Source organism: Pelmatolapia mariae, linkage group LG7 (assembly GCF_036321145.2).
Source record: "Pelmatolapia mariae isolate MD_Pm_ZW linkage group LG7, Pm_UMD_F_2, whole genome shotgun sequence".
NCBI lineage: Eukaryota > Metazoa > Chordata > Actinopteri > Cichliformes > Cichlidae > Pelmatolapia > Pelmatolapia mariae.
In genome coordinates, this window is record NC_086233.1 from 10,222,589 (window position 1) to 10,293,389 (window position 70,801).

Sequence of the window (70,801 nt, forward strand, 5' to 3'; positions counted from 1 at the left end):
ATACAGCTGTTCAGGTGTTAGTCTCTGTGTTTATTCACCCAGAGCAGGGTCCACTTTAGCTTTGCATTTGTAGATCTCATGTTCAGTGGAGCCACAGCGGAAGCAGATGCCTCGGCCCATCTCCTCATCTCTGTCAGCCTCTGGACAGTCTGCCAACCCGTGACCGGGCTTCCTGCAGTTAAAACAGAACTGAGAAGAGACACATGAGCGAGGATTCAGAGATGCATCATAGATCACATCGGGGTCAACAGAATTTCTACAAGTTCACGAAGATTTAAAAAAACATCACAACTTCTAAAAGCTTTTTAAAATATACCAGTTTGATGCGCACTGAACACTTTCATTGCAAAGTGTGTGAGCTCAATATTTATACGTCAACTCACAGCTTCCCAAATTGATCACAGAGATTTACTGTTTTTGTTTATCTTATTTTAGTTATCCTAGGATTTTTTCATAGATTCAACTAAAGAAACAGGAACAAGTGGTGTTTTTGTAATGAGCTGCTGGTAACAAAGCTGTGCCTAAAGTTACATGTAGACACAACACTGGTTCGTCAGTGTGAAGTGGCTTAATAGAGGAAAAAAAACATTCCTGTCAAAATGCCAGGAACACGAACTAGACTAAAGCAGAGTGAAAAAGCAGCCAATGTCCAAACTGAAACTTTGAAGGAGCTTCAGAAAGCCTGGACAACTAAGGCTAAAAAAGTGGGAACAAAGTGTCACTTCCAGATCAGGTCTAGCCACCATGAAGCCTCCTGACAGGTGTGATGTTCACGGCTGTGGTGGCAGGCTTAGTGTGTCACGCACATCGGTAGAGGATACTGTTAAAAACAATTAACTCTGCAATGCGTTTAAATGTCATCTTGAATTTGTAGAAAATAACAATAATGGCCCTAGCCTTGTTAACATTAATAGGTATATTCATACCTAATACAGGTGGGAAGATTTCAACAACTGCAGTGCTCCCCAAATGACCACAGGTGGCAGTATCTCACACTCCTGCCCTATCTTTATTGAACTGAAAAATACTGAACTGAATTGGCTTTAAGATTTATGTTGGCTTATCCATTACGTCGTAGGGAAATGATGAGTATGGAATATTTATAGCTCACCAGCTAACTAACTTTCCACAGTCTAAGACCGAACTCCATCCTCCAACATGAACATGTTTGCCTTCAAAGAGCGTGGTTTATCAGAGACTAACCCCAGAACTTAGGAGTGGATAGAATGGCCTGCCTGCAGTCCTGACCTTAAACCCATAGAACACTTGTGGGATCACCTTTTGCGTGCTGTTCATAACTGCTCAAAGAAGTCCTACCATTAATTAATGTTCAATCTTAAATATGATGAACCAATCTCTATTAATCTATGTACTGCAGTCCTACAAGGTAGCAGTAGTTAAACCACTGCTTAAAAAGCCATTTCTTGACCCAGCTGTCTGAGGTAATTATAGACCAATCTTCAACCTTCCTTTCATATCAAAAATTCTTGAAAGAGTAGTTGTTAAACAGCTAACAGATCATCTGCATAGGAATGGCTTATTTCAAGAGTTTCAGTCAGGTTTCAGAGCTCATCGCAGCACAGAAACAACTTCAGTGAAGGTTACAAATGATGATAACATTCTATTAGAGGGATTAGAGCATGCTGTCGGTATTACAGGTACTGCGCTGCAGTGGTTTATATCATATCTATCTAATAGACTCCAATTTGTTCATGCAAGTTAACCTTGTGGAGTTCCACAGGTTTCCATACTAGGACCAATTCCGTTTACATTACATGTTTCCCTTCAGATAAAACTTTTTTTTAATCTCTCAGCAAGAGTGCTGAGAGCACTATGTAGGATCTTTACCTTACAACATTAAACTGATGTAAGACGATTACAGCTCAAACCACAAATGGAATCTCCTTACAAATAAACAGGCTTTCCAGTTGTATAAGATTTATATATTGTTACAACAAAGAAATAATTGACCAAACACAACTTTCTTCACCTTTTGTGTCTACTTTATTTTTCCAGACCAAATGTACGTATTCTAATTCAATGAACTGTGAACTACTACTATTACTACCACTACTTCACTACTGTGAACATGTTGGGAGTTTCCAACTACATCTTAGTTGGGAAAATGTTTCAGACTTTCAACAACTCACCATCTTGTTCTTCTTATTGGTCTGTCTTTTTATCCTCCTGTCCTCCCTCTTCTTGTCTTTCTTTAGAGCAATTTGCACCTCCTCTCTGAGCTCATGCTCTCCCTCCTGACTTTTTTTAGCCAGGTGCTGCCCGGTTTGCTGGAGATACTCCAGGAAGCCGTTTACATCCTCGCTGATGTACTGCTTTTTCTTGCCGTTGGGTTTCTTTATAGCAGACCCACTGGGCTGTGTCTTTCTCAGAGGATTCCTCTCAGCTACTCCTTTAACACCAGCAGTGCTGCTGCTGCCACCGTCGCCTCCTCCTGCTCCTGGTGGTCGTCCTGTTCTCAGCTGACTCCAGGGGGTGGCCTCCGCTGGTTTGTGTTTGTGGACATTGTTAGCTCTCGCCCACCTTGTCATGACTGCAAACAAAACACTGAAGCACAAAAAAAATGATTTCAAAGGAAACTTGGTGATATACACTTCATCAACAGGAATATTTCCAAACGTCTTCATAAAAGCATTCAGATATAGATGGGTGAATAAAGCCTTGTTAAGCTTTTGAGGTTACTTCCTGGTTGTACTGAAAAATGATTTGAAGCTTAAAACCCTCAAAGATGGATCCTACCAGTAACATCTATTGGTCAGCTGCAATTATAGCAGCCATGACTTCTAAAGCAACAGTACACGTCACCCCTACCTCATTTTGACCCCGTAGAAATTAATGCAAAACTAGTAATAGGTTGCCCCACTAGTAAACCTGGTTACGCAGCACTTGTTATTTGGACACCTTTTGACATGAAAGCTGTTGTAACATGATCATAATAACCTTATAAAGTAATCTTAAATACTGATATTGTCAAATCCCACTTAAAATTAGAACAGAAATTAGATGACAATGAACAACTTCATCATTACTGCTGTTATTGCAGGTAGAAGTTAAAATGATCCCTCCTGGCTCTAGTGTTAAATGTATTGTCCTGTTAGATTTCAGACAGTTTTGGTTTGTGACGTGAGATCACAGACATTTTAACATCACCGTGTTGGAGGTATGATTTTAAAGTCTGTGAGTTCTAGCGACTGAAGATCTCTCCCAGCACCATGAAGCAGGGAGGAAACACTGAACATTTCAAGTCTCCTCATAATGAAAGAAACAGCAGCAAAGATTCCAATCAGTCACCTCACTTCAGATAAAATTAAGACTTTTGTACTCAGCCATAAACATATTAGAAATATGGTATCTTACCAGAATTCCCATGATGCACTGGTTGCATCGTCACTAACCATACATTAATACACCTCCCTGCATTTAATTATGAATGATTATTCATCTCTGGCTCTCTTCCACAGCATGTCTGCGTCCTGTCTTTCTCCCCTCACCTCCAACCGGCCGCCCCTCATAGGGGTCATCTGATGTTTGGGTTTTCTCTATATTGCTGTTGGGGCTTAACCTTACAATACAAAGTGCCTGTACAAAAACAAATCAGTCCAAAGGACAAACTTGTCGAAAGAGGATGCGTAGTTTCCAATGTCCCCTCCACCGCTGATCGTTGTTTAAACGCAGCAGTGAACGTGTAGCATTTCCAAATCAGTCAAAGTTTAAAACCATCGCATGTTGTCTAGTACCTGAGAGCTGAACCACATGTTCTTTAACACATTAACATGCATCACTACCGCAGCCTATTTTCTTCTATCGTCAGCGACCACTAAGCACATACCAAACTCCCTGTCTGTTCGAAAAAGTGTCCTTACAAATGTCAAGAAATTTCGGCTAAATAGCGTTACCTTCCCACGTCTTCAGCCCGTGTTTGGCTTTTCAACCGGAAATACCTTCTTCTTCTTCTTCTTCTTCTTCTTCTTCTTCCATTTGTATTGGCGGTTGGCAAACAACTGAAAGGTGCATTACCGCCACCAACTGGTACGGAGTATGGTCTGGAACAACGCTCAAAAAAAACCCAAAAAAAACCCCCCTCAAATCCTGCCAAACAGGTTCCCCTCTTTTAAAAACAGAAATAAGACCTGATAACTCTTGCTTCCCGATTCCTTTTGCAACAAATCAACAAGATCCAGTTTGATTTTTAGGTTACTGAGATTGTGAATCAATTGCCTCCTCTCAACCTGATACCTCTGACACTGCAACATGACATGTTCTACAGTTTCCTCTACCCCACAGTAATCACATTTTCCAGTACTATGTTTCCCTATCAAGAATAACGTGTCATTCAAGCCAGTATGTCCAAATCTCAGTCTGGATATGATCACCTCCTCCCTCCTAGTCCGTCCTGCGTTTCTCATTCCTCCCACCCTCCTCTGAATCTTATACAACCATCGTCCCTTCCTTTCCTCCTCCCACTGCTTTTGCCATCTTGCTCTCATACCTTGCCTTACCATACTCCTTATCTCTGCTTGGCCAACACTAACAGCCATGTCAACCGCCCCATGCCTTACGGCCTCCTTTGCAACTCTATCTGCCTGTTCATTTGCCCACACTCCACAGTGCGCTGGGACCCATAAAAACACTACTGCAAGTCCCATCATGTGCAGCCGGAAAAGTGTCTGCTGAATTTCCCCCAAAACATCTGCCCTACTGTCTGAGTGACAATGCTGTAGACTGACCAATGATGAACTAGAATCCGAACAAATGACAGCATGTAATGGCCTCACGTCCTCCACCCACTGAACAGCTAAAAATATTGCAATCATTTCCCCAGTGTATACAGAAAGCCCATCACTAATCCTATTACCCATTTCCACTGAAAACTCTGGGACCACAACTGCAACACCGGTTTGTCCGGTTGAGTTCTTTGAGGCGTCTGTATATATTTGAACATAACCATAATATTGGTCAATGTAAGCCTGTACCGCATGAGCGTTCAAAGTAAATGCCTTACCCTCATTCTTCTTGTTCAACAATGTTAAGTCTACGACAGCATCAGGAAGTAGCCATGGAGGCACTGCTGGTAACGGGACTCTGCGACTGATGTTCAACTGATCCAGATTAAATTATGTTGCATGTCTCCCCACAGTCCATCCAAAACTCTTCGTTTCCCTTTTTCTTTCTCCCAGCAAGGTTTAAGTACTTCATGCGTTGGGTGATCCTGCCCGTGGCCCTGTAAATTAGCCCAATAATTAAGTGTAAGCTGCTCCCTTCTCAGTCCTAATGGCATCTCTCCCATCTCCACCTGTAAAGCTGCTGTTGGAGTCGTTTTAAATGCACCCGTGCAAATTCGTAGTGCCTGATACTGAATATGGTCTAACTTTACCAGAGTTGTGGCTGCTGCCGAGTTATATGCTACACACCCATAATCCAACAGAGATCTGACCAACCCAGTGTATATGGCCCTCAAAGACTTCCTATCCGCTCCCCAGTCCCTCCCAACTAAACACCTCATTACATTCAACACTTTCTTACATTTGTCCACCACCTTTTGTATATGTACAGCCCATGTTAACCTTTCATCAAACCACAATCCAAGAAACTTAAATTTACTCACCCTTTCTAATTCGTGATCATACAACTTAAGCTTGACGTCCTTACCAACCCTCTTCCTTGTAAAAAAACATCACCTTGGTTTTATCAACTGAAAATTTAAAACCCCACTTATAAGACCACTCTTCAACTCTTCTAATTGTCCCCTGCAGTTTCTTCACAACATACTCTATATTTTTCCCTCTCTTCCATATGGCTCCATCATCAGCAAAAAGTGAACATCCCACCCCTGCCTCTAAATCATTAAACACATCATCTACCATCAAAGAAAATAACAAAGGGCTCACTATGCTCCCTTGAGGTGTACCATTTTCTACCAAAAACCTTTCAGAAAAAACCTTCCCAATCCTCCGGAAATACTTTCTTTTCTTAATAGTGATTTGTGTGCATGTGTATGGCGCATGTCTGCCACCCTTTGGTGTGGAGTATTACTGCATATGGGCGCAATAATAAAAAATAAAGAAATTAAAAAATAAAAAATACATTAAAAAACAAAATATATATAAATGTGTGTGCGTGTATATATTGTGTAATTTGGAAAGTTATACATATAATTTATTTGCATACTTTCTCCACTGCTGATAATAAAATATTAATATAGTATATATATTAATAAATTAAGAAAAAATAAATAAATAAATAAATTTGTCTTCTCATTTGTATTCTGTCTTCCTCCCCTAACCCCCAACCGGGCTTGGTAGATGGCCACCCCTCCTTGAGCCTGGTTCTGTTGGAGGTTTTTTCCTGTGAAAGGGGAGTTTTTCCTTCCCACTGTCACCAAAGCCCTTGCTTACAGGGGCCGTCTGACTGTTGTGGTTTCCTCTGTTTTCTCTGTATTATCATAGGGCCTTTACCTACACTATGAAACACTCTGAGGTAACTGTTGTTGTGATTTGGTGATATCTTTTAAAAAAACAGAATAATTTGAATAGATGTGTGAAATCCTACACCACATACTGGCATATTAAAATGTATTTATGTATTGCCTTATTAAAACTGTGAAATCTCCTCCTATGAGCCTCACGGGACTGAAGGAGGATGCAGCATCAGCTCACAGCTGATTTTATTTAGTGCAATTAATGAGGATAAGGAGCTGGAAGCCTCACTTGTGTCCTGACCTTAAACAACATGCTGCAAATACTCTGTGTTGCTCTTGTGTGTGCAGAATATCTGAAAGATGGTAAAAAGTCAGCATCTAACATGATTATTTTTTTTAATTACGTATTTCCTCTTTAAATAAGCAAGCAGGTGTTTTTCTCTCCTGTTGTGTTTCAGTGTACTGCAGTCCTCTACAAGAAGCCAAACGAGGTATAATGTGTTCACGTTTAAGCCTGGAGGGATGAGTGTTCTGATATTTTAAATATCAGAACACTCGTGAGCGTTATGCTGTGTAAATGTGTTTTTACAGCACTTAAAGATGACTGGCTAATCAAGGCGGTGCATTACATGGAGGAAAACCCAGAAACTTTAGAAGGTGAGCCCTAACAGTGTTTTGATCATAATTTGTCTTCATACATGATACTGTACCTCACTGCACACAGTCAGTTGTGCGCAACAAGGAGCCACAAGCTACCTAGGTTTATTCAGTGTCAGTTAGTCATATGGGCTGAGTTAATTCTTCTAGTTGGAGTTTGATTATTAATGGGTCAGATCATTTTGGCAAACTAGGAAGCACCTCAAGGGTGTGGCTGATAAATGTTTTATCAGCCTTTATTTATGAAGTTTTTAGGATATCAGTTGTAGTTAATAGCCAAACCTTTTCAAAACAAGCACTGGAAACCTTAAAGTTATCACATGAACTAATGGTAGAAAAGAATTGAATGTGATTGAACAATACAACTTTGTAGTAGCACTTTGTAGCTTCATGCTGATCTCCTTATCTCGTTCTGTTAGAGCTGATGGACAAAAACTACGCTTTGGCAGAAGGAGACATGGTGCTGTTGGTGAGATTAACCTGAGAACACATGCCAAAACTGAGGCAACAGATCCACAGACAGACTTTTACACACGTTGTTGAGTTTAGGAAAAACGTTTGCAAGAGTCGTACTCTTTGTAAAATATGGACATAACCACAGCCATGTTAGTGGGACCTGTGGTAAACTTCCAGCTGAGCATTTTTGCCACCATAATTCCAGTGTTCTGAATCCAAACGTAATCAGAATGACAGAAGCTAACAACAAGGTGGGGCCTTGCCTCCTTTGAGTCTAATGTGAACCATAATTTACAAAACAAATTCAGAAGGGCATGAACATGACAATTAAGACCAGAAAATCGTAGGAAAAAATTCAGTGAGGTCATTTAAGCTTCATAACACTGAGCAAAGATGTGATGTGGACTAGGCAGTCAGTGAACACTCGAAGCATTTCATTTCTTCTGCAGAATGACAGGAATGCAGTGAGCAGTAGCTGGCCAACTCTGGAGATACCCTATATCATTAGCCCAGATTTAGGTAAGCACAGTATGTGCATTAAAGATCATTGGATCTTTGAGAAGTCTGTCTTACTGCCACTTTGTTTTTCAGCTAGTCGCACAGATGATATTCTCTCTGCTATGGAGATGGTGTCCAAACACACCTGTGTATCCTTCCACAAGCGAACTATCGAGCAAAACTACCTGCTCTTCAAAACCAGTACAGGGTATGTAGTTTTCTGAAGCTCACTCTAAACTCTGTTTGAACTGCAGTTGGAGCTCAGATTGTATGCTGAACACCCCAAGTTTTCTGCAGCACTTACCTGTGTTCTGATTGGGTTTCTGAAATATTCAGTTTCTGTATCTTAACATGACGATATGACATCGTGGCTGCAGAAACCTCTGGCCTGTACTGCAGGTCAGCATACTCAGAATATTTGACCTAGATCAGGCTTCACTAAATCTAATAACTGCTATTACGTAACAGAGAATCACTCAGCAATGTCAGTCTACAAAACAAAAAATGGTGAATTTGGTACTTCAGTCATGCCTCAGAGCTCATGACTGTGAGGATGGAAATGGATCAATTGAAAGTGAGTTTAAGCACCCTGACCAAGGCACACAATGCTGGTTTAAAAAGGAAAAGACTCTCCTCACTGCTGGCAAGATTAAGTACAGCAAAAACTGCTTTATATTTTTCAGATATAAATGTTTAAAGATGGATGTCTCATTTTAAAAAAAAAACAAAAAAAAAAACAGGACCCTAATCATGCAGTTTTGTTCTAGCTGTGCGTCATTTGTGGGCTTAAAGGGTGGTGAGCAGCCTGTTTTTGTTGGGCCCCAGTGCATGGTAGGTAACATTGCACATGAGATTCTTCACGCTCTGGGTTTCCACCATGAACACACAAGGATGGACCGTGAACAGTACATCACCATTATTCACAGCAACATTATGCCAGGTAAGGGTTCTCCTGAAATATTATCTGTACTGTTTAAAAGCTATGGTAGCTAAATGGTCATAATGCTTGGAACTTGTACAATAAGAAATTGTATTTTGTATGTATGTGTTTTTCAAACTCCAGCTTTTCCTTTATTTGACATTAAAAAAAATGAACCTGTTTACATGTATGAGGCAAACACTCATATCTTGGAAGATGAGCTTCACCACAGTTTACTGCACATTGTGCATTTACCAAAACTTTGGGGGGTTATTGATTGTTTACACTCAGGGAAAGTATCACATGTCTTTCAGGGATGGAGAAAAACTTCAGAATGCAAGAAGGCGAAACCTTTTCTCTTCCATATGACGCTACCTCCATCATGCACTATGGAAGGTACCATACCCAAAATGACAAATGTATAATAAACTGTTTCTCTGTAAAGGTTACGTGGCACTTTAAGATGATTACTCTTGTGTCAGGGATTTTTTTTCAGCGAGCGGCCTGCCCACCATCTTCCCAAAAAAAGATGTGAAGGAAATGGGACAGAGAGATAAACTGACAAAGACTGACATTGAAAGGGTTCGACGTCTCTACAGCTGTGGTATATTCTCAACTCTGCTCACTGCACATAAATTTCATTTGTGGTCTCCACATTTTGAAGCTTTAAAGTTAGTGTGGCCACCATATTTTTGTTGGAACCAGAAGTGATTGCATGTGGAATCTTAGCAAGGTGCACCAAGGCGCTGTTTGGTGCTAATGTGGAGAAAGTGATCCAACAAAATGTCTGGGATTGTCCATCAAGAAGTTGTCAGCCAAGCTGCCTGTCAAAGTAGCCATGCCTCTGAATTCAAGTCTTACCCAAATCCAAGTGAGTTGTAAAGATTCATTAGCTAAAAAGAGCACCCCAGCCTAATATAGGACTTTTTTTCCCCTCCAAGTGGCAAAAGTGAGTTTTCTTGTGACCACCATTTTGCATTTTTAATCATTTTATATGTACATATGAGATAGAGATATATAGATAGAGAGATATATATTTTTAGACACTGACACAGGTTTTACCTGTTTACTAAAACATATTCAAATTACAGTTATTGTAATATTGTGGACATGTAGACTCTCAGCTTTCATTTGAGGGTATCCACATTCAAATTGGATGAAGGATTTAGAAGTTTCAGTTCTTTAACATGTGCTACTCTTTTTCTTTTTCTTTTCTTTTTTTCTTTTTTTTTTAAAGGGACCAAAAGTAATTGGACAATTGACTTAAAGGCTATTTCCTGAATAGGTGTGGACAATTCCTTCATTATCCCATTATTGATTAAGCAGATAATAGGCCTAGAGTTGATCTGAGATGTGGCGCTTGCATTTGGAAGATTTTGCTGTGAACCATGCAGTCAAAGGAATTTTCTGTGCAGGTGACGCTGTGAAAACAGAAACAAAAAACATCAGAGAAATTGCTACAATATTAGGAGTGGCTAAATTTACAATTTGGTACATCCTGAGAAAGAAGGAAAGTACTAGTGAACTCAGCAATGCAAAAAGATCTGGATTCTTTGGACAGATTCTACCAGAATCATGGTATACCACATTACCTGTAAAACATGGCACAGGCAGAGTGATGGCTTGGTCATGCATGGGTGCCAGTGGCACTGGGATACTAGCGTTTATTGGTGATGTGACACAGGACAAAAGCAGCCCAGTGAATTCTGAGGTGTTCATAGACATGCTCTCTGCTCATATCCAGCTAAATGTAGTCAAATTGATTGGGTGGTGTTTCATTATACAGATCGATAATGACCCAAAACATGCAGCCAAAGCAACCCAGGAGTTTATTAAAGCAAAGAAGTGGAGTATTCTTGAATGGCCAATTGAGCATGAATTTCATTTGTTGAAAACCTGAGATGGAAAGGCCCACGAACAGAAACTGGAAGCTGCTGCAGTAAAGGCCTGGCAGAGCATTAAAAAGGAGGAAACCCAGCATCTGGTGATGCCCGTAGGTTCAAGACTTCAGGCTGTCATTGGCAACAAAGGGTTTTCAACCAAGTATTAGATATGAATATTTTATTTTCAGTTATTCCATTTGTCCAAATACTTTTGCACTCTGAAATTAAGGGATTATGTACATGCAATCTTTATGTAACTCACTGAATTAAAGCTGAAAGTCTGCACTTCAACCGCGTTTGAGATGTTTCATTTAAAATTCATTATGGTAGTTTGCAGATCCAAAATTAGAAAAAAAAAGTTCTGTCCAAATATTTATGGACCTAACTGTATAAAATATGAAATGTATTGGCAAAGGACATCAGTAGTTACCTTTGTGTTTACCCAGAATTTGTAGCACATCTGGTTAAAGTCTGAACCACTCTGTAAGCCACGGTCACATCCAATATAATACCAACATAAAGGAAAATCTGTAAGGAAATGTAGGGTGGGCTTTGTAATTTATTACTTACTGCATTCAAAAGTTGAAAGCTGGAATAGATACCTGAGATTTGGCCCCAATAGCAAGTAAAAGAATAACTGAAGGAAACTAAAGACCTAATAACTCTCACTCTGAACAGTCTCAGAATGTAAGTCAGCCAGCAGAAACAGCCAAAACACTAGTGTGGCAGAATACAGACTTTAAGACCCGAATGAACAGATTACAAAATGCCAGAGGGGAGCTGTGTTAAAGAAACTGCTAAAGTCACAGAAATTAAGGACTGAAAAGATGCAAACCAACTACAGAGAGGGGAAAAATGTCAAACAAAGAAAAGATGTCTGACCGAGACATGGCAGTCAAATGATGTTGAACTGACATCTGACAACAAAGATGCCCTTGAAAGCTGATTCTGTTCATCTGGAGTTTGCGAAATGAATTTTTTTTTTTTTTTTTAAAAAAGGCAATGACCTGATGATCCCAGAATGTCTTTTCTGGGTTTTCCTTGCCTCGATTATTGAGGATGCATTTAGATGTACAACGAAGATGATAGCAGCAGTTTAACTTCCAGAGATGAAAAAGCTTATTAATTGTCTCATAATAAAAATTATGAGACAATTTTTATTATATTTTTAAAAACTCCAAGTTAACTAGTAATTCTATACATGCAGACTCAATGAGTTTAAAAAAATGCTGTTTTTAATCTTTGCTTGTTTCTCATCTTTCCAAGATTCCCTTAAACAAACTGAGAAGGAAAGCCATGACTGGGATGATGTCTGATCTCGGTGCCACCGATGGAGGCTATGAGAACCAGATTACTTGCAGTGCAGTTCTATCTGCCTACTCAGCACCTGAACAATGCCACCAGACGGTCCAATAACACTAGCAGTCAGCAAACAAACTAGTTGTCATCACTGACACATCTATTAATGAAAATATGCTGGCCAGGATCTGGTGGATTCATCTCCACTGTTCAATAAACCAAAATACTTTGTTCCTCTCTAACCAGTATTTGTTAAGACTTTATTGTTTGCACTTTTTTTCCTTCTGGGGAAGAAATGGTAAGCTTGATGATCAGATGTGCACACTGAACTCACTCAATTTCTGAAGGTCACCAATAGGTGGTGTCCTATACCTACTAGCAGGCTCAGTAGGCTTTTTTTGTTTTGTTTTTTTTTTAATCTCAGAGGAGAGGTTGTTACTTAAGTGACTTAGTTTTTAAAACTTGAAATACTATTACGTCCCATGGACTACATATGGGCCTGCAAGCAGGTGGAGGAGAGCACTTACTGGCTCTTTGAATGGGGATCTTTAACATGAATAAGAGCAATATGGACTGATATGGAGCATGGGTAGAGTAACAGCATGTTTTGAATAGTGGAATAGTAGAACTGATGATCAGAGAGGTGAACAGGAAGGACAGAAGTAATGAAGGTATCAGAGAGACACCTCTGCCTGAGTGATGTGGAGATAAAATGAGATGGTTTGGACAGCAAATTCTTTAAAAATCAGACAATGTTATTTTCTGGATTTTTCTCATTTTGTCTCTCATAGTTGAGGTATACCTATGATGAAAATTACAGGCGCCTCTCATCTTTTTAAGTGGGAGAACTTGCACGACTGGTGGCTGACTAAGTACTCTTTTTGCCCCACTGTAGTGAAATTCATACAGCACAGAATATAATTAAACTTTGTCAAGAACAAGAAAAAAGTGAATGAATAAGAAGTTTTGGTTAGATTATAGAGGAAAAATAAATGAGACAGGAATTGGTAACAAAAATATTACTCCAACAGTACCATGGCTATATGACAAGACAACTCCTGATTTTCATTTACTATGCAAGGGAAGGGGGCTAAATAAAAGCCAGGTTTATGATCATTTAAGGGAAAAGTCAAAGGAAAAATCAAACAAAGAGGAACAGAAATGTGTTTTATGGATTCCTGCACATATCTGTGTAGATGGAAATGAACAGGTAGATGGAAATGAACAGGCAGATAAGCTTGCAAACAGTGCAACAAGAAGTAGTAATGTAGATATGAATATTAAGTGCAGTAAAGGTGAGGTTAAAGTATAAATAAGGTGAAGCTAAAGGAAAAGTGGCAGGCACAATGGGATGGAGACGGAAAAGGCAGATGATGATATAGTATACCGAGAGTAGTTGGACAATGTCGAATAAGCCATAGTAAAAGAAGATATAGTAAGATTTGGTCATACAAGTTTAAATGGCACACTAAAAAAAGATGAATAAGTATGAGACAGGGAATTGGGAATTTTGTGGACAAGAGGAGACATTTGAACATGAATTGCAGAAAAATAGACTTCAATTAAGGGTAAAAGAAATATTACAAAGGAATACAGGTGATGTAGTTTATAGTGCGATATTTGGGTTTTTAAGAGCAACACCCATATTCTAATAAGTTATATGAGAGCATGGGTGTAAAAGCTGTTCTGATCCACACTCCAGTCCAGAAGGTGGCGGTAATGCACCTGAAGGTGTTTGGCAACCGCCATAAAAAGATAGAAGAAGGCCCCACAGAAACCAGTGTGAGTATTCCAGTTTGAAGGACCACTTATTCTGATGAAAATAAGCTGGTTGGCTAATAATTGATATGAATATGTTTATTACAATTATGAACTCAGATTATGCAATGAATCGTTTAACGTTTAATAGAAATTTAACGTTGTTTTGTTTACTTATTTTTAACAGGAAGCGGAACCTAACCGGAAGCACGTGTCGGTGACGTCTTCCTTGGAAAACAAAAACAAACCTGTGTGTTGCAATATTTCTGTTTTCCGTCGACGTTTGATCAGCGCCCAAAATCGTTCGTCTCGTTTTTGGTGTGCGCCTTATGGTAAGACTTGCATATGCATATATATTTGAACCCAGAGAAAAACCAACAAATGATCGCTTCTGCCTCCTGCTAATGTGCTAGCTGCCTCTGCCAGCTTATGTTGCTCAGCTTAAAGCATCCAGAGAAAAACGAAGACTGTGGCCCGAACATCCGTCCTATTCTTTTGTCCCATCTTTCTCAGGTTGCTGCAGTTTACCGGTAATAGCTTGTTTGAGAGCCATGGCCCAGCAGAGAGGAGTAAACAGCCTGCAGTTCAATCAGGACCAAAGTAAGTTGCCTTTGTTCATGAACTGAGTTAGTGCACGTTTTAGTTACCAAACTAAGTTGAGTTACTGAGGAGAAACCTGGCAGATTTAAAAACAGAGAGACTCGAAACGTTTTATTCATATTGACGTTAAAGGGGAAAATGCACACCCAAAAGAACAAGATAACAATGGGTAAAATGAAACTAGAGAAAGTGGTGTAAGAACGGTGGCACGTTCTCTGGCTACACAAAGGGAAGGCCTTCAAGGGAAATGGCTTTGTTCTGTAACTACATTCTTTTCAGAGCTTTTCAACATAAAGTTGTGTCTTGGAAATAATCCATGTAAGATTTCTTATGTCTTTTAACTTACAAGTCACTCTCTGAAAATTTGGTAAATTAGGTTAGGTGGGTATGATATTAGAATAACACACATAGATGAAACTGAACGTGACTGAACACTGCTGTGAAAAACCCAGAACAACTCTGACAATTTACGAGCTAACCACCAGACAGAAACTACATGTATTAAGCTAGTTGTGGTTGTGGTTAAACATATTACATATACAAAAACAGAATTAGTAAGAAATACAGAACCAGGCAAATGTGTGATAAAGGAAAATCTATATGTACCTTCAGTTATTCTCCTGATATCCATCCACACGTTCATTAATTACCAGTGATTACTTGTTTTGCCGGTTAATCGTCTGATTTTCTGACCTGGTCACTGCTTGGTGAGCACAGCCTTCCCCAACACAGCAGCGCTGAGACTTATCTTCTGTCTAAACTGAAAATGCATTGCAATATGTTGATGAATGTGTAGATCAGAGGGAAGGTGTGGGTTGAGTAGTTTGGAGACAAAGTTAGAGAGGCATGTTTTGGACATGTGCAGATGGGGGATAGCAGATAAACTGGACGAAAGAGGGTGAAGATGAAGCTGCCAGACAGAAAGAGGAAGACCTAAGAAAGGATTCATGGATGTAGTGAAAGAGGACATGCAGAGGTTTGGTGTGACAGAGGAGGAGGATGCTGGGACAGGGTGAGATGTGGGCAAATCATCTGCTGTGGTGACCCCAGAGAGGAGCAGCTGACAGAAGAGCTCATAAAAAGCAAATAGACTGTTGCTTCTTAGTCACTTATTTTAATATACTGATTGCTTTGCTTGGTTAGCATTATTTAGAAGGAATATATTAAAAACTAGTATATAATAGCAAAATCAGTCTGCTGAGTCTGTTACTGTTACTGTTGCTAGCACTATGATGTAGCACTTGAATCAGAATCAGAATACTTTATTAATTCCTAAGGAAATGATGTGTTTACAGTTGCTCCAAGACGATAGGAACAGCAACAGACTGAACTAAATTAGGTAATAAAATAGATTACAAAGTTACAAAATATAAGAAATAACTTTAATATATACAAGTAGCTCAATTATAAATATCCAGAATATTACAGAGAACTATGGAGGCAACACAATGAAAAAGCACCTGATGTCCCCAGCACCTGGTTCAGTTTGGAGGATTATTACTGAGTTGTAAATGGCTCCAGGCAGCTAACATGTTAGATTTGCCAAAGCTGAATAAGAATGATTCATAGGTTTAAATCTTCTCTGCCCTCTTATCATCACCAGGCTGTTTCTGCTGCGCTATGGAGACGGGGGTCAGGATTTACAACGTGGAGCCGCTGATGGAGAAGGGCCACCTGGGTGAGTCCCCTGACCTGGCTTTCTAACAATGTTTGCACCTTTTGGACACATGTAGAGCGGTGCCTGAGAGAGAGCTCATTCATTATTTCTAGACATGTTACCAATATTTTTCAAGACATTTTGGTAATTATTTTCAAATGTTTCATGAATATTTCAGACATGTTATGTGTTTATAAATGTTAATACTTTTCAGACTTTTATTAGTGTATTTAAATGTTTTTCGTGGTACCTCAAGTGGCTGAAATGCTGGAAAAACTATGACTTTCATAACGAGAATACAAGGAAAACATTGTTCTCGTGCACCTTTCCCTGAAAAGGACTTGAATATGTGTTTGTGTCATTTGCAGACCATGAGCAGGTTGGCAGTGTAGCCCTGTGCTCCATGCTGCATCGCTCTAACCTGCTGGCCATAATTGGAGGTGGAGTCAATCCTAAATTCTCAGAAATATCTGGTGAGTTGGTTTAAAGTAGGATTGTGCATTGTACAGCTTTGACCGGTGTGTGTGGGGGTCATTATTACGAGAGGTGTTTGCTATACCCAAGATATGTGACTGCACCTTAAAAACATGATGAAAAATAAGTTTTTAACAAAACAATGTCTATGTCTCAGTGTTGATCTGGGACGATGCTCGGGAGTCACGGGATCCTAAGGACAAACTCGTGCTGGAATTCACCTTCACCAAGCCTGTTCTGGCTGTCCGCATGAGACACGACAAGTGAGTTTTACATCACCTCACACATACTCTGTTTATTGTCACTGAACTGTCAAAATGATAGTTGCCTTTGCTCCCTCTAGGATCATCATTGTGCTGAAGAACAGGATCTATGTGTACAGTTTTCCAGACAACCCTGTCAAGCTTTTTGAGTTTGACACCAGAGATAACCCCAAAGGTATCATACTACTTGTGGAGAGCTGTTTTTCCATTGCAACATCCTGCTTAGTATTTTGAATACAGTGAATTCTTTCTTTCAGGTCTTTGTGATTTGTGTCCCAGTTTGGAGAAACAGCTTCTGGTCTTCCCAGGTCACAAATGTGGCAGCCTGCAGCTGGTTGTAAGTCACAAACAAACAGGACATTTTATTTCTCCTGAAGAAAATGTCTGCGTCGTAAAAGTTGTAGTCTAACATGTTGCTTTTTATTCAGGACCTGTCCAACACCAAACCTGGAACATCATCTGCCCCTTTTACTATCAACGCCCATCAGAGCGAGATTGCCTGTGTGGCACTCAACCAGCCCGGCAGCGTGGCAGCTTCAGCTTCTCGTAAAGGAACCCTCATCCGCCTGTTCGACACAACGACCAGGGACAAACTGGTGGAGCTGCGCAGAGGAACAGACCCTGCCACTCTTTACTGGTAAACACTCAAGTAGTAAATGGGTAGTGCACCGATGTTCCAGAATATTTCAATGTTCCTGTGTCTTCAAAACCTCTCAGAATCAGACCGTCAGACCTCAGTGCATGCAGCAAGGAGCACACTTAGCATTACAGAGATCCTTCACCCAATAAATCAAAAATAAATAAATAAATGCCCTCTTCCTAAAACTTTGCTATCTGAGAGAGAAACTCCTATGAATGCATGTGAATAGGGCCAGTTACGAAAATAACTGTTTACTCATTTCATTCAAAAAAAGATCACCACTGCACAGCTTCAGTTGATATTAACCATAGCTTTCTAACATCAACAGGGGTTGCTGAATCTGGCCCATTATGTGTTAAAGGGCACATTATGTTCTCTGGTAATTTCTTTAATTAATTAAATAAATTACAATAGTCTAAACTAATATATATCTTCAATCTTAAAAACTAGGATTTTTTTGGCAATAGAACAATACATTAATTATCTGTTCCTCCATCAAGATCAGAGAAATTAGACAAAGAAAAAGGCCTTCTTATCCCATATTTATTCTGCATGATGAATAAACTGATTTTAGGAAAAGTCATGAAATATGAGGTGAGGGTTTTTAATGTAACCGAGCTACAGAATGGCCTGTTTGGCAGTTGTAAAATGATACTTGTTGTTTTTCATTCTTTCCAGTATCAACTTCAGCCATGACTCATCCTTCTTGTGCGCATCCAGTGACAAAGGCACAGTTCACATCTTTGCACTCAAAGACACCAAACTCAACCGTCGCTCTGCGTAAGACCACTTCCTGCTAATTGAGTCCTTTTAACACACACACACACACACACACACCATCGTGATCCTCACGCCTCTGCTCCTCTTCGTCCCACAGGCTGGCACGTGTTGGGAAGGTGGGTCCTGTGATTGGTCAGTATGTGGACAGCCAATGGTCATTGGCCAGCTTTACTGTGCCTGCTGAGTGTGCCTGTATCTGTGCTTTTGGAAAGAATACTTCCAAGAACGTCAATTCAGTCATTGGTGAGGGAAACGTCAAAATATAAATGTTTTCTTTTGTCATATACACAACACGGCAACATGACTGCATTGGTTGTTACAGTGACATAACCATAAATTCACACCTAGCATGTTATGGTTGGCTCGTTCACTGCTAAACAAAGAAGGAAGAGCCGGGACTTCCGGCGTGAGGACATGGTAGCATAGCACCAGAGACCCTGCTATTGGGGCTCAACAATAAAGAAGGAGGAGATGTGCGGCGAAATAATGCTTATTGGGAATCTGAAAAAGAAGTCGGTCACAGTGTAACATCCCGAGAGTCAAGATGGGGAGGGGAGAGAGCCACACTGGAAGCACACCAACCTATAGACTCTCAAACAGCTGAACCCTTTTTCTTTATTGGATAGGATTAGATAGTGATGGGAGTTTTACCAAAAATCATCTGATTCTTTGCTTTGATGCTGTTTTTAATGCGTTTTAAGGATGTAGACACAAGCATTTTACCCACGTCTGCAATTATTAAAAAGAAAAAAAAAAAGATACAATAGTGGCATGTGAAGAAAAACAAACTTTATACAGTGGATTGCTGGATTACTAAAACAATCGGTAGCTGCAGCCCTGGATCATATATGTGTCAGCCTTTGCGGTAAAAAAAAATAAAAAAAGTAGTCCAGAAAAAAACTCCCATAATGACCATTCTGTGCTGTATGCACCATGCACACGTTTTACACTTAGCATGAGTTCACTTGTATTTACATATGGCATCTGATATTTTAACAAGAACAAGAATTTGTGTCATTGTGCCATTTTTTTTTGTCTCCACATACCGTAGAGCCACAGTGCTACACTCTTTGTGTCTTTAAAAAAGAAAATTGTCATTGTAGTTCTGTTTTGTCTCCTGCAGCCATATGTGTGGACGGGACCTTCCATAAGTATGTGTTCACCCCTGATGGAAACTGCAATCGAGAGGCCTTCGATGTGTATCTGGACATATGTGATGATGACGACTTTTAAGGCCACACAGAGAAACAAGTTATAGATGAACATGAGGATTATGAATGGAAACAGACTGATTTTAATGAATTATCTCCTGCCATGAATCTGAGCATGGACTTAATGCAAAGAGTCTGTTATATGAAGTTTTTAGTAATCCGTTTTACTTACAGTGTATAGCAGTGTGAATATAAAGTTTTCTATTGGGCTGTTAACCATCACTCTGAAAAGTTCATGTTATATGATAAAAACAGAAATGTATGTTATGTATGTTGTATGTCTTGGAAACTAATATTGAATTAAAATGACACTGAAATTTAAATTCACTTTTGCTAAGAAAGCAGAACATGAAGCCCTGTTATTTGCCTGTTACATTAGTGAATGTATGGTGCACATTTCATGGCATAAACAAGAAGCACTCCCATAGAGATGTTATTTTGTCATGCTGCTGTAGCAGACCACAAACCTCCAGAGCTGCCACTCTCTGGGGAGTATTTCCTTTTAAAGAAATCGTATTTTACATGTATTTATTTTATGTATATTTTGTTCTTTTTAAACATGCGTTAAGAAGTTGGTAGTGCAGTAAAAATCAGATAAGGGTAGCATGACAGAGGTTTACTCTGATTGCACAAACGTCATGTAGGAGCAGGTAATGGATAAAAGGCATTGAGCTTATTATATGGAGGAGGTGGCAGATGATTGTTCCATTCCGTAGACAGTCCTGTCAATGATCTGACTGAGGGGGTTCAGGCCTATGCAGAACAGCAGTGGGCACAGAGCTACAGTGCTATGGGCTTGAAGTTTGCCCCTAGCGTTGTACGCCACATCCCCATTGAGTTCTCGATAAAGGCTCTTAGGGTCCTAATGATCTTGTACAATTCTAGGCATTCTGGGATCCAGGTGTGGGGCACTGAATCACGGGTCTTCTTGTAGTCAGTAGCTGGTGTTTCGCTCCTCTGGTGTTCCTGCCTATTCTCTTCTGTTCCCCACTCATGTATTTAGCCATGTGCTTGTTCATCTTAGCCACCATGATTCCTGACAGGAGTTTCCATGTGGTACTCAGGCAGGTTATTGGCTTGTAGTTAGATGGGACCTTCAGTTAGCAATTCTGGGTGTTTCTCGTCGATTAGCAGCTGGTTCATTTGTGCTGCCATATGCTCGTGGAATCAGCTTCTTCAGCATGTCGGGACCTCCTGCTGTCCAACTCTTCATACTTTAATGGATATCTGCCACTGTGATGGTTACTGGACCCTGTTCAGGGATGTTACTGTGGTCTGCTCTTAGGTCCACAAGCTGCTCCTAAGTGTCAATTGCAAGTCTGTTTTTAGTTGCAAATGTGGGTAAAACGCTCACATTTCCATGGTGACAATGGCATGCTACAGAGCCATCCATTAAATGAAGCATCGAAGCAAAGAATTTGTGTTGAATTTTTTTTATAATCAAGTTATTCGAATTAGTTGCTGAATTGTTGCAGCACTACTTTCAGTAATCATAAACTCTTTATTTACATGTACATAAATGATCTCAAATGTAACTGTGTGAGAAAATGAGTGCCAAAAAGTTCTCATTTTTATAAAGTTCTAGAAAACTTTATCTATTTTCTTCCATCTATTTGATGTTCTAAGCCTCAGACTGGTTTACATAGTGATAGCTGGACAGATTTTTAATTCATTTTTTGGATGAGAAGTCTTCATCTGAACACATACACATTCAGTGAGAGTATCTTTCTAGCTGTCCAAAACGGTAACTTTATGATTGCCGGCAAAACAAGATTGAAAGGCATCTAGAAGCTGTAGCCAAATAAAGCAAGACTGAACTTACTAATATTTAAAACTAACCTCAGTTAGTTTTAAACATTTGTATAATCATACATTTGTATTTTTGAAAAGAATTATTATGGTTATACCCCCATCAGATACATTCTGTGAATCTATTTCAATCACAGCTGTAGAAATTATTCAACTGAGCACTGAGCCAGTGTCATGATCTCCCCCTCAGTTCCACTTCATCAAACACCTTTTACTGTGTTCGAAGGTGCCAGTTACTTTAGCTCACTTAATCAAACTCCAGTCCAGTCTGTAGGACCTCAGTTAGTTCCAAGCATCAAAAACAGAGTCCAGAATCACTTGTTATACATCATACGGCAACAGGTGGACCAAACATCTCCATGGTCTCCATAACAAGGGATAGATGATCAAGAAACGAGTTCACAGACACTCTGAGGATTCGTGCTTCATCAGCGCTCCACCTCCTGAAACACAGCGAAAGATTTTTAGTACAAAAAGGACACAGATGTTAGGGCTCGGTTTGATACAGGCTATGAAGGAGCCAAGGAAGATAATCTCACACAGAAAGCGTGCTGCCAGACACTGTAATCAGTTTGCTTATGCCGCCTTTCCGGGGCTCTTTGTCCGGGGAGAGCGACCGCAGAGCGATGGAGGCCTCACGAGATGATGGGAAGGGAACATCCAGAGAGCTGCATGAGGGTCAAGGAAGACTTAGGACATGACTGAGGCAAAAGAGAAAAATAAAAGAGGCCGGGTTTTTCATCTCTGACTCTGTTCTCTCATTTTGCCCTACTTTCAATGGAAAATGCTATTTGCTGCATTAAAAAGGCTTCATCCTTACTATAATCTGTTACTGACACACTGCCCCACCATAAGGAATATATTTATGCTTTAAAAATAAAAGCTTGAAAAACACATCCATTTATTACAAGCGACCTATTTCTTAACATTTTTTTCACCCCTTTTCTTTATTCTCACTGACTCTTCTGGTGGAAATATCTCTTAAACAACAGCAAGGTGCAGGTTCACTATAACCAAAACTCCAGACTCAAACATAATGTTACAACATCCACAGTAGCTATAGTCATCGGTGAGTAGTAAATAAAGTTAAGGAAAGTTTCTTTAGAGGATGATTTAAAAATGTTTAAACTTCAAACTCTATGCCAGCTTCTAGCTTCGCTTGACAGTGTAGAACAAACCTGATGACACAAACTCTTATTAAGCTTAAAAGTCAACCTAACACACCCAAACAGACAGAGCCCAGATTCAGATTCAGGTTCAGGTTATTTCGAAACCTCGATACAATTACCGGCACAAATACTTCGAATGTTTCGTTGTTTCAAGAAGCCTCGCTTTGCCCTTCGCTAGTAGAAAATATCATTAAAGTTTTCATAGACCTCAGTGGTAAATATTGACAACAGTAAAGGATACAACTCCAGTTTGCCTGTTCCTCCGTTAGCTTCTCCAGCTGCCGCCATTGCGATTGTTGTGTTGAAACGAACCGGAAACGGAAACGCTTTCCATGTATGAGGGATACAGCGAAGAAGGACTGCTGTCCCCAGTGGCAGTATGCAGTATTACAACAGTGAATACTCCACAACAATAGAAATAAATATTTTTAGTGAACTGAAAATACACTAGAAATTAACAAAACTAGGTGTGAATAACATTTAAATTCACTAATATAAACGAAAAATAGATTTTTGCAATAAAAATAATAATAATAATGATAATAATAATAATAATAACAGTATACTAACTCAAAATGGATAAAATCCTACAGAAGCGAAACCGAAAAGACAACAGAAATTTGAAATGAAAAATACATTTTTAAGAAATTATGGAAAAGATACACGTCACATGTCAAAAACATGTCAAAAAAGTAGCCTGGGTGTGACTTCTTTGACATTTTCATTTATTTATTTTGAAAAGGAAACATTTTTCAAAAGAAACGTGAAGTGTAACTTTTCTGCTATAAAATTAGTAGCCACTAATTCCAAATTTATAATCAAAGTCTTCCAACCTGCACCCAACCTGAAACACCTCCTGGCACTTGGGCAGCTACTTTGAGGTATTGGGATTACAATACCCAATAATACCAATATGTTAATTTCACATTTCATCACTACATAAAACTGTATGGATAGAACCACCAGTCAAATCTATTTGGAATGCCTCAAGGTGGTTTCTTTTTTGTGTTTAAAAGCAACTAATACAACTAATAACTGCTTTGTTCATATCTTCCTGAAGCCATCATGGCTTCATTATGATGGTATTCAGTTCAGTTCAATTTTATTTATATAGCTCCACATCACAACAACAGTTGCCTCAATGGTCTTCATAAGGCAAAGACTCTACAATAATGCAGAGAAAACCCCAACAACAAACAAGTACTTAGTGATAGTGAGAAGGAAAACCTGCTTTTTAAGAGGGAGAAACCTCCAGCAGAGCCAGACTCAGGGAGGGGCAGCTATCTGCCACAGGGTGAGGAGAGGAAGACAGGACAAAAGATATCCTGAGGAAGAAAGCAGGGGTGAATCTAGGTTCAAAGTTTTTGATTCATAATTAATGTGTACAGTACCTTACAATTAGTAATATACTACTTTCAAATGCAGTCAGTTCTTTTCACATTTGCAAACCTTATTTGTTGGCCAGTAAAATGTTACCTTCAAAAGCAACTTAAATAGTTATGACCTATTGCAGTGTATAAGAATAATTCATAATCACAAGAACAATTCATAATGAATAATCACAGATTTCAATATATTACATCACTTTAATGGTGGACACTTTTAGTTATCAATCCTAAGGAAAGTTGACCACGCTGACCAGGATTTTTTAAAGTAAAGAACAACTTGTGAGGAGAAAGGAGAAACACGCACAGCACTTTTTCTGTCTCTTGACCACATGGAGGGAGTTAATCAAATCATTAAGCACTTAAAGTAGCATTATTCAGTAAAGAAATTGGAAAATCACACTGCCACTCCATACACATCGACAAGAAGCAAACTGGTAAGAGAGCTGCTTTACATTAAAGTTTTTTAATTCATACAAATCCTCCATTTATGTGATGGATCGAGTTAAAAAGCAGGAGTCACAGGTTTATTGGAAGAAGGTTTTCCTTTATTTAACCCAAAAATTTATATTTACAAAAGTGATAAATATTTAGCTAATAAAAGAAGTCAAAGAAACAAAACTGAACTCAGGCAGAGAAATGTGAACTTGACAAACCAACTGACTGCCCAAACAAACATAACTTACGTGATCAGAAATGAAATGAATGAATCAGCAAATGTGATCATAGCATCATTCCGAAATTGTGGGTTGACTTGCCAAGAAGTCGGCAAGGTTCTACTGAAAACCTGATGTGTATTTCTAACAAGCTGATTTCCTCATACTAGCCCCTTAGAAGTTGAATTTGTATCTTCTTCAAGAACAGCAGCGCGCGCGCACACACACACACACACACACACACACACACACACAAACGCACACACAAAGATGCAAAAAAAAAAAAAAAAAAAAAAAAAAATCAAACATTCCAGTAATATCTATCCTAGGTACACACATGCCTGAAAGTTGTTCAGACTGAAAATTAGTCAGTTCAACCTTAAAGAAAACCGGAAAGTTTGGCTAGCTTGTTCTAGGTGTATAAGAAAAAACAAAAAGAACAGAAATAACCTGAGTTCTTAGTAAATTATGGGATTGCTAGCCACCAGTTTCAAACAAAGCAAAGCTGACTACTGTGTTTCAAGGTCAACGAGATCAGTCCCTTGTTCGCCAGTAGTGCTAGTTTCAGTCTCTTCACATCAGCCCACCAGCCCAACCACTTCAAACTGACCTTATTGTCTAAAGAGACACATTAGCGAAACATAGCTGTTCATAATGTTCACAAGCTTTTGTTTTGTTTTGTTTGCAATGGCAAAAACCTTGAATGTTTACTCAAGCATTCATGTAATTGGTTTCTATTCATGTACCTCGTAGGTTGTTTTTACAAAGATCTGGAGAGATCCTGCTGTAAAAGATAAGTACATAACGGTGATAAATAGATGGAGATGTTCAGTAACAATACACTCCCACATCTTTATAACACCAGCAGTATGAACTGTTGATACAAAGCAGGATAGGTCAAGATTTTCATGTTCTTTATGCCTTGGAAACACTTCTCTCATTTCTTCTAATCAGTTCTGGTGAACTTGGTTGAATTGTACTTGAAGAGAACTACAAGCAAAATATGATAAATTAATGACAAAGCCTAAGCAGAACTACTTAGAACAGAGGAGACCTAACACAATTAGGGAGAAAAGGCAGAAAAAGCTTCGGCATGGCACATAAAATTGTTACAAAAGGAGAGGAGAAGTGAATGAAATGAAGTTATGAAGTAAATGAAATCAGAATCGCAGATGAAAATGTTACAGATCCTTAAAGAATAAATTAAATCTTTAAATCTTATTACACACAACCAGGGGTGGCAAAGTACAGACATTCTGTACTTAAGTAGAAGTACAAATACTAGTGTTAAAAAATACTCCAGTAAAGGTTGAAGTACTGATTTCGGTACTCAAGCAAAGTAAAAAAGTACTGGATGTAAAAGTAAGAAAGCAAAAAGTAGCGCTTTGGAGGACCAGCTATTGTGCAAAGCCAACTGAACCTTATATTTTGTTATTATTACTTTAATATAACAAAAGCACACTACCAGTCAGAAGTTTGGACACACCTTCTCATTTAATGCTTTTTCTTTATTTTTACTACTTTCTGCATTGTAGTTACAAACTGAAGACATCAAATATATGAAGCAAGATATATGGAATTAATTAGCAAAGAAACAATTGATAAATAACTCTAAATATGTTTTATATTTTAGAGTCCTCAAAGTAGCCACCCTTTATTTTGTTGACAGCGCTGCAAACCCTTGGCCTTCTCTCAATGAGCTTCATGATGTAGTCACATTAACTGGTTTTCACTTCACAGGTGTGCCTGTCAGGGTTCATTTGTGGAATTTTTTTGCCTTCTTAATGGGTTTGGGACCATCAGTTGTGTTGTGCAGAAGTCAGGTTAGTACACAGCTGACAGCCATATTTGGCAACTGTTAAAATTCCTATTAGTGCAAGAACCAATCAGCTAAGTGAAGGGAAACAACAGTCCATCATTACTTTAAGAACTGAAGGTCAGTCAGCAAAATTGCTAAAACTTTGAATGTGTCCCCAAGTGCAGTTGCAAAAACCCATCAAGTGCTACAACAAAACTGTCTCACATGAGGACCGCCCCAGGAAAGGCAGGCCAAGAGTCACCTTTGCTGCTGAGAATAAGTTAATCTGTGTCACCAGCCTCAGAAATGGCAAGTTGACAGCACCTCAGATTAGAGCCCAGATAAATGCCACATAGAGTTCCAACAACAGACACATCTCTACGTCAACTGTTCAGTGGAAACCGCGTGGTGGTCAGAGGAGATCGCACAAATCAGGCCTTCATGGTCAAATAGCTGGCAAGAAACCACTACTAAGTAAAAGCAACAAGCAGAAGAGATTGGTTTGGGCCAAGAAACACAAGGAATGGACATTAGACCAGTGGAAATCTGTGCTTTTGTCTGATGAGTCCAAATTTGAGATCTTTGGTTCCACCTGCCTTGTCTGTGTGTGATGCAGAAAAGGTGAATAGATGGTCTCTACATGCATGGTTCCCATTGTGAAACATGTGGACGAGGTGTGATGGTGTGGGGGTGCTCTGCTGGTGACACTGTTGGGGATTTATTCAAAATTGAAGACACACTGAATCAGCATGGCTACCACAGCATCCTGCAGCGCTATCCCATCCAGTTTGCATTTAGTTGGATATCATTTATTTTTCAACAGGAAAATAACCCCAAACACACCTCCAGACTGTTGATAGTCATTTATTTCCAGTAATAAACAGAAAAAAATGTTTTTGGAGTTGAATGTTATGCTGGACTTCTCAGGAAAGTCCAATGTTCCTTAAGACTTCTGCACAGTATTGTATAGCAGTGATATATCCTTTGGTTAAGGAGGGGGGCATTCAAATCAGCATTAAAAAGTGATTTATTTATGTAAAAAGGCACAGCACAAGATATGCATAAGAATATTCTTTACACCCAACTGTAACTGACAGAAAGTTAGATCTAGTGTTTCTGAGAGTTTCTCACCACTTGCAGCCCTAAAAGAAATAAATTAAGTAAATCATTGTTATGGTTTAGCTGCATGGGACAGAAACACTTTATGTATAAATTTGTATTAGCTTTCAAGTCAGCCATGGTCTTTATGTAGGACAATGAATCGAAATAGTTCACTAATTGTGTGGTCATGCAATGAGTCTGAAAATATGACTCGTGGCCCTCCACTGGATTTATATCAGGGAAGGCTTGGGCCAATCTCAACACTCCATGCTACAGTCCTTGAGCCATCCATTAGCAGTTTTTGTGATGCTGAAGGATGTATTATCCTGCTGATGGAGGTCAGTAGCATCAGGAAGATGTCTGCTGTTTGCTACAAGGTTAATTTAGGTCACACTCATCAAGGTAACAATATGTGAAATTAAGGTTTTTTATGTATACATATGTTGTAATGACATGGCTCAATTTTTTTTGTTCGGGTTAAATGGTCAATTATATTTATTTTTGTATTAACTGAGCATTGTATCAACAAATAACAGTAAATCATAACAATTAATGTTTGATAACTGCAATTCCAATTGGATTTTATTTACACTGCCAAAAAAAAGAAAGAGAAAAAAAAGGAAGCTGCATCCTGTCTGAACTTGACTGACGTCAGAGGAAAGTTTTGGGTATGAAGCTTACAAATTAGTGATTAAGCCCTGGATGAGTGCAGCAAAAAGTCTGGAGTAACAAGAGATGTTGGCATGCAGTTAGTACATTGTATAGGGAGTAGGTGGTTATAATGGCCCTAGGGCATGGTAGAAAATCCCCCCCCCCCCAAAAAAGATTTTTTTTCCTATATTGTAGGGCTTCTTAATGTTGCATTCAGCCTAATCACATCAGGTAGTTGCTGCATTACTCCTTCTAAATCTGGACTTAGGGTACAGAAAAGTACAAATGGGACAAAAGCTCTACATTAACAATAAGAATAAAACACTAAACTTTGCCTTAATATGTGCTTATACTGATAAACATTTTAAAAAGGATGAAGAGAGGATCATAAAGCATTATAGCTTGATCGTAACAAAATGTGATCTAAATTTTCAGTAAAACCCATTAAAATACACGAGAATGCCAGCAAAACGTCTGTGGGCACAAACATCTTTAACGAAATGTGCAGTTGGCTTTGTTGTGCAGGACAGACGGATGGAGGATAGGGAGGTAAGTGGAACCTTCATGTCCCATCAGCTAGTTTACTGTCCACCTCCTCTCAGTATGTCACAGGAACTTGACGCATTCAGCCTGACGTAGTCCTGGGAAGCAACTGCTGTTTGTAGATACCAGCCAGAGCTTTGGAAGCACTGTGGATCATCTGGCGTTGGGTTAGGCCTGTCATGGCCTGGTGCCAGTCTGTTCTGTTGATGTTGGGAAGGTTTTGCTCCAGGACCTCACCCACGGTAACACTCAGACCTGACCAGCGCAGGCTGTAGTCAGGAGGGGTCATGGACTGAGCCTATATGGGGGAAGGTTACAAAAACACTGTGAGTTGTAGCAGGTTTCTACATGGCAGATTTTGAATAAAATAATTCTACGGTTCAACCTGACATTTTTAGTTCAAAGACAAAAAGTCAAGAGAAAACTACAGAGCCTGAAAACTAAAAATTAAATAAAAACAAAGGAAGGTGGGAAACTTTATCTTCTACCAGCATGACAGGATATTATATTTCCAAAAGTATTTGCTCACCCTTCCAAATCATTAAATTCAGGGATTCCAATCACTTTAAGGTGTATAAAAATCAAACACTTAGGCGTGAAGATTTGTCAAAGAATGGGTCCCTCTTATTTGCTCAGGAGTTGGGCTTAGTTCTAGCATCCCAAGATATGTTTGCCAATTTCATGACCTTCCCACAAACACATTACCTGCCTTGTGGAAAGCCTTCCCAGAAGAATTACAGCTGTAAAGGGTGGGTGGACAACATATTCAAGTCTGTGGATAAATAATGGGATTCTACTCAAATTTGTTTGAGTGTAAAACCAGGCAAGCCAATACTTTTGTCAATATAGTGTACAGTGTTCCCTCGTTTATTGCGGGTGTTACGTTCTAAAAATAACCCGCGATAGGTGAAATCCGAAGTAGCGAACTTTATTTTTTACAATTATTATAGATGTTTTAAGGCTTTAAAACCCCTCACTACACACTTTATACACTTTTCTCAGACAGGCATCGACATTTTCACACGTTTCTCTCTTGTTTAAACACTCTCAAAATTCAAACCTTCGTAGAAAAATAATCCAGTATTATCAAATGAAACCAAAGATCAAACCCTGTTTTCAGGTCCAGAGGAGCTGCGAGAGAATTCAACATTAATGAATCAATGGTACGGAAATAGAGGAAGCAAGAAGAATGAGTTCAGTAAAGTTTGGCTTATCTGTTTGGTTAAGTGAAACTGTTTGGTTTCACTTAATGCTCCTTATAATCCTTTGACGTCGACACTGTTGTGTTTGTTGTCTTCTGCTAGCGAAGATTTATGTAAATTTGACAAGCTGGACGCATTCTGTACTGTACAGGAGACACAGCACGAGATTGATTGAAAATGGTCTACAGCCAATCAGGACGCAGAACACAATGCGCTGTAACAAAAAAAAAAAAAACTTTGCAAAATTGCAACCCCCCAAAAAACAGCGAGGCCGTGAAAACTGAACCGCGATACAGCGAGGGACCACTGTATAACAGATCAAAAACTAAAGGAAACCTACAATACTTACTCAAGCAGTGTTGGTTTAGCTTGACTACAGAAGGTAACGGGCCTTTTTAAGCAGGCCTGTACTACAGGCAGGGCTTCATTTCAACATTCCCCATGACCACCATTTTTTCCACGTACAGATACAAGGCCCCAGGAGCAACCATACATATACACAGCCAAAAAACTCCACACCACCCCCACCCGCACAGTTTTACTTCTATTTGGTTTTATAAACTGTAAAAGTTTCTTTTTCTTGAACATTTTTTTTTTAATATTTAAACCAGAAAAGCTCTTTCTTTGTAAACCAAATGATACCTGCTGGACGTGCTCTAATGCTACAGGGGTTGCCTGAGTGAAGAGCTCGATGTGAATGTTCTGACCAGGGTCCTCAAGGATTAAACATCCAATGTCAAACCACCTGGAAACAAAAAGAAGGTTTTGTTGTTGTTTTTAGAGCTTTTAACTAAATGTTAACGCTTTTGTTTGTTGCCACAAAAAAAATCAAACTGCATCAAACGTGAATATTTGACTTGCATTTTATTCAACACATGACTAATTATAAAGTAAATAATGAAAGATGAAAGGAGAATAGAAATGTCAAAAAGCATTTCTGTCCTGTTGTAGATGAAAACTGTTGTAGCCCAACATCCACACATTCTTTTGTTTTTTATAGGGTGCTCCAAGCTGTTTACAGCAGTACTGTGCACTGTTTGTGAGATGGAAAGTCTGCTAGGCCTCTAAGAATGTGTGTGCTTTCTTTTCAGAAGTCAGTCAAAACCTTCTTACTTGTCAGGAAAAAGTTCAGCAATGAAGTTTTCTAAAGAGACCACTGGCTGTCTCTCGTGAATCACACCAGCTCGACGCAGACTGTCAATGCGCTCCTGAGCCCCCTGCAGACACGCAGGGACAGACAGACACACACATGTGTATGACTGAAGCTGCAAACATCAGTGCTGTCAAGAACTAAACTGAGAACAAGTTCTGAAACAAACTCAAACACTAGTAATACTTATGCAACTGGGATAGTTCAGCTTTATATTTTGAAAAAACTAAGAAACAAATAAGTAATAAACTTAAAAATTACCAGACTGATATTTTAATAAACTAATACATCATTATACTTAACATTTTTCTCTTTTCTCTTTTACTGTGCGTAGAGATATAAACTAAAAATCCTTTTAAAAAGAGCCTTGACTCATTAAATGTGGAACTCTCTATGCAATCCAGTTATTATGATTAAAAGGTTACATACAATTTTTCAGAAGCAATGCGTTTCATTTTTCCATCAATATTAAGACTTTGTTCTCAAAATAATTTCTCTTAACAAATCTAGCACTGCATGATTTATATACATTTTTATCTTCACACGTAATGGTCTTAAAAGCCATGTAATTTATAAATAAATAAGCTATAAAACATATTCAAGCAAAACAAACATGTGATGCTTGAAAAAAGTTGAACGAGAAAGAAATGAAGTAAAGTAAAGTAAAAGCAAAGTCCACTGACCTTGACACCAGCGGCATAGCCCACAGGCTGTGGAGCAATGTTTGACTGACCAGACTCTCCAGTGACCATGGCCAGCCCAAAAACCTCCTGGAAAGCATCTCTAACTGCCCCCACATTCATCTCCTTATCTGAAGTCACAACAATGTCAATGTCCCCACCAGACTCTGAGGATGAACAACACAGAAACATTTATTAAGAACATTTGAATTTTTTGTACATTTTTTTTTAAAAATTGGGTAAAACAGGGTAACTTACTGATGTATGGGGCCATGCCAGGATCAAGAGTAGTGATCATGGACTCCACAGAGTGTTTGGTTTTGTCTAAGACTGTCTTTACTACAGCGTTTCCTGCTACTCCCTGAGGGGACACACAATACACACAGAATAAGACTACTCAAAAATATACATAGATACGTACACACACACACTTAACCAACTGTTCCTATTAACTTTAATTAAAGAAACTTTCAGTAAACTTCATCATTGTAAAGACTTTTTATGTTTGAAAAATCTGTCCTACCATATCGCAAAAAAGCTATAGGGAACATCAAGCTTCAAAAGTCCCCTTTCAAACATTTGTATTCTACCTTAAAAAAGCCCCAGATGCCTCCACCACTGTTGGTGTCTCCAGATACTCTGGGATCCTCCTGTTCCTCCGGGAAAGTGATTGAAGATCCAGTATCTAATCCTCCTCTAATGACTGACTGCTGAAGCATGGGGTTGGACACCACACCTGAAAATATCGAACATTTTTTAACAAGAAGTTGTACTTTTAAATAAATCAATTGTTTACAGAATGTCCTCTGAGCATCTGCTGCCTGTATCGTAACAATAGCTGATTACCAGCTACCAGGAGCCCTTTGACCTGTAGAGAAAATCATAAGCCTCCTGCAAAGTGCATATGGTCATATCAGAACAATAAAAGTTGCATTCTGATCCCATGGCCTGCTCACCCTGAAGATATCTGTTAACTATGGTTATTTACATATTTTCCACAAGAAATATGGGGGTGACTGTAGTGAGGATTCTTATTTACCCTTTTCTTCACTCTCTAATACCTCACCATCTTTACCTCAGTTGCTCTCTTGACTCTCATGACTGATTTTTTCTGTGTGCATTCTGATTCCCATGATAGCAACTTTACCTTACCTTCAAACATGCCAAATATGCTTGCCTGTTCAGGTATAATGTGAAGGTATTTTTCAACTGGAGAAGGCAAAGATGGCTCTGTTGGTATCAATACTGTTGTAAATGAGTATCTAATTTGATAGTAATATTTAGTGTTGGCTAGTATGTGGGTATTTTGGGTTTGTTTTGTTTTTTGATAACTCTAATGTCAAACTGATTTGGCTGCAGTTTTTAAAAGAGCATAAATGTGTTTATCAGATTCGAAAATTTCACCCGAGCTTCACATTTTTCACTCTGACCTGGTATAGAAGCAGGACTGGAAAATGTTGGCATCAGCGGTGTCTGTGGGGTTCGACCAGCATGACCCCGTGTGATGTCATATCCTGCACCCACAGAGAAGCTCGATACAGGTGGACCTACAGGAGGGGGCAACATGCTGGAAGCAGTAGAAGGAGGTCTGATGGAAGAGGCCTGAGGAGGCAAAGAGAAGGAGGCAGCAGGAGGGATGGGAGAGCTGCTGGTGAAAGGTGAGGCCAGTGTTGAGGCAGGGGGAAATTGGGAAGAAAGGGAAAGCGGTGAAGCCAGAGGGCTGCTGAAGGCAGGAAGCGGTGGGACACTGGGGAGAGAAGTCGAGACTGAGGGGGAACTGATTGTTCCTGGGAGAGGCAGTGAAGTGGACAGACCTGAAAAACAAAGAGAAACATCCAATCAGAGATAGCTTTCTCTCTACTCATCTGCTTCCCATTTCTCACTCTGTAGGTCTTTATATCCTCAGCTCTGCTCTTTAGAACTGAAACCTGTCTGATTTCACTCTTTATTTGCTTGAATTAGTTCTCCACACTCTAGACTCTCTGCTCAGGTTACCTTGCAACATCTCACTATTAGGTAACTGCTAGAAGTAAAATTGCTAATATTAACATTCACACCGCACAGGTAAACATTTATGATAACTGTGTAATACTTTGATGTTGCTGAAATGAGAGTTTTACTTACTTACTCCTAAACTGCTATTTAGAGTTATGAATGTTAACTACTATAGCTTTTGAGGAAAGGAGGAGCCATGTTTGACTGTCTGCAGCAATGTTGTGTCAAGTTGTGTGCCAGCTGAAGAAGGCAAAGACAGCACAATTGGTATTAATACTGTTGCAAGTGAGTGTTTTAATTTAATATTAATTTTACAGTTTTAATATTACAAGCCATTCAGTCCCTGTACAATCACAGCGAGTGCTTAATTAGCATTGCCAGCAACAAGTTGGACTTGTTTCCAGTGGATGTTGGACTTCATCAGGGATGCACTTTATCATTGATTCTGTTATGAACAGAATTTCTAAGCAGAGCCACATGGCTGTGCTTCTCTGTTATTGTTACTTCCCTGCAACCCAGCTCTGGATAAGTGGTAAAAAAATGGATAGATGTTGCATCCATAACGTCCACATCAACAGAATTAAAATTTATTTACACGTATTACCAATCTTGAAATTGTATCAACGATGTGAACTGTAGCAAATGACTTTTAAAAAGTCGACTTGGCTAAACTACAAGCAAAGGGAACGTTGATTTGCTTCTATAGTTGCACATTAAATGTCTTACCGGCAGTGGTGGGCAGGCTTCCGACTGGGCCACCCACAGTCAGAGGAGGGGTAGGGCTGGCAGGAGGTGTAGTCTCAATCCCACTTTCTTCCATCATATTCTCTGTAGTATTTATTTTAACTTCAGCCCAGAATAGCTGCAATAAAATGTTGTGATGAATTATATTGTGTTCAACTTGACGGTCGATTGTTCATTTCCTGCATGTACACTCTGGGAACTATAGCACATAAAGTTTGACTGACAATAATGCTTATTAAACTTTTTTTCACACCAAGGAAGAAATTTCGAAATTTCTAAAGTTAAATCTATAAGTATATGAACAAAGACACAATTTTCTATTTTTTTATTTTGCACACTACCAATGTGTATTTTCTATTAAACAATCAAGATGTGATTTTAGTACTGACTTTCAGCTTTAAGTTAGTGGATATAAACTAAAGTATTGCACTGGTGATGCCATGGTTGTTTGCAGGTAGACCAGCTCCATCAATACTAAAAGGTATATACAGATTTTAAAGAAACATATGCTCCCATTCAGATGATGTCGAGGCCTTGCATATTTAAGCAAGACAATGCTGAATCACATACTGCATCTATTACAAGAGCATGTCTTTGTATTAAAAGAGTAAGGGTGCTGAACTGGCCTGCCTGCCATCCAGTGCAGATTATTGTGAACTTCTTTTTATTGATTGAACAGGTATCCTCGGTTTTCTAAATCAACAAATTGATACATGCACCTTCCTGTGACAATGCGTCGCACAGTTTGAGCCTCATTTATTGGCTTAAGTAAGGTAGACTTGTGCCTGATTTAGACTTCTGCAGAGAACCTTCGAGGATTCGAGGAGCCTATGAAAACAAAAGTGTTGTTGCCCACATTTATGCCTGTGTGTAGTGCATCTCGTTCGGTGATGTTCTGATGTTTCATATGCTGTGTCAGCCAATAGGAAAAACTAAAATGAAGTTCTTTTTTCCACACTCCTAAGGCAAACACATACTAACAGTCAGAAGTTTGGACACACCTTCTCATTTAATTTTTTTAACTACTTTCTACATTGATTGCTTCATTAAGTATCTAAAAATATATGAAGCAAGATATATGGAATTATGTAGCAAAGAAAAAAAAAGATAAATAACTGTGCTGCAAACCCTTGGCCTTCTCTCACTGAGCTCCATGATGTAGTCACCTGAAATGGTTTCCACCATTTTTGTCACACTGATGAGTGACGAAACGTTTCTTCCACAGAAAATGCTATGTCCAGATGAACAGAATCAACCTTTTGGGATTTACTTACCTGGATGATTGAGCATGCATCAAGATAGAAGGAATGGACATTAGACCAGTGGTAATCTGTGCTTTGGTCTGATGAGTCCAAATTTGAGATCTTTGGTTCCACCTTCTGTGTCTTTGTGCAATGCAGAAAAGGTGAATGAATGGTCTCTACATGCATGGTTCCCACCATGCAGCATGGAGGAGGTGTGATGGTGTGGGGGGTGCTTTGCTGGTGACAATGTTGGGGATTTATTCAAAATTGAAGGCACATGGAATCAGCATGGCTACCACAGCACCCTGCTATGTCAGTGTGCATCCTGCAACAAAATGCCATCCCAATGGATTTAGTTGGACCATCATTTATTTTTCCAACATGACAATGACCCCAAACACACCTCCAGCCTGTGTAAGGGCTAGTTGATCAAGAAGGAGAGTGATGGAGTGGCCTGTCCTCCACAATCACCTGACCTAAACCTAATTACAACCATTCCAAATTGAGATGGTCTGGGATGAGATGGACCGCAGAGTGAAGCCAAAAGGGCCAACAAGTGCTCAGTATCTCTGAACTCCTTCGAGACTGTTGGAAAACCATTTCAGGTGACGACCTCACGAAGCTCATCGAGAGAATGCCAAGCGTGTGCAAAGCAGTAATCAAAGCAAAGGGAGGCTATTTTGAAGAGCCTAAAACAAGTTTTTGTTTACTACATAATTCCATATGTGTCCAATTATTTTTTGGTTCCTTCAGTGAGAATCTACAATGTAAATAGTCATGAAAATAAATTAAAAAAAATATTAAATGAGAAGGTGTGTCCAAAGTTTTGACTGGTTTTGTAGATTTGTGAGTCCTTAGATGGATCATTCTTCTTAATACTGAGGCAGTGATATTATCTTATTGATATATTAAAAAAACAACAACAACAACTCAGGTGAAAAAGTAGCCAGAAATGCAAATAAGGAATCAAGCGTGTTGAACAAACCAATCATAACAGTTGCAGTCTGCACTGACCCACTGTGTAATTACATTCTGAGAGGTGCACCTCAGGTTACATGGTACGTCAGGAGTTTACAGTGACGTCATAGGTTCCCACATAGATTTCCTGTTAAACTTGGGCATTAAGCTGCGCGTGTAAAACATATTCCCACAGCAAAGAATCTATATTGCAACGCATTTTAATCCAAAACTCAGAAGATAACCTGCTGGGAGCAGGTTATCAGGTGTGCTGTTTTAGGAGCATATAGTAATAAAATTGTTTGATCCCAACAGAAACAAACAGAAGACTCTCTTACTGTCTCCACAGAGGTCTTCCAGGAAGCGTGATCATCAGCAGACCATGAATTCACACCTGGTGATTTCTAATCTGGAATCTAGACTGCTGCGGGTCAGGTTTTGCAGCACAACTTACTACAGCGATTTACCCCAGTAAGACGTGAACCACCTTCGTAGTGCAAAAACCCAGGGTTAAACCTTAAGTTAAGTCCCTTTCGCACACGAAGAGGCAAGCGCTGTGCTCTGAAACAAAGCGGATCTATATCGTCTGACGCGGACACATTTAAGGTTTGTTCCGTGTCTGCCACGCCACATAGAACGACAGGACATCCAAATGAATGCAGTGTAGCGTTTTTTAAGACTGTTCACAACTTACATGTGCCGCACAGCCCGAAAGAAAAACAACAAAACGGACAAAGTACGATACACATCTTTATCTAATTCTCTAAAAAAGACTCAGCATGACATGTGCCACTATTATGATAATCTCTACAGAACAAGTAACTTAACTACTCACCTGCTGGCGGTACTAACACAATGCACCCATAAATAATAATAAAGCGTCGACCCACAGTGATGACGTGTGCTTTGCCACGTCTGCTCCAGCGTGACGCCTGCCGCCGTCTTACGTGGCTTATGAAACTAGTGATGTGCGAGGCTACTGATTTCCCTTTCCGATCTGATTCCAAGTAAAATTCAGGCTGGAATCGGCTGTGTGATACTGTGTGTTTGGAAAATTTAAATCACAAGTAGTGTATTTCAAACTATACCTTAATAATGTATACAAGCCATCAGACTTCTTACTTATGAAGAGTGATCATACAAGGAATAAAAAAACTGAAAATTCAATACCTGCATTTAAAATGTGACTGAATTGAAAATTATAACGAAGCTGAGAAACATTTTAGTTGTCTCTGTAGCCGGATGACCTACTCGTCGCCACTGCTCTCTCTCACTTTGTATTATTGTTCATACTTGTACCCACGTAGCCAGGCGGGAGTGATCCTCTGCCCGTGCGTTGTGCTGGTTAATTGTGACATCTGTATCTATCCAGCTGTACAGGATTCCTCTTCTTGTGAGGGGCCACGATCAATGTCCTATTAACCATAAGTACAGGCCACTATTTACTCGTATGGTGCAAGCTATTCAGTCTGTGTATTCTGTATTTTGTTTTAAAGGGTTGTGCGTGTGAGTGGTTTCTTGTTTTAATAAAAATGTACACTGTCTCCTGTCTGTGCGCAACGAACTTGGTACTCGGTGCCCTTTTAGAGTTTTTCTTTGACTTTTAACGTGTTGTGTTTTGTTTCTATTACAGTGAACCGAGGACGCAGTAGCCCATGTGTGTATGTATAGGGAGGTGTGGCTATGGCTGTGGCTGTAAGCCAGGAGGCCGGGCTACAGGCACCGTCAGGCCTGAGGAAGGCTGGCCACGCCCGAGGAGGATGCCACACACCTGCAGCGGATCAGCGTCGGCGGAGGGAGCTACTTAATGGTGTGGTGAAGCCTCCACCGACGCGGGATGATTGAGTGAGACTCCATGTCAGTGTCTTGAGAGCAAGTCAAAGTTAGTGTACGCCCGCAGGGGTTGTGTGTCTTGAAGGCTGCATCTATTGTTTCCCCCCAGGAAGAGCATGGGAAGCCCGAGAGCAGCAAACATTGGGAGTGCTGACACACAGAGGGGAGAGCACGAGGCGATTGGGAAGAAGACACAGCACGGGAGTCAGGGGAGAGCATGGGCTTTGTGTAAACTGTTTACATCACTGTAAATAAACGCACCGCTCATCATTAAGAGTCCTGCATCTGGGTCCTCATTCCCCATTTCCCACGGTCTGCCACACAGACCATGACAATTTGAAGATTTCAGAGTGTTTTGATTGTAGATAAGACAGCAGTATCCACATTTAGAAGGAAGAGCAATAGAATATTAGCACCTTGTTGTTTTAGTGTTTGTTTGTTTTTTTCTCTTTTCTTCCGGTCTAAATCCATCACCATGGAGGAAGAACTTCAGCAACTTAGGGACTTGGTAGTGCAGTCCCTACCAAGTCCCCTAAGTTGCTGTCTGTTGAGATTGATGTTTTGATAAATGGGGTGACTGTCCCGTGCTTGGTGGATACTGGGTCTATGGTTTCCACCATCACAGAGAGTTTCTTTTTTGACACATTTTGCACCTTGGGGACAAGAATGCCTTCATTCATGTCATTGGTTGCAGCTTTGGGCTGCCAATGGGCTCTCCATTCTTTATATTGGTTATTTAGAGCTCAGTGTACTCCTGTGTGGTAAGGAAATGCCCTCTTGTTGGATCCTTGTACTGAGAGACACTCCTGGTGCCATGCCCTCTGTTCCTGGCATTTTAGGGATGAATGTGACTGCTCTTATCAAGAGCTGTTTGGGGCTTATGGTGGGTCTTTGTTTAATTCACCTTCTGTGTCCCAGGCACCAGGGCCAATTTTGGAGGCCCTGCATCAGTGTCACCAGTCTGCTGACCAAGTGCCAGAGGACCCTATAGGTACCGTCAAGGTGCGGGGCCCACGAGCCGTATGGATACCTGGTGTCGTTACGCAGCTGGTGGCCACTACATGTTCCCAGCAATTCTCAGGCCTTCCTAAGTCCAGTTCAGTGTATGGTTTTATGTAATCTAGGACACTGTTATAGAATAAGCTATACCACACTCAGCTTTTATTGTCTTATTCTTTTTTTTATTTTTCAAATCAAATCAAATCAAATCACTTTTATTGTCACATCACATGTGCAGGTACAGTGGTACAGTACATGTGAGTGAAATTCTTGTGTGCGAGCTTCACAAGCAACAGAGTTGTGCAAAATACAATAATGTAAAACAAGCAAAATATAAAAATGGCTAATCTAAAAAGTAATAAATATATGTACAATATGTAAAGGTATATACATTACTGAATGTGTATACTAAATATGTTTTTCTACGTGTGTGTGTTTGAGTGTGTATATAGTATGTATATACATGTTTTACAAATGCTTAATGCTTAATGCTTATAAGCTTAATTAAAGACATATCAGTATTGGACCCAATCTGCCTCAGTTGTGCATCCCTAAACCTGTGCGACCTTTTCTGGTTTTTAAGAAGACTTTATAGTTCTTGGGGGTGAAATTCCCCTAGGTGGCGTTGTCATTTTATTATTTTTATATAACCCCTTGCTGTTGCTGTTTTACTGCAAGTATGCTGTATATGTTTAAAGATACAGGATAGTCTATATAATCCACTTTAGGTGCGCTAAAATGTGAACAAAGGGGATTCTGTAATTCTAAGGATATGGTGAATTCTCGTCATTTAAACATAGACACAAAAACCTAGACATAAGTCGCCTTCCAAAATTCTGCAACAGTACTACACCTCGCCAACAGCTCCACATTTTCTCCCTCTGCCTGCAACACCAAAGGACTCTGCGATTGACGTTTGCCTTGCCCTAGCAGCAGGCTGTACTCCTCCTTCAGCTCGCCTCATGATAAGCTCATCATCATATTCTGTGTTTTAATGTACTTTTGCTTGTGTATGATGTGTCACAAACGTCTTAGCTGTCTGATCATCAACTGAGTGAGCAAACACATGTTTGTGGTGATGCAGTTTTACACCCGTTTGCATATCACTATGATAGGTGAAAGAAGACATAGTTATACCAATAATTTAGACAATCTCTGTGATATATAGTGTCCTTCTACTGCTGTTAATCATAAACTACAAAACTGTACAAGCTGAAAAATAAATGCATTTTAATTGTTAAAGACTTGAGGACTAATGCTGTTGTTGAGGCAATAATTACATTTTTCTTTTCCCTTGGCCTTCTTTTGCTTGTTTTTAGCATGCTAGAATATGCAAACTAAATATATACAAAATATATAAAAAAGATTTTTGACATCTTCATGATTATTCATGCTTTTATTTCTTCAAAATAAATTTGACAAACCGACTAGTCTAAAACTAAACACTCAGGTTGCAAGCTAAATTCAAAAACCATTTAATGTCAAAAGCTCGCTAAACAAAGGCATTTTAAACCATTAATCGGATTCTTCAATAATGGATCATGCCACTTAACTGTACGGCACTTCACATCATGCATTAACAACATTACGTGTTACAGTGAAAGAAAAATGCCTGAAATAAACTGATCTTAAATACAATCCGTTTTTTCTCTCAGGTCAGCTGATCAGTTGCTCCTGAATGTACGCAGGACTGGGCGTAAACTTAGAGGAGATCGTGCTTTTGCTGTAGCAGCTCCAAAACTGTGGAACGAGCTTCCTTTAGAGATTAGACAGGCCAGTTCTTTACCTGTTTTTAAATCACTCTTGAAAACCCACCTCTTTACCCTGGCCTTTGACACCACGTGAGATGTTGGTTTTTATTTTTATTTTTTTTAGTTGTTTTTAGGTGATTCGATGCTGTTTTATCTTGTTTTTGTTTTAATATAGGGCTGTTTTAATTTTATGTATTATGTGTTTTATTTATTTATTTTTGCTGCTTTCTGTTATTTTATTGTTTTAACTTATGTTCTGTACAGCACTTTGTTCCTGTGCTGGGTATTTTAAAGTGCTTTATAAATAAAATTGGATTGGATTGAATTGGATTTTCACCAGCCATGCTCCATCTGGTTAGGACAAAATTATTTAAAAAACATTGGGTATCAATTAAAATGTACAACAATTAGATTAGTATTAGTACGTCTGGTACCAACTGGTGACAATAGCAATGATTGTACGGTTTTTACTAAGCTAACTACCTTTAATTTAGCAAACTCCCACCGTAAGGGTGTGTTTTGACTGATGAAACTGTGTCGTACTCAGGCTCGGACATCTGATTGCTGCCCTTTATAAGCTTTATTCTACAAGCATAAGCTCACAACAGTACAGTAACTGTGCCTTTACAGAAGCCAGGTAATCAACTGAAAGACACAAATAAATAACCACACAACATTAACACAACAACCTTCTTAATGACAGTACAATTTGGTAACAGTCATATTCATAGCCTTAACATGTCATTTAGTTAACACAGAAACTCACCAGCTCGGCTTCACCAGTCATAACAACAACATCAATGAAAAGAAGATCCGGCAGGTAGGATCTATGAGCGGATGTTAACACATACTATCACAGACTAACATAAATCACTCCGCCTTAAATAAATTTGTCATTTAAAACAGATTTGGGTCTGATTAATAATAAATCACAACAAAGCAAATTGGCATGTTAAAACTATAGGAAAAAACCACACAATGATTATTTGGCAAATCTACTAAGCTCGGACATCCCTAATTTTTATACATTACAAAATGTCATCTACATTATAAAAAAACATCTGCACTTTCAGTCAGTGAGCTGGAGCCTATCATAGCAGTCACTGTATGGACAAGTCACCAGCATGGCACTCCTGACAAAGAGTGAAACATTCAAGTATGTGTGTCCTTTGGCTCCTAGGAGGAAGTCAGAGTACCTGGAAATAATTCATACAGGCACAAGGAAAACATGCAACCAAGTCTACATAAAAAGACTTTTTGAATCCAGAACCTTCTTGCTGTGAAGTGCTAACTAATACATCATTGTGCTGTCACAGTGAAAAAGTTACTTTTGGCTGACCCCTTACACACAAGGAGTCACCACAGCAGGTTGCTTCACATGATGAATTTGGCAAAACTCACAAGAGATCACCATCTTATTAGAACATTTTTATAGAGCCATAATAAGAGCTCCTATTATTGTCTCTTATTGTTAGGGCAATATTAACAGCTCTGCAAATCAAATCAGAATATGTTACAAAATTCATAAACTCTGAACTGAAAGAGTCAGAAACATCTACATTAAATTGAACTACTCAAAAGTTCATTTGAAATATTAAAAATACATATTAATTTATCTAAATTGTAATAATACAGTATAAATGTAGGTTATAGCAATTTCTCTCTGAAAACAGCATAATAGTTGAGAGTTGGGAGGCTGAAAAAGAATTAGTTTTCTATAAGGGTGAAGTTGTCTGTTATTGTCAGGACCCGGGCTCCCCAGTGGACTCTTTTCCCTCTCTCTCATTCTCTCTGCTTGCATTCCAGGTCATGCCTAGGCGGGGCTCCTGAGTCGCCACCCAACTCATCTGCGGCTTGTACCCCACCGGTGGAAGATAAGCAGTCTGGAGCTACTTAAGGCACAGGAGGACTACCAGTCGTCGATGGAACATTGATCCACTTTGGTAGCGAAACCCTGGCCCCTGCAAGTCACTTTGATTCACAAGTTTCCCCGTCGCATCCTCTTAGTGCCTTTGCCCTCTCTGTGTGCAGGTGGTGTTGGATACCCTGTTCTGCTGTGTTTGGAGTGAAAGAGAGAGAGCAGTGGATCATGTGGATTCCCCTCATGTCTGGACCCTTACCCCTCCTGGATGCCCCCCTTGCTAGTCTATATGTCTACCTTGAAACTTCTACTCTAAATAAACCTTTGAACTGTTTTTGTAAGCCCAGCCTCAGAGTCCTCTCGCCGAGTGCCCGATGTGACAGTTATGAATTTGTGTAAACTATGTGAGGGTGCAGTTAGATATTAAAGTCTGACACACAAACAGATTCACATTAATAACTGTATTTTGACATATGTTTCAATATGGTATAGAGAAAAGTTAAAAGAAAGAAATTACATGAGAATCATTCTGTGTTCATACAGAGACTATCCCAATTTATAAACTGATCTTTCCAGATACAATGTCCAATACAGAGCTAATGTTAAGGAAGTATAGTCTTTCTGAAAGACATCTAAGATTATCTGGATTAAATCCTTTGTGGACCAGCTTCATTTTCTGCTGCTTGGAGGTGTCTGTCACACCCAGAGAAGTCTGAAAAGAGGCAGTGTGCCTACATGTCACTATCCACTAGAAGCCCTAAACCTCAGACACTTTTGTGGTGGAGACATTCTTTCCATCTGTTCCAGCAGTTAAAGCTGTAGTAATGGATTTCTAGTCACTCTAAAAAGCTTTCAAGGTTTCTGAAGATTCAGTTAATTATTTGCATTTATTTATTTATTTATTTATTTATTTATTTATTTATTTATATCCCTAGCAGGAACATCTTATTATAAAAAGCATTAGTGACATACATGTCCACAGTGTAAAACTGGTTTACAAAATTGTGAGTCAGGCGGCAGTCAAAGGTAGTAGCCCTGGTGATCCAATCCTTGGCTGCTGAAATTAGCTCTTGAGACATGGAACTACACCTTTCTGACGAGGAAGTGTTGTGGAAATTTTAACAATAACCTGCAACTGACCCAGTAATGTATTAATGTAATAATAATAATAATAATGTATACTTTATTTTTTACTTTTAACACATTGCAATGTGGAGAAATCGTTCAGATCAAACGCCAAACATTTTTATGAGGATGGACACTGCCCTGAACTCTTTTATACCTTCCCAGAACACTCTTCAAACAAACAACATTCCACAGCATATCATATATCTCTATGTCTTCAGTCCCATCCTTAAAACCTTCTCCCTCAGAGAGAGAATTATGACCTTGTTTTCTGCTTAGCCATCACCTAAGGATTTACATCCCTGATAAGTAGAAGGAGTCTCACTATCTGTTTTACGTCTCCCATTACAATGGCCTCACTGTGTGTGTAGAGCATAAGGCCCACTTGTAGTGCACATGCATACAACTAAGTGACAGGAGTGCTCTTGTTATACTAAAGTGATGAGAAAAGAAATCTGCCACCACAGAAGGAAACTGAGCTAGTGCATGAGGTTGAGCTAGATATGGTTTGGCTCTACTCAGCACACAGCTTGGGATCTAGAACCACCTTGAAGTATACCAGTGGACACTACATATGAAGGGAGTAATAAAGCTGCTGGACAGCAGCACTTCATTAAACAGGTAAGTACAGTAAAATCTACCCTGTTAAATATGCTTCATTCAAAGAGATACATGTTGAGTGAAATTATACTGGTAGAAGACAATTAAGGCAAATGCTTTGTTTGCCATTTTTATTCAGAAATGTGAAATTGTGGCAAGCAGTTTTATTCCTATAGGACATAGTTACCAGCATAAAAAATTAAAATTTTATTATATTTTGGCAAACTAATCATAAAATGATCCTGACTCTGGCTCTGAGCTATTAGCAGTTTCTTTTAGAACAAATCATTTATAGGCAAATACCACTGGATTACTTGATGTTAATGAAAATGAATTAGTCTTTTCCTTCCCTGACTTCAAAGCATAGTGACGGACAGAAATATAGTAAGTTAAATCACCTGTTAGGTTATGCTGTGTATGGCAGGCAGAGTTGCGGACCCAATATGGAGACTCAGAGACAGGACTGAGCTCAAAACAGCTTTATTTTGCTGGTAAATACAAATACAGTGGTCCCTGGTTTATCGCGGTAGTTACGTTCTAAAAATAACCCACGATAGGTTAAATCCGCAAACTAGCCAACTTTACACACTTTATACACTTTTCTCAGACAGGCATGACTCTCTCAAACTCTCAAAGTTCAAACCGTCGTAGAAAAATAAGTCCAGTATTACAGAATGAAACCAAAGGCACACGCAGATGCCTTTGACTGTGAAAAACGTTTCATCAACATTGTTGTGTTTGTAGGGGAGAAAACTTACAAACATACAGTACAGCACTTCAGAGTCACACTGCTAGCGATCGAAGATTTATGTAAATTTGACAAGCTTTACGCATTTTGTACTGTACAGGACCGCAGCACGAGATTGATGGACAATGGTCTACAGCCAATCATGACACAGAACACAATGCAGTGTAAATTAAAAAAAAAAAAAAAAAAAAAAGCATGTAAAATTGCTCAAACAAAATCCGCAAAACAGCGAGGCCGTGAAAGATGAATCGCGTTATAGCGAGGGACCACTGTAACTTCACTGGCAGGACCCCAGATATACAAACAGGTGGAACACGCAGCTAGAGAAAAATCACGATGAGGAACAGGAGGAAATGCAGACATTATATAGACATAATCTAACTGAGACAGGGGAAGCAAATCTGAACATGATGCACACAGGACAAGCGACTATCAGAATAAAACAGGAAGTAAGAGAAAAACACACTGAGACTAAGTCATACAACTTGGCGTGGAAAGACACGCGTCAGACACAACCAAGAGACAGAAAGCTAGAGCGAGGAACAGGGAGAGAGCAACAGAGGCAGACATGAACAGAGGGAAAAACAAACATAAGATAGAGAGGGAATAAACAGAGTCATGACTGAGGAAACAGACAAATTAACACAAGCCATAAGATTTAACATAAAATTTGACAAAGTTATAGACTTCATTTAATTTACTCAAATTCACCAAATCATCATATTTACCTCACCGTTGGCTATTACATGATCCAGTTTTTGGTTTTTGGTTTCCTGAATGCTGCTTTCTGTATATCTGAATGAATCTGATTTGAATGGACTCTAGGCCATACAAATGAACCAGTAAAAATAATCATTCAAGCCATACCCAAAAGCATTTTATTGGCCTCACCAAAGACAGTACCCACTAAAAAAAAGAAGCTTATAAAAGAAGGTATAAAACCAATAGCTGAAGGTTTAAGGAAGGCAGGGTTAAAAAGAGAGTGTCCAGAATCCCTGTGCAATACACCTTTGTTTCTTGTAAAGAAAGCACCCCCATCACACAGATGGCAGCTAGTGCAGGGCCTCCAACCACTAAACAATACTCTCCTGTGTGCCGGACCCAGACACCCTGTTAAATGATCTCTACCAGAATCTGAATGCTTTTCAGTGATAGACTTAACTAACAGTTTCTTTTCTGTAGCAGCCGTATTGATCTCCCCCCTGAAGCTTCAGAAACAAATACACAGATTACTGACACTAACCAAAACATGACTACTAACTAACCACTAACCACACTACAGAAAACTCTGAGGCGGGTAAAACAAAACAAAAACAAGATCCAGAGAAAGTATTAGAAATAGAAACTGGTTACACTGATAAGAATGTATGGCAAGATTGGATGTTCTGGACAGTCCAGCAATCTGTGGTCTCAGACTGTGTGCCCTGTGTTCCAGCAAGACCACACCTCGGCAATGTGCCATTTAGACTTAATAGAAATAACAACCCAAAAAGCCTAAAGCATGTTCTGAAGCTGTTCCCAAACTCCTCACTGCCTAATGACACTGCTTGTCACACTCACCACTATTTATTTCCTGCAGTTAAACCACAAGTCCCTCCTGATGCACTCATGTAGGCTGGAAACTAGACTTCCTTCACAAGGGCCGGTGAAGGTAGGAACTTGGGTAAGCTAGAGTGGTGCAACACTGCCATAAACATAACCTCTGACGCCAAGGCATGCTGGTTTTTAAACTATGCCACTGGCAGAGCAGATATTTGGTGGCTGTGTGAGAATAAGAAGGTGCGCGCTAAACTACCTGCGCAGTGGAAAGGTACGTGTGCCCCAGCTTATCTTGTTATGCCTTTTACAGTGCTTCCAGGCCTAAAGGTAAACACTTTGGCATCAGAAAGTAAACGTTCCCACACAATCCATAGAAAAGAACTGGCCACATTTGAATCAGGAGGAATATATATACACTATAGGCGTTCCAAGAGGAGTGCCACATGAGTTTAAAGCATGTAACCAGATAGCGACAGGGTTTCAAATCTATATTTCGGTGGGTGACTAATAATAAAAATGTTGATTGGATAAATTACCTCATTATAATCAACAAAGATCCTTGAATCACAGTAGAGGGGTTTTCAGAACAGCTGCAAGCAGCCTCTCTGATAATATGGCAAAACAGAATGGCATTAGATATGCTAATAGAGTAAGTAAAATGTTCGGATCTAGCTGTTGCACTGTCATACCTAATAATAATACTACCCCTGATGGATCTGTGACAAGAGCATTGGGGGGATTAACTACACTAACAGAGGAGCTGAAAACTCAGGGGGCGGACAATCCATTAGACGAGATGGAGCACTCTAATCTGTTCTGTGTTAGTCTCTGTAGCAGTTGCAGGTGCTGTTGCATCCCGTGTCTGAGGGGACCGGCCCAAAGACTCATCACTGTTTTTTGAGAAGCCGATAGAAGGAAATGTGTCATTGTGTGACAGTTTTAAGGCAAAGGAGGGTGGGATTGATAAAACATAATAAAAATGGGCCCAAAGACTGATAGAGACTGCTGTGGCGAAGACGTACCTATATCACCAAATCCACACATGGACCAGTATTATCATGAGCTGGAGAACAGAGATTATGAAGACGTAAAGGCAGTAGCTGAAGTGTAAAGCACTTAGGACGAGCACATTGAAACTCAGAAGAGACACAACTTAGCCTTGATTAAATGACTGTATATGTATATATCCTTTTAGCTGTAATGTGTGTTGTGTCATGCTTTATTTTAAAGCACAATTGCATAAACAGAAGGAAAATGATGGAAAAAATATGTTATGGAATGTTCACCGTTCGAGGAACTTGCATGAAACCTTGTATTTGATGTTTTCACTCCCTTGAAAGAATAAAAGCTCCAGTTGTTGACAGCTGTTCAATTTTGTTAGTTTTTATTCTGATAGACTACATCCCTGATCATTTTCTTCTCGTACTGGTCCTTGTTTGGTTAAATACAGAAGAGGGTAATGAGGGAAGGGAAAACACCTGGGGAGACACAGCTGACACAAATGAACAAGTAAAACGAAACACAATGAACAAGGAAACACAAGCCTTTCAAAATAAAAATGGAAAAATTGGTAGACGTAGACATGATAGCACAAGCTTGAAAACATGAAACAGACAAGAAACATATGTTAGACTAACACACAAGACAGGAAAAACCTCACAAACACAGAGACATAGGTGATAACACAACTAGACTAAACTTCAACTAAACCCTAACTAAGAATAATACCACATGAACTTAACATATTTCAACATAACAAAAGGAATCAAAACTACAAAATAAACTCAAACTGCTGGGTCACAGACCCAGCCCTTGACACAAGATCCAATCAGAATGAAATAAGTTGTGTAGAAAGGCAGGGCAAGTTTGAGTTAAGATTACACATTTGGTGCATGACTGAAGAGACTGACCAACATATTAGCAAATCAACATGTGACTCTGTAAACCACTTCAAAATCAAATTTCAGCTAAACAGATAACTGACTTGATCACCGTGCTTTGGCATATTTAAAATATAATATTATTTCTTTAATGCCCTATATTTTCCAATATGTAAATACAAGTGTGTACACAAACACACGATATGAAGAATCTGCTATCACACTCTTTAATTCATCCACTTGGGTCAGGTTCACACATGTGGAACAGAATTAATCACACATCAATGCACCCTGTCACTTTTATACACCACGACATATATTTGCACACATACTTGTTCTTTTAAATTTATATGTATATTTATACCTATATCTGTTTATCTATTTATCTTAATATTTATCTATCAAAATCTCTGTTTCTACACTCATTTTATATGAGTGCTTGTATATTTGCTGCTATGACAACTCAGATTCCCTCTGGGATTAATAAAGTCTCTCTGATTCTCTGATTCTGAACAAGAGAAGTGGTATTAAATGTTGTAATAGACACAGAACCATAATTCATACTGATCAGAACATAATCGGGTATAAATTTAATCAATAAGGGACAGTTTCCCAGACAGAGATTAAAGTTAGTCCTAGATTTAAACAACCTTTAAATGCAGAATAAACAGAAATCTGCTTCCTCAGTCAAAGTATAAAACAGTACTAGACTAAGCCTTTTCCTAACTAAACAAGCTTGTTTCCTGAAGGAAGATTAGAGCTAGTACAGGCATAAATTGAGGTTTAAAGAAAACCTCCCAGCAGGCAGGTCTAACTTTACATTAATGCTGTTTGCTGAAGAAGACACATGGATTACTTGGAGTATCTCAGTGATGGTCACCGAATACCACCTCCTAGACAAATTCTTGCTGACAGAAGTGACCCACTACAAAACATCAGTTTGAGATTGTTTTTGAATGCATAAAGTAAATGCTGTGGGGATCATTTCCCTTTTGGAACCCAGTCTTTCATCTGTTAACCAAAGAGGACAGCCTGTTCCAATAAGTCTGCAGGTGCTCATAACCTTATGTTTTTCGGCATGTGGCACCTTTCACCGAGAAACTGGGGATTTATGTGGGGTCAGTGAACCAACAGCGTGTAAAGTCTTTCACAGAGTATGCAAGGTCATTTGTGTATTGAGAAAACAGTACATAAACTTCCCAGATGCTGCACCCCAACTTAATTACAATGTAGAATTTTATGACTATAACGAATGGAGACATTGAAAGGCAGACAACATTCAAACGAGATCTTTAGATATCCTTCAGAAGCCTGGAGAGGTTAATATAAGTTAATACTGTTTTGTAGTGCATTTCACTCTTGTTATCTTGGTAAAGATAAGCAAGAGTGAACTTTTGGGGCAATTGTTAGAGCATGTACTCTCAAGAGAAATTGTCAGTTAAAAAAGCAAAAAACTGAAAATTAAGTAGGAAAACCTTAAATTTAGGGAATTTGTGTCACAGGACAGAGTGGTCAGTACCAAAACTGGACTCAGGTGCAGAAACCCAGAACAGAGACAGCAGGTGGTTTTACAATATATTTATTGGTTAGACCAGGGGTAGGCAACCTTTCTGATGACGAGTGCCATCTAAAATTTCCTCAGAAGTCAGTGTGCCATATGATTGCATTAGCAATAAATTTAATAACGCTCTATATTAACAGTTACACACTATATAGAACCATTTTATAGAATTATATTTGTTCGCAGATGTTGGCAGCTATCAGCGAATAGTTATCAGCTATTTTGAAACAAAAAAAAAGACACTTTTTATCCATAACAAGAACTCCATAACAGCAAATGAACTGTACAACAGAAAATACAAATGCTATTTATGGTCTCCTCACAACAATGATAAGAAAAATAAACTGAGCCAATATGGCATGTTTGTTAATACACATGTTAATCTGATCTCTGGTCTCCCACTCAGAGACACAGGTCTCCGAGTGTCCAGCATTCAGACGGCTGCCTGAGGACACTCATATGAGAGAAAATCTGCTCACACAGATATGTAGAGCCAAGTACTGTCAATAAGGCCTCTGCAATGTTCTGAAGACAGTTAAACTTGTCAGGTAGTGATGTCCAGCAGGTGAAAATGCAAGCTCCATGAACACTCACAGCTATGGATTCCAGCTGCTTCGATGTTGCATTAACTGGCATTAACTCAGCCAGTTAATGCGAGACAAATCCAGCTGCTCATTAAAGCTTTCTGGTTTGATCAGAAAAGAAAACATTGGTCCATACACCTGAAAGTCCCAAAAACGCATTGTGAATTCTGTCTCGAGTCTACGGATGTATCCGTGTATTTCTGCGGTGCTGATGCTGTGCTGGGCGGAAAGCTCCTGAAGCTTTTGAAGTGTTGGAATGTGGAAAGCTAACAACGTCCCCCTCACCGGTAGGTAAGTTGTTTTTAGCCAATTACAAGTTGAATTTGGTAGTTGGGGTTGTTAGCTAAGATACCGTCATTAAGAAGTGAGTCTATGCGAGCTAATTTGTGATGTGCACCGCTGGCGCGTCCATTTATTTTTTAATGCACATTCTCAGATTAACTCACTGCGTGTCGTGCCCAGGGCTGGACTGGGACAAAAAATCGGCCCGGGTATTTTGACTAGAGACCGGCCCACCAGGTATTATAGGAAAAGCCATAAAGCCTTTGAATGAAAACAAACGCTGTTGTGACAGTGATGTACACTGTCTTGTTGGTATATGTATGATTTCTATACATTTTACGTCAGATAAAAACTTTGGTTTTAAGCTTCAGATAATTATTTAATAAAAGCTAGACATTTTAAAAGAGAATAAAAAGAAAAGTATTTCTTTGAGCCCCCCTTTCCCTGTTAATGCCCTACCTGGCCCCCTGGCAAAACTTTGCTAGACCCGCCCCTGCACAGTTACCAGCTGTCAGCTACTTAGAAAAGGATCCTGGTGTTATTTGTCTCTCAGAAACAGTTCATAACTTCCCTTCAACTCATTCATGTCACCTAAAAGGTAAACCTGTTTCTCCATCACCTGTTCAGCTCTGATGATTCAGTAAGAACATCTCCTAGTTTCATCTTCATGTTTCCCTCTCACCAGATAACCAAACCGATATCATGACCAGCAGCTTTTACAGCTGTGGCTCCAGCAAACATCAGCTGATACTAGAAATTAATATTAAATAAATTCTAACAACAGCTGATCAAGCTTAAACGTGCTGCTGTTGTTTAGCGCGGCATCCGCTGGTTTCCTCTTTCTGGCGCAAAGTGGGCAATAAACAAACAAATGAGAAAAGCCGATCAGCTGATCATTGATCAGTTTCATGATTGAAGTAGCAACAGGAGAGGGAGGGGGAGAGAATGAGAGAAGAAGAGGCAGCTGACAGCGTGAAGACGCAGAAAAACTCCAGCTTTGTGTCTTTTTCCATTGTAGCTGAAGTACGGGACAAACTGTGTTTCTTTTCAGCTCAATACGAAACGTGTAATATTTTCTCTGAATACGGGACAGTTGGCAACTCTACTAACTAACCTTATGAATAAAATAAAGTTCACTATCAGTAACATCATAGCACCCACCCAGCTGTATAGAAACTAGCTAGTATGCAGTACGAGTTATTGTAACTGACTGTAAAAAGTCAGCACAACAAAAATAAACTACACCTAAACTTGGTTTATATCTGACCCAGATAGACTGCAGGTCATAACTTCTTACCTGAAGTTCAGTTCACCTGACACTCGAACCGCCCCGCCTCGGGTCTCTCCTCCTCCTGCCTCCCCTTTCCCTTATCCACCTGCCAGCCTCCACCACTTGCTAATGTTACTGAATCTGTGGAAGCTACGCCACAGCCACCACCAAACAACTGAGTTATTTTTACACACCGGCCACATCTGGCCAATCCACCACCTTTCATTGTTTATACCGTTACAAAAAAATAAATAAATAAATCACTGGCCCATAAAAACGAAAAATCACCATCGGCTCACCGAGCAAATGCCCAGTATGCCCGATGGCCAGTCCAGCTATGGTCGTGCCATCAGTTAACCCTTTGAGTGCCAACTGTGGCACGCGTGCCTAGGGCTGCCAACCCCTGGGTTAGACTAAGAAAACGTGGCAAGGACAAAACGCAACGAAACACAGAACTTGACGTGGCGTGACCTGGGTAACGTGGCTAGGGGGACGTGGATCTAGGTCTCCTAATTTTCTATTATAGGGACCATGAGGCCACTTTGTTTGTTGCACTCAGTCCTGTCACACATTTGCAGATCTGACTTACATGCCCAGCCATATCCATCAGGTTAATAATGGTCTAATACACTTTAATTTGCATGGTTAAAACAGATATTGAAAATCAATCATTGGCATTATCACCTTTTTTTTCTCCAACACAGCCTGACCTATAACTTTCTTGTAATTCTTCTTCTTGTAGTTGTAGTCTTCAGGAAGTAGTTCTCCAGGCTTCCGAAGGATATCTAAAGCTCTCGTTTGAATGTTGGCTGCCTTTCGATATCTCCATTGATTATCACAATGATTCCACACTGCTTCAGTTTCCAACATAACAACAAATGGACCTCCAATCCATGACATATCTTCCACTGTTTTTATTGATGGCTGTAGACACTCCCTGTTGTCTCTCTACTGACCTCCGTCTATTTGGGTTCAACATTTATAAAACCTGTTGTTAGGTGTCATTTTTGAATGTTTCATAGCTCATTGTTAAGTGACTCAATAAACAAACAAAAAACTTTCTTCTGCACAAAGACTAGAGTAAAAAAGATTTATAAAGTAGCCAGTGTCCAAAAACCAATTTTGAAAGATTTTGACCACTAAAAGTATGTATGTTTGTAGTAATGTATGGACTATATCTATGTTTTTATGTATATGTATAGAATAAGGCTGTAGATAATGATAAGTTTCTACATTTAAATATATCCACTATCAAAAGTTAGTTTTTGACTACTATGAACAAATATTCTCTAAATATATTATTAGCCCCTCTCTTATTATTATAAACATTTAAATAGTGATAGGGCCCAAATAAGGTGACTCTCGGGCTGTATAAGTAGGTCTCTGGTCTCTGTTTCATTCGTATTCTTCTAAGCTACAGAAATTTTAATTGAATGTGGCTGCTGGTGAACCTTTAAAGGGGTTGCCTACTGGGGAAAACCCAGAGCTCTATCAAACAACAATAAACATGATTTTTACCATAGCAAAAGTTAAACAGAAGATAATTTCTGCATAGTAACCATAAACTAACACCACCCTTGACCTGAGTGGCCTTGGCCTCCAGAGTCACCCTCTGGTTATATTTCCTGAATAAATTCGCTGTCACATCAGTGGTGCCAGCTTACCAACAATCTGCATGTGGTCTTCCTCTTTTCCTCCTGCCTGCAGCTTCGTATTCAACATCCTTTCTCCAATATATTTACTATTCCTGTTATATACTGATTTCTAATCACATCCATCCTTGTTCAGTACCAATGAAAATCTTAACATCCTCTACCCTGCTACCTCCTGCTGTGCCTCCTGTGTTTTGTTACTGCCACTTTTCCATATTACCCCTGACAGTAATCTCCACCCACTCCAAAATGCCTTTACTCTCTTGTACAATGTGTGTTGTTTTGGATGGCTGACCTCAGGCATTTAAACTTATTTACTTTCACTATCTTTACTCTTTGAAAATTCACTTCTCCACCTGTCTCCCTATTATCCAGACAAGTGTATTCTGTCTTGCTTCTACTGGCTTGGGGGCGCTTTTATAAAGGAAGCAATCCTTGTTGTACGTTACATAAAAGACTTCCTGGATTTCTCAAAACACACTTCGAAAGCCTCGGCACAGCACATCACACCACTACTACTTACTAGCACAATTTAAAGAAATTCTGAGTAACTCGAGACTTTTGCAAAGTACTGTATAACAAAACGGTCCAAATAATACAGATTGAAACCAACAGAAGGAGAAATTCCAGAAAAGAAATGCTAGATAACTGAATCCCAGGAATACACAGGACACATGACAAGTCACAAAGGAATGAAAGATGTAGATTAATTAAAAAAAAAAACATATGGAAATTATCAGTTAATAATAGAGGTGAACCTAACAAGGACAGCGCAATCATCAAGAAGGAGCAGCACACACAAAAAAGGGAAAAAAACAAAACACCAGATCATATAATTATTTCTGGTTATTTTAAATAAACACAGTGTGACACAATTTGCTTAAGCCGCTTACCTTAATACTGAGCTCTGTCTGCTTACAGTTTGAACAGATAATTTGGTCATTAGTGTGGCTTTCTACTCATTTTCCCTACTGAGCTGTGCAGTAATAGATCAGAGAGGCTGTTAACATACCCTCTTTTATCCACCTCTCACGGAGACGATTACAGTAGTTAAATTTAGTGATATCTTTTAAAAGTGGTCTTACATAATATACCAAATAACTGATGTTTCGTTCAATATTGTGGAGTTTAGACACATGAGGCTATTTGCAGCGGCAGGTAAAAATAACACATTGTCTTTGGTTTTCTTACTTCCCTACTACTTTCAGCTGTGCTATATCATTGCAGACAGAATGTACCAGCCGCTTCTCACTATTTACTTCCAGAATATAGTCATCCTATTATCTTTTTAAATAAGGGGTGAGGCTCAGCATGCCCTCCCACTCATCTCCACAACAACTGTCACATGATTTCACTTCTACAAATACGCGGTCATGTTGATTTTAGTAAGCAGTCAAACAGGAAATATTTAAGTTTGCCCTTCAAAATAAAATGTGACTCGGGGCTTCTGTCTTGAACAATTTCAGGCTAAACACATTTGTCTCGATTCTGTTTTCCTTTTGTACTGCACAGTAGCTTTAGTTATTTAAACAACAGTTATCCTGGTTATTGGTGGTATGATTTTAGATGGAAGTTCACAAATCCTGATTAAAGATGGGGATGTCACTTGTGAACAGAGTGCTTTAATATAAAATATCTGCTGACACCGAGGTCTTACACATGCATTCAGGGCTTCCTGTCTCACAATTTTCGCATGCATCTTAATTTCTTTTCATCTAACAGCATGCATGCGTGAGAGATTATTTGAAAAAGCAAACCGCCACAGGTGATGTTTTGTCAGTTGATATTAGGACAAACGATCACCTTTTATTTTGAAGGCAGCATTTGTGATGTTCTACTCTTATGTTGCGGAATTGACATTTCTGGACGGTCCCTGTTACGCCACTTGCCACACCGTGTTTATTACCTGGGACATCGCAGGGCGTGCAGTGGGTATACCTTTCAGTGTGACATTCCTCTCCTCTCGTGGTCTTTAGCAGTGAGCATGACTCTGTGTCTGGGATGCCTATCTGTTCTCGTGGCTCTTGCTTTATCAGTTTATGTTCTGCAAAAACTCTGCTTCCCATACTTTTGGAGGGATCTTCTTTTTCTGCAGAAAGTCGTCAGATACGGTGTGAAACTGGAGGTATTCAAGCTGACTTCCAGCGTGCGTACGGTCCTGGACAGGTTCCTCCAGCAGGTACAGCGCATCCCCGACAAACCGTTTGTAATCTACGACGGGAACGTCCACACCTACCGGGACATTGATCGGCGTAGCAATAGACTGGCAAGTGTGTTCCTGGAGAAAGCCAACTTGAGGAAAGGAGACTGCGTTGCCTTGCTCATGAACAACGAGCCCGACTTTTTGTGCGTTTGGTTCGGGTTAGCGAAGGTCGGCTGCTCGGTTGCTTTCCTCAACACTAACATCAAGTCCAAGTCTCTGTTGCACTGCTTTAACTCCTGTGGAGCTAAAACTCTAATAGTTGGTTCAGGTAAAAGTCTCATTTCATTGGAATGGTATACACCACAGTGGCTCTAGAAACAATGTTATCTTCATGTACAGCATTCAGCATTCTTTCTCGATATTTTAACATTGTGTATTGATAGTTTTCTCTCTATATATTACGCAATATCTTTTATTTTTGTCTCAAATTTATCCTTGCAGTGTAGCACAGGAGCTTATTCTGCCAGTAAGCTTTGTGTGTGTTTCTATAATTAAGTTAATCCACCAGTAGGTACAAGTTCAAAATGATATATTAATGCTAAAATATCATTTTTATCGTCCATTAGTTTTAAATGGTATTTTATTTACATTTTATTACTATTTATTATTATTATTTACTTGCTTTCCTGAACAGGGAAAAAACGTTTTAGTGGTTGACTGTAATGCTTGACTAATTTCTGCAGACTCAAATTCGGATCTAAAATGTGAATTTGTTGTGAGTTTATTGTTGTTTTAAACACGTTTTTGACATATTTCCAAAATATTTGTTTTCTTCTTATTAGGAGAAGTGGTCTAATACATTTGTTAAGCACTGTAGATTTACATAAGAAGCAAATTTACACAAATAAAGTAGCAGATATTTGCCAGTATAGAAACAAACGGGTATGCTGTCCATAACTGGATTTCTGCATCTTCAGAACCCAGGCTGACTGTTACCAGTTTTACCACATTTGCCAGTTAGGTAAGGGTGGACACTGGGGACTGGGCAGTCTTGGCTATCTTCTCCTGACTGGCTATACCACCAGCCACAAGTAACCTGGTACCCTCCACCAGAGCTTTGGCTGTCTTTACAATGTATTCCCTGTAAAAACGGACTGAAATCAAAAACAGTCACAAGAAAAGTCATTATATGATATAGTTTATGCAAAAATATAATTATTGTTATTGTTCATGAATTTTACATTTCATTTAGTTATATACTTGCATTTCTGAACATTAAAAATAGCACCTGAAGTTATGGTTGATTCATTTCTGACTACTCAAATTTCTCAAATTTGGGTATAAAATTATGAATTCAGTTTCAGGTTTTGACAGATTTGTAAAATATTTGTTTCCTTTTCTTTGTTTTTATGACAGGTGAGCTAATGAATTTGTTAAGCAGTGTAAAACACACAAGGATTTCACCTCTCGAGTACTTCGAATAATGTTTCACATTAGGTCTCTTTAAAGTTTAATTGACCAAGTAATGAACCCGCAACACTAAATTGCGGATTCATTAATGGCAGATATAAGTTTTAAAATGTGCATGCAGTTTTAGTCTAATTGTAACTTTTCCCAGTTCTGATAGTCAGGCACATCTTTGACAACTTTCATGTTCTGAACTGCAGGTATCAAACCTGGCTTACTTTCACTTATGGGTTTCATGATTAATTAACTTTTCCCTTAAGTAGCCTTAAGTGAAAATCATATGTACTTAATGCCACTTATGCATATTACTTGACTCAGTGTACTTAGTTAGTTACTTCCCTGAACTCACAAGTGAGCCAACACCTATGACTAAATCATGAATAATAGACAACATAATAATAATAATAATAATAACTCATTAGCTCATCATTAAGATCTTGTAATTTGCTGATCCCTTGTAAGATTATTATTAGTTTGTGTAATGTTAGCTGCAATTTAAGTATAGATCATTCCACAAATCCACAAATCTGCTTTGGGATGGTATTTATTCAGAAATTCAATGGATGGATAAAAAAAATGGTGATAAGCAAATATATGTTTAATACAAATTAACATTTTTGTTGACCCATATTCAACTTCTGTTTCACTGAAAGATTCCTGTTTGTACATTTAATTGGATTCACCATTTCGTAATCATGTGACAGAGTGACAGATTGCTCAACCAGACAAACATGATGTTGTCAGAAATGCTGTCCTCACTACAACCGTGGTTAGTTTTTGGAGTTTATATACTCACACAAAACAGTCAAAAGTTTTAGAACACCCCAGTTTTTCAAGTTTTTTATTGAAAATTATGCAGTTTAATGCCTCATTGGATTCTGAAATGAAAGCATAATACAAATAAACAGTTGGAGTTAAAAAAGAAATCATAGAATCAATTTATATGAATTTATAGACCAAAATGGATTCTAAACCTTTGACACATCAAAGTAGCCACCTTGTGGCAGATATAACAGCTGAGCACACCCGTGGCATTCTTTCTACAATCTCGGCATGTTTGTAGTAACACACCACTTTCTGCTGTAAAGTACTGTTCAACTGATGCTCACTCAGGTACCCGTACCACACTGTACCCGGTTCCAACACTGCTTTTATACAGACAGAGGGGGTTGTTAGTAATCCAGTAGCACCAGCTTTCAAGGTTTGATCAACCTCCATTGCCGATCAACCTCCCAAATTGTTAACCCAGTGATTCCCAGACTGTTTTTGCTAGGCTTCTTATTGGAAGCATATTTGGCGATGCTTCACCTTCTGCTTTGCATTTGTGTGGGAGCCCCGTCAAAAACCTGTCTATTATGCGAGCAGTGTCCAAGCATTCCTTTTTCTTTCTTTCTTTTTTTAAATTCATGACCCGTAGTGTATAGGTAAAAAAACAAAAAACAAATTACCAACTTTCTCTTATGCTGAAGAAATGGCTGGTATGCTAACATAATTACAAATTATGTTTGCAATTATTAGAAATATTGTTTTGCTTCTATTTTTCTATAATTCTGTCTTCTGAATAATGGAATACATAGACAGCTTCACAGTGAAGAAACCATTACATGTGTGATTTAAGTCCTTTCCGTTCAGGTACTTGACAAAAACTTCCTGCAGGAATTTTAAGGTCAGTCATACAGAAAGATATTTGCAAACACTGATGCAGTTCAATTTTTACCTACAGTCACTACTTGCACTGTAGGTAAAAAGGCACATAATAATCCATAAACCACAAGTAAAAGTTTTATTCTGTGAGATTAAGTGTCATGGTATATAATTGGCTCCCTGTTTGTAAGATGCTTCTACGTCTCACTGAGAAAACACATTTGTACATGTACATTTGCAATCAAACCAGGTTTAGGAAATATTTAGTTTACAGGAGTAAGCAAAGTCAAGGTAACCTTTTATGAAATAAGTGTCTCTATGTCTTAGACTTAGTGGAAGACCTGGATGGCATCCTAAACAGTCTGCTGCCGGACAACATCCAGGTGTGGGCAATGAGGAGCTGGACCAAACACACGGATGTGCACTCTCTGCTGGATAAGCTTGAATCTGCATCTGAGAAGCCTGTACCAGCAGCACTGCATGCTGCCACCTCCCTCAAAACTCCTACACTCTACATCTTTACGTCAGGAACAACTGGTGAGTATATATATGGTTAGAGATTGACAAGGTACAACAGAAATGCTACAGCAAGGGGGAGCCAGGACGACAGGTCATGGGGGGGGGGGGTATCATCACCCGCATCCGAGATTGGGTACCAAGCCCCAAGCGCGCTGGAAGAAGGATCGTTGAGTGCGAGAGGAACTGACCTGAGAGATAGGATCATGGCGAAGCTTGACACCTGGATCCTGCATAGCTATGGACAATACCTGCTGCAGCCATTACCGAGGCTAACCATCTGATGTACACAGATTCTTGGCTACAAGTTGAAAAGCCATAAGAAGCAGTACCCTACCTGGAGAAGGAGACTAGAGACCAAGATCAAAGTAGCACAGAGGGAGGTTAGCCAACTATCGAATCTGCAGAAGAAGGTGCCTAAGAAGCAAGCTGTCCATACAAGAGGCTTTGGAAACTGCCAAGCAAAAACTCACAGCCTTGGCCTGCCACTTGAAGAGGTACACCAGGCAGGAGAATAAACCAGCTGTTCTCCACGAAACCAGCCAAGGTGTGCTCTCATTGGCAGAACAATATGAGAAGAGCACCACCAAGGCTGAAGACAATGCAATACTGGAAGAGCATATGGGATAAGGACGCAACCCATAACGGCAATGCTCAGTGGTTAGTGGATCTAAGAGCAGACCACAGCAACCTCCCTGAACAGGGTCCAGTAAGATGAACAGCTAAGATGAACAGGCACATGGCTCAATACATGAGTGGGGCACAGAAAGGAATTGAGAAGAATACCAGAGTCCCAAAACCCCAGCTACTGGTAGACCAAACAGTCAGCCGAGACTACAAGAGTGAATGGAGCAATTGTCAGCCACCTCCTCTACATGGATGACATCAAGCTGTGTGCCAAGAGTAAATGAGACATCGATTCACTGATCCACACCACCAGGATATACAGCAACGACATCGGAATGTCATTCAGACTGGAGAAGTGTCGTTAGATGATAACAAAGAGAGGGAAAGTAGTCTGAACTAAGGGGGATCACACTACCAGAAGGCAACATTACAGAAATTGATCAAAATGGGAGACGCCCCCTAGGTTGGTCGAGAATGACCGAGCTAAGATCCTGTGGGACTTCCAGATACAGACGGACAAAATGGTGGTCAAGAAGCAGAAGAAGACGGCCGTAGTGATAGACGTAGGAATACCGAATGACAGCAACATCAGGAATAAGGAACACGAGAAGCTTGAGAAATACCAAGGGCTTAGAGAAGAGCTCGAGTGTGTAAAGGGTGAAGGTAACAGTGGTCCCAGGGATAATCGGAGCACTAGGTGCAGTGACCCCCAATTATTAATTAATGAGTGGTGCTTATTTATATGTTGGGACAAATTGTACCAGTTGTCCATTGTTTTCGATAAAATTACTCTTGAACAGTGGATGTTCTATTTTATGCAGTCTATAATGTGTAATGTTACTCTATCTGATATACTCTTGTTATATAGCTGTGCAAGTGGTTTATAAGCAGGGTGGTTTGAGGGTTTGAGAAGCAAACAAAAAGTGTGATGACCAGTTCAGTACTCACAAAGAATTTTATATTATATTATATTATATTATATTATATTATATTATATTATATTATATTATATTATATTATATTATAAAAAAGCGCTTCATGTGTTGGTGTCGAGCATTGTGGATGAGATCAGAAGCAGTTGCCTAGAAAAGAGAGCCTAAAATCTCAAGCCTGTATTTGTGCAGGATGGTTGTGTGGGTTGGGGGAGCATGAAGATGATAAAATTCTGTTTTCATTTTTAATACAGTTTAAATTATTCATTTACACATTCTACAGTATTTGACATGGAAACTGTATTTGTGATTTAGATGATCTAAAGTTGCACAACAAGTTAGTGAAAACATTGAAATGTTTGGAGCAAAAATGCCGGTGCACACCACACACCGGACTCATTATTCCATCATCCCATGTGTGAAGGATGGTCAGGGGAACATAATAATTTGGGGATATCCATGTACTGATGTTTAAAAGAGATTGGCTTATGAAGAGAATGACTGACAGGACACCAATGAATTAACAACAAAATGTTGAGAAAATTTGTTTTTTGGAATGGCTGAGAGAGTCCTGATCTTAACATAAATATGCTCCCGAAGAATAAACTGCTGCTTGTGTTTGAATCATGCCAGAAATACTGGTGAACTGAAAAGATTTTGAAGGACAAATGATCCTAATTTCCTTCTCATTGTTCAAACTGTCTGATGGATGTTTTTACTAGTTACTAAATTTAACATTAATTTACTTTTACCAGCCTGCACTATGAAAGGTTACACAGTTTTCTTAATAAAGTACAACTATCTATGTCTAGTTTTGTCATATTGTGTTTTTCTGTGTCACATGAACACAGAAACTGGTTCAACACAGGGTTTGTCCCATCTATACAGTGGGAACAATGCTTTTTACCCCTTAAGCCATAAAAGATTGAGGTATTGCTGCCACCCTGGCGGGACACGCAGGTGGCATGGACATCCGAGTTTGTGAGTGCCATAACTCGAGAACTAGGCAATGTAGGATTTTCAAGCTGACGGCATAGATGCATTTACTTACTCAGACAGTTCAAATCTCAGAAACCTTGACCTCAAGGTCAGAGGTAGGTATGGGCTTTTAAAACGGGGACAGCACAGAGTGGGAAAGGTTGAAAGGTTGGTGACTGGCATGATTGCATCTACGGTATACCCTCCTCTTTCATTATTGGACCGAGAGCTTCGTATCCCTAAAAGGTGTTCACTTAATTTATGCAGAATTCAAGCTTTAATTGTTCTTCAGATGGCCGCTAATTCAATCAAAAGCATGCTATTTGCTATTTTGTAAATGCAGCGTCCCAAACATAACGTTATATGGTTATTTCCCCACAGGTCTTCCTAAGGCTGCAGTGATCACTCACCTCCAGAGCCTGAAGGCAGCAGCAGGTTTTTGGGCATTTGGGGCAACTGAAGATGATGTAATTTATGTCACCTTGCCACTCTATCACAGCGCAGCATCCCTGATTGGTGTAGGTGGAACTATAGAGCTAGGTAGGTTTATAAATATCTCTGCATTGCTAATCCCTTCATGATTAGGGTCTGACAGTATAGCTATACTTGCTGTAGTAAGTATAGCTGTGAGAACAAAATAGGTGGTAATCGATGGTAATTTTGCATGTGAACTAATTTTTTGCACAGGTTAAGATGTTTCCGTGCAAATATTAGTAAATGAGCCCTATTGACATTATTGTTTAAGGATGTAAGCAAGATTTATCTCTGACTGTTTTATAATTCAAGATGATAAGATTACACAGAGACATCTGTTCTTATGACACCCAGCAACTTGCTTTTGCTGCTTTTATGATTTAAGTTCCATGCTCCAGAGAGTTAATTCTATTGGCATTAAATATTGAATATTGGCTAACTCTCCAAAAGTTGATTCTGTTCATCTGGACGTAGCGTTTTGTGGGAGAAACGTTTCGTCACTCATCCAAGTGACTTCTTCAGTCTCAGCTGACTGCAGGTTTCCCCAATCTTATAAACAGTATATTTGCATAATGACTGAAACCAGCCCACTGAAGGAACAATGGGCTGGGAGGTCAGTTCCTTAATCATAATTATGCAAATTCTCATGACCATTGATCAACAACCACTGACCAAAACCCACTGATCAAAGACCACTGATCAATGGCCATGAGTACCATTCACAGAGAGTTGGGGAATGGCTGCAATCACAGCATTGTAAGATGGTGACAGATGTACCCTTAGGCCCCCTCCTCGATTCAGAGATGGTCTTTCCCTTTTCACGTAAATGGCCTCCTTGACTCCGCGCTCAAACCAGCGTTCCTCCCTGTCCAGGATGTGTACATCCTCATCATCCTCATCATTGGCTAACTGTTTTTCAGAGCTGCAGACATTGTCTACTCAGCACAATGTAACTACCAAACTATGTAACCTCTTTGAAGACCTCATGTTTCACTTTAACAAGCAGCTTTATTTGATGCTGCAAGATTCTTAGATGGGAATATTATTGTTGTTAAGTACACTGAAAACTGTTTCTGCAGTTTGAACATAAAAGTAATCTCGTAAGTTTTTGAATTCATCAGTCGGTCCATTCTCTTCTGCTTATGGAGTTCAAAATCTTGCAGAGTTTTTTGTTGTTGTTTCATAGTATTGATGATTAACTGCTTTGCGCATCTGTCCCAACTATGCCAAAGTTAGTGATTCTGAATCCTTCACTGGCTGAGATCAACATCTTGACAAGTTCTGAAAACAATCCTTGGTAAAGCTAATGTCCTGATAGTTAATATGCACATTGAAAGACATCCTGATCAAAATCAACTCCAGGGTTCCTCACAGCATTACTGGAGGTCAAGGTAATGCCATCCAGACTAAGCATTGGGTTAGATCCCATATGTCTAAGATTTTTAGGGCCAAGTACAATGACCTCAGTGTTATCTGAATTTAAAAGCAGGAAATCTGGCAAAATCTGATCTGGTTTTTCTGTTATTGAGTGTAATCAGTGGTTTGCACCTTTTGCAAACTTTCTTAAAATCTAATTATGATGGGGTCTGTTGATTGTAGACTTTTATACTTAAGTCCTCAAAAGTGTTATTGGGTTGGCTAGATGTTGTGAAGGCTGGGTTTGTTGTTGTTGTTGTTGTTGTTGTTTTTGTTTTTCTAACCAAGCAAAGAATTGACAGTGATATCTGATTTTTGGGGGGTAAGGGTTTGGCCTACAGCCAATCCAAAAATCAGGTTAGTATATCCTTAATCTTGATGGCATTACCTTGGCCTCTAGTACCAACCTTCAGAGGGTCCAAAATGCTATAATGAGAATACTAACAGAGACTAGAAATAGAACTTTAATGTCTCCTATGTTAGCTTCTCTTAGCCGCCTCCATGTTAAATCCATTCAAGAACGATCAGGAACTCTGTTATTTCAAAAACCTCATAGTATCATATTATACCCACTGAGCACTTTACTGTCATAATGTAGGCTTTCTTGTGGATAGTACAATGGAATGCAGAGACTTCGGCTCTCAGGCAGCTCCCAATTTGAATGGAGCTCCCAATTTGCATGTCACTACTGCATGCCACAAATTATGTTTTGTCCTTGTCTTTCTGTGGGCCAGTATAATAAAACAGAGCTAAACAGATGTATTAATCTACTTTCATCCCATTACAGTGTTATTAACTGCATTGTTGTCTATTCTACCATAGGTGCAACCTTAGTCTTGAAGAAGAAGTTCTCAGCCTCTCAGTTCTGGAATGACTGCAGAAAACATGATGTTACTATTTTCCAGTATATTGGTGAACTCTGCAGGTACCTCTGCAACCAGACAAAGGTAACCTGTTGCTGACTGGACCTACTCACTACCCTAAATTTGTTTATTCTTGTTACATTATGGTGTAAAACCATCGTCATTTGAAATTCAAACTTTTTAACAGCTCTAGATAATATAAGTAGATCAGGGCAGGACATTGTCCACATTTGTGAACAAGAGATGTTGTGTCAGATGCATTCTCACTCCTGGCAATATGTTTGGCTTTGGCGTGGGGTGACATACAGAAAGTGCATGCAACAATTACTTGCTCTTCTCACCTAGGCTCAGCTGGAAATGACACAGACATTTTTTGCTGTTAATATCTCATCACGATTTTCATCCGTCTAAATATGTTACTAAACCATGAGGTTAGAAAAGGGTCCAGATAATCTGCATATAGTAATGGTTGACAGAGCAAAGGGACTAAATAAAGAGAAGCAGACAAAATTATAGATGTACCTAAAATGTTCTGTTAGATGTTCTTATAATATTAGTATGTTATTGTTAGAGTTTATGTCAATAAGTATTTTTCTTTTATTATTTTTAATGGAAGTTGTCATTGTAACTGCTCCACTGAGTCATTCAAGTAATACTATTCACAAATGTGACAGAAAAATAAGCAGGACCATTGTTTACTGTTCGTGCCCCCCTAACATCATGTAGAAATGCACGCACACACAGTGTCAGGGCCAAGCTCATCCATTCATGAATTCAAAGTCCTCTTTGTCCATGTTCTGTGTTATTTGGCTGTGTGGGTGAAAGGTTGGCCGCGACTGTCCTCATCAGTGATTGGTAAATGAAACGTGCGTACACAAGACACAAGAACCTTTTCACAAAATATGTGCAGACAAGGATGGATACTAATTACTCAATGTCCTGTTCTGCACTTTGATTATGCAAAGCAAATACCACCAGCTAAGCAAATACCATAGATGTCATCATATTGCACTGGATATTTGGCTCCAAATTCCATAGAGACTAGGACCAGTTAGCTAACTGTAGCTAGTCTACAAAGGATATCCCTATTTGTATATCCTATTTATACAATTCTTAATTATTTATGGCGGTCATATTTGTGACACTTATACTGTGTTTCTACACAGTGTAAATTATAAACCTTGCAACATGCCCTAAAAATGCACATTTTAAGTAAGGAGGACAAAGTTAATAGATATAGTCCCCCAAAACATAAGTACCTGGAACATATGCACCATCATCATGATTATTAGACCATTATCTACAGCTGCTTTCAGTACCATTGATATTCATTTAGTCTTTTTCTTCAATTGAGCTTTCTGAGTTAACTTTAGTAATTACTTCCTCCTTAAAAAAATATGTAGGACTGCTTTCTTTCTCTACAATTAGAAATATCCTGTCTCAGAGTGACTGAAAAACTAGTTCATGGATTTATTACTTCTAGGCTGGACTACTGTAATTCATTATTATTAGGATGTCCTAAAAACTCCCTGAAAAACCTTTAGTTACTCCAAAATGCTACAGCAAGAGTACTGACAGGGACTAGAACGAGAGAGCATATTTCTCCTGTATTGGCTTCATTGACTCCCTGTTAAATCCAGAATTGAATTCAAAATCCTGCTCCTCACATACAAGGTCTTGAATAATTGGGCCCCATCTTATCTTAATGACCTTATAGTACCATATCACCCCATTAGAGCACTTCACTCTCGCACTGCTGGCTTACTTGTTTTCCTAGAGTATTTAAAAGTAGAATGGGAGGCAGAGCCTTCAGATTTCAGGCCCCTCTTTTATGGAACCAGCTTCCAGTTTGGATTCAGGAGACAGACACTATCTCTACTTTTAAGATTAGGCTTAAAACTTTCCTTCTTGCTAAAGCATATAGTTAGGGCTGGATCAGGTGACCCTGAATCCTCCCTTAATTATGCTGCAATAGGTATAGGCTGCTGGGAGATTCCCATGATGCATTGAGTGTTTCAATGGAGACTGACGGTGGGGCAGATGGGCAGATGGCCGCCCCTCCCCAGAATCTGGTTCTGCCCGAGGTTTCTTCCTGTTAAAAGGGTGTTTTTCCTTCCCACTGTTGTTGTGATTTGGCGCTGTATAAATAAAATTGAAATGAACTGAACATGCACTTAAACATTTCTTTAAAACACATTGCATAACATAGCCTTTTCCTATTTATATGCCACCCTGTCAGTGTAATAATCAGAGACATTTATTAAGTGGAAATTATTTCCCAACTAAACAGTTTTTTAAGTAAATGATTTCGTAATACTTTCCAGAAATTTGTGCTGATGTATTTGTATTTTTCTCTCCATCAGACAGAGCTTGATAAAGTTCATAAGGTGCGGATGGGAGTGGGAAATGGGCTGCATCAGGATGTGTGGCAGGAGTTCCAAAGTCGCTTTGGGAAAATCAAAATGTGTGAAGTATATGGCTCCACTGAAGGAAACCTGTGTTTCATGAACCACATTGGCAAGATTGGATCAGTAGGCCGTTCCAACTTCTTTTACAGGGTAAGTGCATGGAAATAAGCTATTCCATGTATGTGTGACCAAGCCTACACTCTGCTCTCTAGTAGACGAGCACTACCTTCTTGGTGTGCGCTTTCATAAGAGAAGGTAGACAAAAGCAAATGATTGTAATAAATCATGTTATAATGTCAAGTAATTTGACATGTCAGTAGAACTGCACAGATTCACTTCACCATCATAACAAAATAATTTCTTTATAAGGAATCCTCATTAAGGGAAGCTGCATTTCTAATGACATCAAGCTCTTACTTGCTGGTCATAGATCTTAAAACACTGAAACATCCAATAAAATGATTAAAACATTTTTGTTTAATGCAAGACTAAAGACAGATTCTGCTTTGGAATTTGTCCACAATTCTTGTGTAAAACATGTGAGTTTTATTATTCATATGTTATTATTGTCATAGTAACTATTGCATGTAGTGGCCTAAGTCGAACCTCAGTAAATCTAATTTTTTGTGTTGTTAAGCCTCAAGGCAAATATAAAATTCTTCTTCTTGCTGTACACATTTGTACACATAAACCAAAGCCTGATTTTTATTTTAGTATTTACTTCAAATGTGTAGTGATTTATACATTTATCTAAGAAAAAGAGCACTCAGAGTGTGTAACTCCCATCAAAGGGAAATGGCTATACTTAAATTTTGATGTTTTATATTACAAAATGCTGATGTCAGCCTGTTATGGCATTAGTTTGACATCGTAGGACACTGTATTGAAAAAATTAAAAGTGTGTTGTACAGCTCCTTTCATATAATATAAAAACTTTGCTTCAATCCTAAAAAAAGAGACAAATCCTTTTGGGGTTGCATTAGAAAAGGTATCCAGTGTATAAAATCAAACATTCAGTGATACCTACAATGGCAATTCTTTGTGAATAAGGGAGCACCTGAAAGTTGCTTAGAGTTGTTGTAGAAATATTTCAGTGTGGAGTAAAGTACTGGATTGGCAGACAGATGGAAACTGCACCAATGTTGCTGGTTAACACTAAAGTTCTGAAATGTGTAAACAATATATTCATTTATAACCTCAGTACTTGGCAGGGGCTAATTTAGCATTAATTACTGCATCAACGAGCAATGGCTCGAGGAGGTAAAAACTGCTGATTCCAGGTTGCTTTGATATGCCAGTGACCAGAGGAAAGGGCTGAGAGGTAAAGGATTTGAGTCGAATAAACAGTGCGATGAGACAAGTATGATTTAAACCAGGCTAGTGGAGTATGGGAGAGACCGATGGAGACTAACCTACTAAGGAGAATGGAGTGAGAGATGGTGTCAAAAGCAGCACTCAGATCGAGGAGAATAAGAATGGAAAGTAAAACGTAGTCAGCTGCCATAAGAAGATCATTGGTTATTTTTATAAGCGCTGTTTCAGTGCTATGGGAGGGGCGAAAACCAGACTGGAACTCTTCATACAGATTATTATTAGTTAAGTATGAGTGGAGTTGTGTGGCAACTATCTTCTCAAGAATTTTTGAGAGGAATGGTAGATTGGAAATAGGACAAAAGTTATCAAAGTTATTGGGATCTAGACTTTTCTTTGTTTTGTTTTGTTTTGGGGTTTTTTTTTTTTTTCAATATTGGGGTGATGGCAGCAACTTTGAAGGAAGCAGGAACAGTTCCAGTAGTGAGTGAAGAATAAATGATAGCAGATATGAGGGGAAGCAAAGAGGGTAAACAGGCCTTGACCAGGTTTTGACTTACAGATGAGATCTGAAATATCAGTGACAGAGGGAAGTTGGAAAGCAGAAAAACAGTGCGATGGAAGTGGAATTGCAAAGGAAGAGCTACATGGAACAAACCAGGTCTTGGTGTATTTTGTGAATTTTCTCAATGAAAAATAACATTAGAGAATCACAGAAGGAAGATGAGTAAAGGTGAGCAGGTAAAAAATCTGGTGACCTGAAAGAAGAGTTGAACAGTGAAAACAGTATCTTGGTTGAATCATCATTTGCACAGACCATGGTGGAGTAATAAGCAGATTTAGTTTGATTAATACACTCTTTATAATACAAACATGATTATTAAACATTTCCTTATGAATAGTAAGACCAGTTTTCTTATCATAGAGGCGTTCAAGCTGTCAGCCTTTTGCTTTCAGAAGCCTGAGTTCAGCTGTAAACTCTGTCAGCAGGGTGCTGACTGAGGGAATGATACAGATTTGGTTTTGAGTGTGGCAACAGAGTTTAGAATATTATTGAGACTAGAGTTATAATAGGAAACCAAGCCCTCTTGGGTGAGCAGGTTATGAAAATGCAAATAACTAGAGAAAGCAAAAGAAAGGGTATCAGGATTGATTTCCTTAAAATTCCAAAAAGAAATGGTACGAGGGTTCTTGGTTATAGAAAAGGTCATTTTGACATTGAAAGAAAGAAGCAAGTGATCAGAAATTAGCAGTTCATCAGCTTTGCAGTTGAAAGGAGTAAGTCCAGAGCAACAAACTAGGTCCAAAGTATGGCCCTTAATATGAGTAGGAAAGTTTATACAATGTTTAAAGCCAAAACTATCGAGGCAGGATGAACCCAACATCCTCTCACCATCCTTTGGTGAGAGGATGATCACTGTTGTCCATATGAATATCATTGTCTTCCAGGAGTATTATATTAGGGGAAACAGTAGCCATGTGAGTCAGCCAGTAAGCAAGGTCACTTATAAAGACGGAATTAGATTTTGGAGGGCGGTACATAACAGCAATAACTGTTGGAACAGGTCCTGAGAGTTGACAAACAACGGATTCAAAGGAACTGCGGACAGGTACAGACAACGATGAGACTTTCCAGTTCTTGCGATAGATTACCGCGATACCTCCACCACGGACGGACTCACGAGGTTGGCAGGTGTAAACAAACCCTTGGGGAGTGGAGTT

The 70,801-nt window shown here is 39.2% G+C and overlaps 6 protein-coding genes and 1 long non-coding RNA gene across 9 annotated transcripts in view; 4 read left to right on the forward strand and 3 right to left on the reverse strand.

Moving 5' to 3' along the window:
* The window catches only part of zcchc9 (zinc finger, CCHC domain containing 9), a 5,783-nt gene extending 1,785 nt beyond the window's left edge, over positions 1-3,998 (reverse strand). Inside the window, exons 1-3 of the mRNA XM_063480532.1 lie at positions 3,915-3,998; positions 2,151-2,565; positions 39-189 (exon numbers count right to left, since the gene is read on the reverse strand). Coding sequence (XP_063336602.1) covers positions 39-189; positions 2,151-2,549 — 550 coding nt within the window. The 5' untranslated portion in view covers positions 2,550-2,565; positions 3,915-3,998. The remainder of the gene's footprint in view (positions 1-38; positions 190-2,150; positions 2,566-3,914) is intronic.
* A 2,798-nt stretch (positions 3,999-6,796) lies between these two features.
* On the forward strand, positions 6,797-13,948 carry LOC134631672 (hatching enzyme 1.2). Its single transcript, XM_063480231.1, has 10 exons — positions 6,797-6,806; positions 6,895-6,927; positions 7,028-7,093; positions 7,513-7,562; positions 7,999-8,072; positions 8,145-8,255; positions 8,815-8,987; positions 9,281-9,362; positions 9,449-9,570; positions 13,851-13,948. Exons 1-10 carry the CDS (start codon positions 6,797-6,799, stop codon positions 13,946-13,948), a joined length of 819 nt encoding a protein of 272 aa, XP_063336301.1.
* A 161-nt stretch (positions 13,949-14,109) lies between these two features.
* Positions 14,110-19,761, forward strand: wdr45 (WD repeat domain 45). Its single transcript, XM_063477844.1, has 11 exons — positions 14,110-14,238; positions 14,420-14,506; positions 16,110-16,184; positions 16,532-16,636; positions 16,795-16,900; positions 16,981-17,075; positions 17,158-17,237; positions 17,329-17,537; positions 18,219-18,320; positions 18,418-18,563; positions 19,444-19,761. The coding sequence occupies exons 2-11, from the start codon at positions 14,458-14,460 to the stop codon at positions 19,551-19,553; spliced, it is 1,077 nt and encodes a 358-aa protein (XP_063333914.1). The 5' UTR covers positions 14,110-14,238; positions 14,420-14,457; the 3' UTR covers positions 19,554-19,761.
* Positions 19,762-21,047: 1,286 nt separating this feature from the next.
* LOC134630511 (EKC/KEOPS complex subunit Lage3) lies at positions 21,048-22,815 on the reverse strand. The gene is made up of 3 exons (XM_063477845.1): positions 22,751-22,815; positions 21,880-22,008; positions 21,048-21,783 (listed from the first exon to the last, which is right to left on the reverse strand). The coding sequence occupies exons 1-3, from the start codon at positions 22,795-22,797 to the stop codon at positions 21,669-21,671; spliced, it is 291 nt and encodes a 96-aa protein (XP_063333915.1). The 5' UTR covers positions 22,798-22,815; the 3' UTR covers positions 21,048-21,668.
* A 4,381-nt stretch (positions 22,816-27,196) lies between these two features.
* On the reverse strand, positions 27,197-37,511 carry prrc1 (proline-rich coiled-coil 1). Of its 2 annotated transcripts, none has more exons than XM_063477847.1 (9): positions 37,451-37,511; positions 34,397-34,532; positions 33,106-33,489; positions 32,266-32,411; positions 31,934-32,036; positions 31,679-31,842; positions 30,959-31,062; positions 30,488-30,590; positions 27,197-28,941 (listed from the first exon to the last, which is right to left on the reverse strand). In XM_063477847.1, the coding sequence occupies exons 2-9, from the start codon at positions 34,491-34,493 to the stop codon at positions 28,726-28,728; spliced, it is 1,317 nt and encodes a 438-aa protein (XP_063333917.1). In that variant the 5' UTR covers positions 34,494-34,532; positions 37,451-37,511; the 3' UTR covers positions 27,197-28,725. The 2 variants fall into 2 exon arrangements, with proteins under 2 accessions (XP_063333917.1, XP_063333916.1); XM_063477846.1 differs by lacking the exon at positions 37,451-37,511 and adding an exon at positions 36,954-37,062.
* Positions 37,146-38,664, forward strand: LOC134630513 (uncharacterized). The gene is made up of 3 exons (XR_010094300.1): positions 37,146-37,221; positions 38,249-38,472; positions 38,558-38,664. It is a non-coding gene; the product is annotated as an uncharacterized LOC134630513 (long non-coding RNA).
* Positions 38,665-56,185: 17,521 nt separating this feature from the next.
* The window catches only part of slc27a6 (solute carrier family 27 member 6), a 23,267-nt gene continuing 8,651 nt past the window's right edge, over positions 56,186-70,801 (forward strand). Inside the window, exons 1-5 of one of the 2 annotated variants that reach the window (XM_063477850.1) lie at positions 56,186-56,771; positions 59,882-60,091; positions 62,989-63,147; positions 65,320-65,444; positions 67,724-67,918. In XM_063477850.1, the coding sequence (XP_063333920.1) occupies positions 56,285-56,771; positions 59,882-60,091; positions 62,989-63,147; positions 65,320-65,444; positions 67,724-67,918 (1,176 nt within the window). In that variant the 5' untranslated portion in view covers positions 56,186-56,284. The remainder of the gene's footprint in view (positions 56,772-59,881; positions 60,092-62,988; positions 63,148-65,319; positions 65,445-67,723; positions 67,919-70,801) is intronic. The other variant, XM_063477849.1, reaches the window with a different exon arrangement.

What these genes read in the sequence shown, in the direction of transcription:
- LOC134631672 (XM_063480231.1), top strand. An exon ending in TCACAGCAACATTATGCCAG is followed by an intron (nt 8,988 to 9,280) that starts GTAAGGGTTCTC and finishes CATGTCTTTCAG; the next exon opens with GGATGGAGAAAAACTTCAGA. An exon ending in TCCATCATGCACTATGGAAG is followed by an intron (nt 9,363 to 9,448) that starts GTACCATACCCA and finishes CTCTTGTGTCAG; the next exon opens with GGATTTTTTTTCAGCGAGCG.
- wdr45 (XM_063477844.1), top strand. Translation starts at nt 14,458, where the DNA reads ATGGCCCAGCAGAGAGGAGTAAACAGCCTGCAGTTCAATCAGGACCAA. An exon ending in GTCCGCATGAGACACGACAA is followed by an intron (nt 16,901 to 16,980) that starts GTGAGTTTTACA and finishes TGCTCCCTCTAG; the next exon opens with GATCATCATTGTGCTGAAGA. An exon ending in CACCAGAGATAACCCCAAAG is followed by an intron (nt 17,076 to 17,157) that starts GTATCATACTAC and finishes TCTTTCTTTCAG; the next exon opens with GTCTTTGTGATTTGTGTCCC.
- LOC134630511 (XM_063477845.1), bottom strand. Translation starts at nt 22,797, where the DNA reads ATGGCGGCAGCTGGAGAAGCTAACGGAGGAACAGGCAAACTGGAGTT. An exon ending in GGAACAGGCAAACTGGAGTT is followed by an intron (nt 22,009 to 22,750) that starts GTATCCTTTACT and finishes ACCCTCATGCAG; the next exon opens with CTCTCTGGATGTTCCCTTCC. An exon ending in TCTGGCAGCACGCTTTCTGT is followed by an intron (nt 21,784 to 21,879) that starts GTGAGATTATCT and finishes GCTGTGTTTCAG; the next exon opens with GAGGTGGAGCGCTGATGAAG.
- prrc1 (XM_063477847.1), bottom strand. Translation starts at nt 34,493, where the DNA reads ATGATGGAAGAAAGTGGGATTGAGACTACACCTCCTGCCAGCCCTACC. An exon ending in GCATCTGGGGCTTTTTTAAG is followed by an intron (nt 32,037 to 32,265) that starts GTAGAATACAAA and finishes GTGTCCCCTCAG; the next exon opens with GGAGTAGCAGGAAACGCTGT. An exon ending in GCTATGCCGCTGGTGTCAAG is followed by an intron (nt 31,063 to 31,678) that starts GTCAGTGGACTT and finishes GCGTGTCTGCAG; the next exon opens with GGGGCTCAGGAGCGCATTGA.